Here is a 72,089-nt window from a genome sequence, read left to right as displayed (position 1 = left end):
TATTTTTGTAGTTTTTCAGCTACTTTCAGTAGCCTACATTTGTTTAGTAACAGAATTAACGAAAATTGCTGTCATTATTTTGAGTTAATTTTCAACTCATATTTTTAATTTGCTAAATACATTCTGGCACAATTGTATTATCAGAGACCTTAATTCAAGTCTTTAAATATTTTATAAAATTATATGAAGAACTGAAATTATTTGATGTTTTTATTTTGATTCCTCTGGATGACAGAATTTCCAGCTTCTTGATGCTTCCGGATAAAAGTTGTATCAAACAATATTTGAATCTAAATGTGGTTTAAAATATTTCTTAATTCTAAAGCTTTTTGTACTTCCCATTTTCGAAGCAACATTAGCTATATTTGATCTTCTAGATGAAGAAAGATTTGACTGTGATAAAATATGTACAGTACCATCCTGGAATAGATTTTATTCATAGATTAATAAAATATGTGCAGCATGATTTAGGAGAAAATACTCTAGGACATTAAATTTAGTTACATAATACAGTCTGTTTTTAATTCTGTGCAACTAAAATCTGGTTTGCTTTAAAAAGAAAAAATGTTTAAATTTCACTGGGAAATGTAGAGAACTTGTTTTCCAGGCCCATCAAAATCATACCCGATCATACTTTCAGGAAATTTTCAAAATACTAGATTTAGCTTTTCAAATTAATGATTGTTACTGTCTAATTTTCTTTCTTTTTTATTTTTTTAATTGTACTTTAGGTTGTGGGGTACATGTGTAGATCATGCAGGGTTGTTGTATAGGTACATACATGGCAAGGTGGTTTGCTGCCTCCATTCCCTCATCATCTGTATCTGGCATTTCTCCCCATGTTATCCCTGCCCACCCTCCCCACCCCCTGCTGTCCCTCCCCTAGCCCCCTGCAACTGACTCCAGTGTGTGATGCTCCACTCCCTGTGTCCACATGTTCTCATTGTTCAATACCCGCCTATGAGTGAGAACATGCAGTGTTTGAGTTTCTGTTCTTGTGTCATTTTGCTGAGGGTGATGGTTTCCAGATTCATCCAAGTCCCTACAAAGGACACAAACTCATCATTTTCTATGGCTATGTAGTATTCCATGCCACATTTTCTTTGTCCAGTCTATGATGTCTATTTTCTTACCTGTACTTACCATTTGGTTACATATTTCTTATAGTACCTCCTTGGTTCAAATGTAGTTCTTTTCTGACATTAAATAAACTGTAACGTAAAGGACCTAGCACAATCCCTGGTATATACTTGGTAATCAATAAACATTACTTTCTTTCCCTATCCTCTCGTGTTCTTAGCTACTGATTTTTAAAGGTATTGAGAAAATGGCAACAAGACAAATTTAGGAGCTCAACTTCCATTCTAAATCTTTAAACTTCTTTTTCTTTTTTTTTGAGACGGAGTTTCGCTCTTGTTACCCAGGCTGGAGTGCAATGGCACAATCTCGGCTCACCGCAACCTCCACCTCCTGGGTTCAGACAATTCTCCTGCCTCAGACTCCTGAGTAGCTGGGATTACAGGCACGCGCCACCGTGCCCAGCTAACTTTTTGTATTTTTAATAGAGACAGGGTTTCACCATGTTGACCAGGATGGTCTCGATCTCTTGACCTCATGATCCACCTGCCTCGGCCTCCCAAAGTGCTGGGATTACAGGCGTGAGCCACCAGGCCTGGCCTAAACTTCTTTTTCTAAAAGAAAGATTCAAACCAATGCATGATGTTTTAGGCATGATTCTTTAATGACCTCTTGAGACTTCTATCCTCTGGAGCACACATCCTGGAAAATCTCCTCCCCATGATTGTGATTGCAATCTGAATTTGATGGAATACTCATTCCCTTGATTGGGTTGCATTAAATTGCAAAGGTGATGGTATAATTATTCCTGTGATTATGTTATATAATATGACTCCTTCTTAGGAGGCTGGAGAGAGAAATTCCTGCTGGCTTTGAAGAAGTAAACTTCATGTTTAAGAGGGCCGTATGGCTAGGACCTGAGGGTGGCTTCTAAAAGTTGAGAGCAATTTCTGCTGACAGCCAACAAGAAGTCAGGGATATCGGTTCCAGCCAAAAGGAGACTGTGAGTGCTTTATTCACAAGAAGTTTGCCACCAACGTATAAGTACACTAAATTAACGCATTTATGCCTAGTGTTCCATTATTGGAACTCTAAACTTGTGGGAGTTAATTATATCCTACTGCTCAAGGTCATTGCCAAAGTCTGATTTTCCCCCACCCCCAAAAATTTGCAACCTTTGGCATAAATGGGTTAAGGCCAAAATGGGAATAGCAAAGAATCATATCAACATTACTGTCATTTGACATGTAGATTCAGGTAAGCCCAGCATCTGATCAACAAAAGAACCATCAAAAAAATTGAGGGGGAGGCTGCCAAGGTAGAAAAGGGCTCCTTCAAGTATGTCTGAGTCTTGTAAAAACTGAAAGCTGAATGTAAGCGTAGTCTCACCACTGATAACCCCTGTGGAAACTGGAGACCGGCAAGTATTATGTAACCATCATTGATGCTCCAAAACAGACTTTTAAAAAAATGATTATGGGCACATCAGATAAACGTTCTTCATAGGAGTATAGCTTCTCCAACACTCTGATTTTAGGCTCTCTGGCCTCCAGAACTGTAAGATAATGAATTTGTGGTATTTTAAGCCACTAAGTTTCTGAGAGTTTGTGCAGCAATAGAGAAATAATGCACTTGATATCTGAGAAGAGCCTCTTAACATGGAAGAAACCAAAACAAACTCGAAGGATAGAAACTATACGGGAGCAAGAGCCCCTCAAAGATGAAAACTTTTCCTAATATACTTGGGAGAGACAAGTGAATACATGCATCCATTAGAGAACAGATTCATACATAGTAAACACTCAGAACAAAAAGATTCTTGAAAAGTGAAATATAATGAAATTTTTAAAACGTAATATAAGCACTGGTGGATAAAGGAAATTTTACCTCCCCCAAATTAAAGATAATAGGAGAGAGAAAACAAAAAAGAAAAAGCAAAGGAGCAGAACAGTAGGTCCAAAATCTGAATAATAGAGGAAATCATCAACAAAAAAATTTTTCAGAATTGAAGGATATGAACTGTCAAGTTAACAGAAGTGACTGAATAAGCAGCACAATGTGTAAAAATAAGTTCACACTGAAGCACATTACCACGAACTGTGATGGGTGCAATTAGAAGATTCTGTAGGTCTCCAAGGAGATGTCGGATGGGGAGAGAAGGAAAGATTATGTACAAGGAAACCAAAGGACATATGAAAAGGAATATATCAGGAAGCAGAATAGGTTTGATCTTGTTAACATCAGCATGGAGTAGCAAGATAATGGTCAATGCCTTCAAAGTTCTGTTGGAGAAGTAATTCTAACCTGGAATTCTGTAGCTAGTCAAACTGTCATAAGTTAATGCTGGAATAAATATTTTTACAATAAACTACCCTTTCTATGTCACTGAGGGGTATCTTCATCAAAATGAAAGTGCAAATCAAGAAAGAGGTAGATGGAATTCAGAGAAAAAAGAAGGAAATTTAAGAGAATACCATATGATAGGAGGTGTCTGAAATGCCCAGGAAACAGTCCCTGAAGCTCTTTTCTTTTTTTTTTTTGTATTGATTTATTTTTACCATCCCTATGGATACCATGGATGAAGCTCTTTTCTATCAACAATAACTTGCCATGAAATTATTTCCTTTTTTCAAATTGAGTATAATTGGCATATTGGAAACTGCATATCTAAAATGTACAATAGTGTAAGTTCTGACATGTACACCGATCACCAAAATCAAGATACTAAATATGTTTGTCACTTCCAAGGCCTTCATGATGCATCTTTGTATCCCTCCCTCTTTTTCCTTTCTGGCTGTGCTTCATTCCCAACCCAGGCCCTACGCAAGCACTTACCTGCTTGCTATAACCATAGATATTTGTATATTCTAAAAAAATGTTATAAAGGGAAGATACGGTATGTATTCTGTCTGGCTTCTTTGAATCTGCATAATTAATTTGAGTTTCATTCATGTTTTTGCATATATTGATAGTTTAGTCTTTTGGGGTTTTTCTGTTAGTTTGAGACAGGGTCTTGCTCTGTCACTTAGGCTGGAATGTAGTGACACAATAATAGCATAGTTCAATCTTTTATTGCCGAATAGTGTTCCATTTTATGAATCATTTGGGTTGTTTCCAGTTTGGGGGTGTTATAAATAAAGCTGCTGTGACTGATCGTATACAAGTCTTTATATGAACATATGCTTCCTTTTTCTTGGGCACATGCCTAAGAATGGAAGTAATGCATCACACAGTAGATATATATTTGGCTTTTCAAAAAATTGTCAAATTGTTTTCCAAAGTGGTTTTAAACTTCACGTTCTTATGATATGTATATAAATAGTTCCACTTCCTCCTCACCTTCACCAACATTTAATATAGTCAGGCTTTTACATTTTTGCCATTTAATGATGTTATAGTCATTCTTTTTAAGAAGAATGGACCCTCACCCAGAATCCAACATTGATAATGCCCCCCCACACACACACACCCCAAAAGATGTGAAAGGATTTATTATATAATGAGTCTCTGAGAAGATCAGGGAAGGCTTCCCAGCTGGTTGGAAAATGGTTTGAAAACTTGCTTCAGCAGCACATGTACTAAAATTGGAGTGATATAGAGAAGATTAGTATAGGCCCTGAACAAAATGACAGGCAAATTCGTGAAGCATTCCATATTTTAAAAAAAGAAAAAGGAAATGGCTTGAGAGGCCAGGTGGATTGGCTCAGGGCTGTAATCCCAGCACTTTGGGAGGTTAAGGCAAACACCTTGCTTGAGCCCAGGAGTTCAAGACCACCCTTGGAAACAGAGTGAGACCTTGTCTCCGCAAATAATTTTATTTTTTTGAGACAGGGTCTCTGTCGCCCATGCTGGAGTGCAGTGGCATGATCAGGGCTCACTGCAGCTTCAATTTCCATAGCTCAAGCAGTCCTTCTGCCTCAGCCCCCAAGTAGCTGGGACTACAGGCACACACCACCATGTCTGGTTAATTTTTCTTAATTTTAATAGAGACAGGATTTTGTTATGTTGCCCAGGCTGGTTTTGAACTCCTGAGCTGAATTGATCCTCCTGCCTCAGCCTCCCAAAGCATTGGGATTACAGGGGTGAGCCACCTCGCCTGGCCTACAAATAATAATTTTTAAAAATTAGCCAGGCTTGGTGGCATGTGCCTGTGGTCCCAGCTACTCAAGAAGCTGAGGCAGGAGGATCACTTGAGCCAGGGAGGTTGAGGCTGCAGTGAGCTGTGACTGTCCCACTGCACTCCAGCTTGAGTGACAGAGTGAGACTCCCATCTCAAAAACAGCAACAAAGAAAATGGCTTGAGAGAGCAAGGGAAGGAGACTGGCTTAGGGATTCAGTGGTGATTAAGAGGTAGGTGAAGAAGTGAAGATTCTTAAACATAGGTCAGGGTTGTACAGTCTAAACTTCCCACTGGCATTAAAGAAGGGAACACCAGTTTTCTCATCAGCTTTCCCAGTTGTTTGGCAGGAGACAGAGAGGTGTGCTTCAAAGCTATTAGCTACCAAAATCAAAATTGGAGTCAGATACTTTATTACAAATGAGCATGTAATGGGGTCTTATTTTAGTGTTAATCTGCATTTTCCTAGTAACTAATGATGCTTTGCATCTTTTCACGTGCTTACTGGCCATATTTACATCATTTTCATTGTGGTGTTTGGTCAAATCTTTTGCATTAAAAAATGAGTTCTCAAAGTATTAAAAGCATATATGACAAACCCACAGCCAACATTATACGAAATGGGGAAAAGTTGAAAGCATTCCCTCTGAGAACTGGAAAAAGGCAAGGATGCCCATTTTTACCACTTCTGTTCTGTTCTATTCGACATAGGACTGGAAGTGCTAGCCAGAGCAATCAGACAAGAGAAAGAAATAAAGGGCATCAAAATTGGAAAAGAAGAAGTCAAACTCTTGGTGTTTGCCAATGATATCATTGTATACCTAGAAAACCCTAAAGACTCATCCAAAACTCCTAGATCTGATAAACGAATTTAGTCTCAGGTTTCAAAATCAGTAGGATTGCCATACACCAACAACAATCAAGTTGAGATTCAAATCAAGAACTCAATCACCTTTACAACAGCTGCAAACATAAATAAATAAAATAACATAAAATACTTAGGAATATACTTAACGAAGGAGGTGAAAGATCTCTATGAGGAAAACTACAAAACAGTGCTGAAAGAAATCATAGATTTCACAAACAAACAGAAACACATCCCATGCTCATGGGTGGGAAGAATCAGTATTGTGAAAATGTACTATCCAAAGCATCCTATGGATTCAGTGCAATTCTCATACAAATATCATCATCGTTCTTCACAAAACTAGAAGAAAACAAACCCTAAAATTCATATGGAAGCAAAAAAGATCCTAGTAGCCAAAGCAATGCCAAGCAGAAAGAACAAATCTGGAGGCATCACGAAACCTGACTTCAAACTGTACTACAAATCTCTATTTACCAAAATGGCGTGGTACTGGCATAAAAACAGGCACATACACCAATGGAACAGGATAGAGAACCTAGAAATAAACCCAAATACGTACAGCCAACTGATCTTCGACAAGCACACAGAAACAAATTGGGGAAAGCACACCCTATTCAATAAATGGTGCTGGGAAAACTGGTGAGCCACACGCAGAAGAATGAAACTGGATCTCCATCTCTCACCTTATACAAAAATCAACTCAAGATAGATCAAAGACTTAAATCTAAGACCTGAAACCATAAACATTCTAGAAGATAACATCAGAAAAACTTTTCTGGACATTGGCTTATACAAAAAATTCATGACTAAAACCCCAAAGCAAATGCAATAAAAATATAAATAAATAAATGGGACTTAATTAAACTAAAAATCTTCTGCACAGCAAAATAAATAATCAGCAGAGAAAACAGACAACCCACATAGTGGGAGAAAATATTCATAAACTATGCACCCAACAAAGGACTAGTATTCAGAATCTACAAGAAACTAAAATCAGCAAGAAAAAAAAAAAAAATAATCCCATCGAAAAGGGGCAAAAGGACATGAATAGACAATTCCCAAAAGAAGATGTACAAATGGCCAACAGGCATATGAAAAAACACCCAACACCACTAATTATTGCAAGTGAAAAGCACACTGAGATACCACCTTACTCCTCCTGCAAAAATGGCCGTAATTAAGAAGTCAAAAAGCAATCGTCGTTGGCATGGATGCAGTGAATAGAGAACACTTTTACACTGCTGGTGGGAATGTAAATTAGTACAACTGCTATGGAAAACAATATGGAGATTCCTTAAAGAACTAAAAGTAGAACCATCATTTGATCCAGCAATCCCACTACTGGGTGTCTACCCAATGAAAAGGAAGTCATCATATAAAAAGACACATGTACATGCATGTATACGGCAGCACAACTAGTAATTGCAAAGATATGGAATTAACATAAGTGGCCATCAACCAAATGGATAAAGATAATGTGATATGTATATATATATATATATATGTATATACATACCATGGAATACTACTCAGGCATAAATAATGAAATACGTCTTTTGCAGCAACTTGGATGGACTTGGAGGCCATTAGTCTAAATGAAGTAATGGGATTACAGGCATGCGTCACCACGCTCGGCCTCTTTTTTCTTAATGTAGGCATTTATAGCTATAGACTTTCCTCTTAGAACTGCTTTTGCTGTATCCCATAAGAATTTCATTCCATACTCCACACCAAATATAAATATCAACTTCAGATGATATTTATATCGGAAATAGAAAATCAAATATCGTGTTCTCACAAGTGGGAGCTATGCTATGAGAATACAAAGCCATAAGAATGATACACTGGACTTTGGGGACTTGGTGGGGAGAAGGTTGGGAGGGGAGCAAAAATAAAAGGCTACATATTGGGTACAGTGTATACTGCTCAGGTGACAGGTGCACTAGAATCTCAGTTATCACCACTGAAGAACTTATCCATGTAACCAAAACGCACCTGTACCCACAAAACTATGGAAATAAAGAGTCCTTATTGAATTTTGAGTATTATTCATATATTCTGAATACAAGTCCTATATCTGATAGAAAATATGCAGGTATTTTCTCCCAGTTTGTAGCTTATCTTTGCAGTCTGTTACCAGTATTTTTTGAAGAGCAGAAGTTATTCATTGTGATGAAGTCCAGCTTACCATCTTTTTCTTTTCTAAGTCATGATTTTGGGATCCTATCCTTGCCTAACCCAAGGCAACAGATTTTCTTCTAGATATTCTATAGTTTTACTTTTATGTTAGGTCTATAGTTCATCTGGAGTTGATATTTATATTTGGTGTGGAGTATGGAATGAAATTCTTATGGGATACAGCAAAAGCAGTTCTAAGAGGAAAGTCTATAGCTATAAATGCCTACATTAAGAAAAAAGAGGCTGGGCATGGTGACGCATGCCTGTAATCCCAGCACTTTAGGCTGAGGTGGGTGGATCACTTAGGTTAGGAGTTTGAGATCAGCCTGGTCATGGCAAAAACCCGTGTCTACTAAAAATACAAAAATTAGCTGGGCATGGTGGTGCATGCCTGTAATCCCAGCTATTCAGGAGGCTGAGGCAGGAGAGTTTCTCTAACCCAGGAGGCTGAGGTTGCCGTGAGTGGAGATTTGCCACTGCGCTCTAGCCTAGATGACAGAGTGAGACTCCATCTAAAAAAAAAGAAAAAGGAAAGGAAAGATCTCACAAAATAGCCTAACTTTACACCTAAGAGAAATGGAAAAAGAACAAACTAAACCCAAAGTCAACAAAGAAACCGAGATGAGGAAAACAATTGGAAAGATGAGAGACACTAAGAATTGTCTTTTGAAAAATAGGAGTAAGATTGGCAAAACTTAGACTAAGAAAAAGAGAGGACTTTGCAGGACAGTGAGCTCTTGAGAGTGATCTTGGACCACCCCGTTCTTTCCCTATCTCACTTGTAGTTCTCTTTTTTTTCCTTTCTTTTTTTTTTTTTTTAAATTTTTTATTGCATTTTAGGTTTTGGGGTACATGTGCAGAACATGCAAGACAGTTGCATAGGTACACACATGGCAGTGTGTTTTGCTTCCTTTCTCCCCTTCACCCACATTTGGCATTTCTCCCCAGGCTATCCCTCCCTACCTCCCCCTCCCACTGGCCCTCCCCCTTTCCCCCCAATAGACCCCAGTGTTTAGTACTCCCTTCCCTGTGTCCATGTGTTCTCATTTTTCATCACCCGCCTATGAGTGAGAATACGCGGTGTTTCATTTTCTGTTCTTGTGTCAGTTTGCTGAGAATGATGTTCTCCAGATTCATCCATGTCCCCACAAACGACACAAACTCATCATTTCTGATTGCTGCATAATATTCCATGGTGTATATGTGCCACATTTTCCCAATCCAGTCTATCATCAATGGGCATTTGGGTTGATTCCAGGTCTTTGCTATTGTAAACAGTGCTGCAGTGAACATTCGTGTGCATGTGTCCTTATAGTAGAACGATTTATAGTCCTTTGGATATATACCCAGTAATGGGATTGCTGGGTCAAATGGAATTTCTATTTCTAAGGCCTTGAGGAATTGTCTCACTGTCTTCCACAATGGTTGAACTAATTTACACTCCCACCAACAGTGTAAAAGTGTTCCTTTTTCTCCACATCCTCTCCAGCATCTGTTGTCTCCAGATTTTTTAATGATCGCCATTCTAACTGGCGTGAGATGGTATCTCAATGTGGTTTTGATTTGCATCTCTCTGATGACCAGTGACGATGAGCATTTTTTCATATGATTGTTGGCCTCATATATGTCTTCTTTCATAAAGTGTCTGTTCATATCCTTTGCCCAATTTTGAATGGGCCTGTTTGTTTTTTTCCTGTAAATCTGTTTGAGTTCTTTGTAAATTCTGGATATCAGCCTTTTGTCAGATGGGTAAACTGCAAAAATTTTTTCCCATTCTGTTGGTTGCCGATTCACTCTAGTGACTGTTTCTTTTGCCGTGCAGAAGCTGTGGAGTTTCATTAGGTCCCATTTGTCTATTTTGGCTTTTGTTGCCAATGCTTTTGCTGTTTTGTTCATGAAGTCCTTGCCTACTCCTATGTCCTGGATGGTTTTGCCTAGATTTCCTTCAAGGGTTTTTATGGTGCCAGGTCTTATGTTTAAGTCTTTAATCCATCTGGAGTTAATTTTAGTGTAAGGTATCAGGAAGGGGTCCAGTTTCTGCTTTCTGCACATGGCTAGCCAGTTTTCCCAACACCATTTGTTAAACAGGGAATCCTTTCCCCATTGCTTGTTTTTGTTTGCTACAAAAAGAATAAAATACCTTGGAATACAACTCACAAGGAACGTAAGGGACCTCTTCAAGGAAAACTACAAACCACTGCTCAACGAAATCAGAGAGGACACAAACAGATGGAGAAACATTCCATGTTCATGGTTAGGAAGAATTAATATCGTGAAAATGGCTATACTGCCCAAAGTAATTCACTTGTAGTTCTCAAGAATAACTATAGAATGCGATAGGACTGTGTTATCCTGAGGCAGGGGGAAATTGCCTGAAACAACTCGGGCCTCAGTCCTGTCCTACCTAGGGAATGTAACATCCTAAGTTTGGGAGGAAGTACCTGGGACAGCCTGGGTTTTGTTCCTCTTTCCCCTGGAGTCAGGATGTCCTTCAAAGCTTTGCCCAGGGTGTCATGTGGCCCTTGAGAAATATAACCCAAGATGGGCTGCCTTTCAAAGTCCCTCAGTTGCGGTGCAAATGAGGCACATGCAATCTAGATTTTATCCATCCGATGCAGCTTACATAAATGCTGAGAGACTGGTTCTTAGTGGGATCCTAGGCTAATTTTTTTGTGGTGGTGTCTCACTCTGTTGCCAGGCTGGAGTGTAGTGCTGCCATCTCGGCTCATTGCAGCCTCCGCCTCCTGGGTTCAAGCGATTCTCCTGCCTCAGCCTCCCAGGTAGCTGGGACTACAGGTGGGCCCCACCATGCCTGGCTAATTTTTGTATTTTTAGTAGAGACAGGATTTCATTATGTTGACCAAGATGGTCTCTATCTCTTGACGCCTAGGCATTTTTTATTGGTTCCTTGCAATCCATCAGCTTCATATAATATGGGTTTGTTCTGTCTTTCCAGACTCAGGGAAATGTTAAATATAGACTCAAACAAATAAAATTAGCAGTGAAAGAGGAGAGCTTACAACAGATGTCACAGAAATACAAAGGATAATAGACTAGTATAAATAATTATATGCCAACAAATTGGATAACCTAGGAGAAATGAATAAATTCCTAGAAACATATAGGCAAACTAACAAGACTAAATTATGAAGAAATAGAAAATCTTAGCAGACCAATCACAAACAAGGATATTAAATCAGTAATCAAAAACCTCCCAACAAAGAAACACCCAGGACCAGTTGAGCTCACTAGTGAATTCCATCATTCTTTTAATGAAGAATAATGCCAATCCTTCGTAAACTCTAACAAAAGATTGAAGAGAGAATACTTACCAACTAATTTTATGAGGCCAGCATTACCCTGATACCAAAGCCTGACAAAGGCATTACAAAAAAGAGAAAATCAAAGGCCAATATCTCTAATGAATAGAGATTCAAAAATTCCCACTGAAATACTAGCAGACCAAATTCAACAGCACCTTTAAAGGGCCATCCACCACGATCAAGTGGGATGCAAGGATGCTTCAACATAAACAAATTAATAAAAATACGAAAATTAGCTGGGCATGGTGGCGCATGCCTGTAATCCCAGCTACTCAGGAGGCTGAGGCAGGAGTATTTCCTGAACCCGGGAGGCGGCGGTTGCAGTGAGCCAAGATCGTACCACTGCACTCCAGCCTGGGCGACAGAGTGAGATTTCGTCTCAAAAAAAGAAAATAATAATAATAATAAATATGATGCACCACATTAACAGACTAAAGGGTAAAAATTATAGTATCAACTTGTTAAAAGAAAAACTTCAGCCAAATTACATATAAAGGAGATTAATTGAGCAATTAAAGATTTGCAAATCGGGCAGCCCTCAGAATCACAGCAGATTCAGAGAGACTCCAGGGTTGCTTCATGATTAGAACAAATTTATAGACCAAAATGTAAAACTGACGTACAAAAATCGGAAGCATGGTACAGAAACAGCTGGATTGCTTACAGGTTGGCGTTTGCCTTATTTGAACAAGGTTTGAACACTCAGCCATGTAGGAGAGGAGAGAGGGACAAAGCCCAGGCTGCCCCAGGTACTTCCTCCCTAACTTCTGATGTCACATTCCCTGGGAAGGACAGGACTATCAACACCATTGATGTATTCAACTTTACACAAACCTTAAAATATAGTTTTAATTTTTTTAATGGAGGAAATTCTTTAATGCCTATGAAGACAAAAGCATTCAAGGTTCATGACTAATAATGCAATAATAAGGTTGCGTACTTGTTATCTATGATCAGAAGAGGGTATGTTACAGGCAGAAAATTTTAATCAGGTTAAATGGTGGGAAAAAGGCATATTGGGAGAAAAATTTGCATGAAGGTCTTGCTTCTGACATTTGCTTTTCTTGATTTTCTCCATCATTTTTACCCCTCTCGTTTGATATAACTGGTGTCGCTTTGGTCATCCAAATAAGAAAATGAAGGTAAAACAAGTAGCCCATGACCTGAGACACAGCAAGTACCTAGGAGATCATCTTCCTCCCTCCCTGCCCCCCTTCATCACTCCTCTTCCTTCCTCCTTTCCTTTCACTTTCTGCCTCATTCCTTCCCCTTTTCCTACCCAGTGCCTCCTTCCCTCCATTCCACTTTCCTGCCTTCCCTACTCCCCACTCCAGCACCATGCCTTTCCTTGCACCATGCCTGCTGGAGCCAGAAATAACACTGAAAGCAGAAACTCAAGCCTGGGAATTACAAGGTACAAGCAAAGCAATGTTCTTGAGTTACGCCTGCCTTTCCCAAAGGACTCATCTCTTGTCCTTTTACATGCAAGGCAGCGTGCGTGATGCAAGGCAGTGTGTGTGTGTGTGTGTGTGTGTGTGTGTGTGTGTGTGTATGAAGCTGCCTGCTTTAGTTTCTCAAGAAGTCTTGCTACAAATTTTGTCTAAGTTTCCACACTGCTTCCCTTAGACATATCTTAAAAAAATATTTCTGTGACTTGACAGCAAGTTGAGAAACATGACAGCTGAGGATACTGAATGAACGTAAGTCATAAAAGTTTAACCACCATGAGATTCGCTCTTGAGACCGTAAAACTGTAGTCAGTGGAAAAATAGCAACTGATGACAAGCATGGGGGTAAATAAATTATCTTCTGCATTTTGCTCCAATCTTGGGTGCAGAGTGGGCATCACATTACCTTTGTTACAAAACTGAGTGTGTAAATAAACATGATTTAGACTTAAAAAATGGGGTGGGGCAAAAGTTGGTTGCATACAAAAGAAGGTTTCTAAACCATTAGATTCATGACAGTTCTGAAAGGATGCTTGGTCCCGTGGAATGTTGAACCATATTTAAACACTGACTTTGCCACTTGCCACAGGGGCCAGATCCTCATCTAGACCTCATCTAGAATAGTGATATTCTGGAATTTTTTTGTCATCTCTTTCCAAAAGAGCCTAATACTCTCAATAGAAAAGTTTTAGCCTGTCAGTTATTATACCTAACATGGGACATAAGGCGGGTAAGGTACCAAATAAACATAGTTTATAATCATATTATTTTGACAAACTTTTTATTTATTATGAATATATTATGCAAAGTAATTAAAGATTACATTGGTTTCTAATTACCCATATGCATATGTCATTATTTATCTAAAATATCTGCTCACTTGAAAATGAAAAAAACCCACGAAAATATAGGGAGAGGGTAAAATAGGTGAAGCATAAGGAATTTTTGAGCATGGTGAAACTATTGTATAATGATGAATTTATTACACTATGCATTTGTCAGAACCCATAGAATGTTAGAGCATAAAGAGTTAACCTTAATATATGCAAGTTTTAAAAATTATTTAGAAAGCTAGAGGATCCCAGGATGGAATGCAGACCATGACAAAGACTCTGTATTACAAATCTGTGATATGCCCTCACTAGAGAAGGTGGGGAGAAAAGGTGCTGATTAGGCCAAGGTCACTGGGGGAATGAATGCCGACCCTAAGACCAATGGCAAAAGGCACTCACTGCTCATCAGTATGTTAGACCCACACAAAGTGCTTAAAATACAGATTCCCAAGCTAAACTCCAGACCAGTTGGAATAGAATCCCTCCAAGTAGAACCAAGACAACAGAGCCAGCAGGCAGAAACATTTAAGTGTGCTGAAGCTGCACCCACAGCCACCCCGTCCCCTAAGTGCTCTGTCCCAGGGAGATGGGAATTTTATCTCTAAGCCCCTGGCTGGGGCTGCTGCCTTTCTTTCAGAGACGCCCTGCCCAGTGAAGAGGAATCTAGAGAGGCAGTCTGGCCACAGCCGCTTTGCAGCACTGTGTTGAGTTCTACCCAGTCTGAACTTCCAGGCCTCCTTAGCTGTCAGGGGAAAAACCTCTTACTCAAGTCTCAGTGATGGTGGATGCCCCTGCCCCCATCAAACTCAAGCACTCCAGGTCGACTTCAGATTGCTGTGCTGGCAGCAAGAACTTCAAGCCAGTGGTTCTTAGCTTGCCGGGCTCTGTGGGATTGGAACCCACTGAATGGGACCACTTGGCTCCCTGGCTTCAGCTCCCTTTCCAGGGGAGAGAACGAATCTGTCTTGTTGGGGTTCCAGGCACCACTGGGGTATGAAAAAAAAAATCCTGCAGCCAGCTTGGTGTTTTCCTGAACAGTCACCCAGTTTTGTGCTTGAAACCCAGGGCCCTGGTGATGTAGGCACACGAGGGAATCTCCTGGTCTGTGGGTTGCAAAAACTGGGAAAAGCATATTATCTGGGCCAGATAGCACAGTTCCTCATAGCTTCTCTTGGCTAGAAAAGGGAGGCCCCAGCTCCTTGCACTTCCAGGGTGAGGCGATGCCCACCCTGCTTCAGCCTGGCCTTCATGGGCTACACCCGCTACCTAACCAGTCCCAATGAGATAAACAGGGTATCTCAGTTGGAAATGCAGAAATCACCTGCCTTCTGCATTGGTCTCACTGGGAGCTGCAGACTAGAGCCGTTCCTATTCAGCCATCTTGCCAGATCTCCCGAACTCTTTTAAACATGCTTGAATAATAATTTTTTTTAAATGTGAACACTTGGATTGAAAAGTAGGAAATCCTTTCTCTTACATTATACCTATTGATAATTTGGTGTTCCTGCACAAAGGGTTACGGCATTAGTTATGAAAACCGTAATTAAAAACCACAATTACTTTTGCACCAATCTAGTAAAATGTTAGCATATCTAATCTCTGAGAAGTATATTTCATTGTTTTTACTTGTGTAACCTGGTAGTGTGAAAGATGCCTATTTATAGTATAAGTCATCTAAGTATACTTAGAAAATAAAATAACAACTTGAATTTGATCTCTGGATTGCCTCTAGAAAGAGTCAACTTTGTGTACTAAACAAATGTCATCTTAAGTCAGAAAGTGGTCTCAACAGGGCTTTTGTTCAGCCTGTGTGCATTGCAATATTCTAGTGACTTGTTTGCTTTAAAAAGTGGAGTTGGAATAAGTTCTTTTGTGCTGATTATTTTTTCTGGGTTCACAATAGGAGTTTCTTAACTTCTCATTGCATGAGTTTGATTTCACTATGTTATCTATTAAATAAATAATCATTATGGAAAATTGGTTCGGAAAATCAAGGTTAGAGCAGTTTTAATTAAACTCAAGTGTTCACCAACAAACCAATCCTCAGTACTTGTGGATTTCCCTCAAGTAGCCCATGGAGTTAAGTTTTTGTGATTTCTTGCTAAATTCTAACATGAAAATAAAAATATGTACAGTTCTTTATATCACTGTTATATTTTCTTTATAGTATATAAAATAGGACAAAATGTCATTTATCTTTGTTATAATGTTTTTTTTGTCTTGTTAGGATGGGTTTTTAATACTTTGTTTTAACGTGCTCTCTCTACAGACTGTTATACTCTTGCAGTGTTTCTTTATAGCAGATACCTTGTGCCTTTTGATATTTATTTTTAGCTAATTTAGCTTCATTTTCATATATAAAACACTTAATCCCCGTGAATTTCTAAGTTGCTGTTTCTTCCGTTCTCTTTAAACTCAGGATATAAATTCCATTTTAGAGAAGTTTTAAGTTGATAGTGTTAAATGATTTTGTGCCCTCTGTTGGTTCTTTGAGAAATTACAAAGTATGGTTTGGTTGGTAGGAATGTAGCGTTTTTAATTTCATTTCATTCTATTTTTACTTTTGTAGAGATGGCCTCTCACTCTGTTGCCCCGGCTGGAGTGCAGTGGTATGATCGTAGCTCACTGCAGCCTAAAGTCTTGGGCTCAAATAATCTTCTACTAATTTTTAAAATTAAATTTTAAAAATTCTGTTTTTCTTTTATATGTATAGTTTTTATTTTTATGAAGACAGACCTTACCTAGGGTGGACTTGAGCTCCTGGGTTCAAGCAATTCTCCTGCCTTAACCTTCCAAAGTACTGGGATTAGAGGTGTGAGCCACCATGCCCAGCTGAGGGTGCCTATTACTTTAACCCCTCACCAAGAGAGTAGCATCCATTTTTAAAAAATATAAGTAAAAACTAATGTCATTGTTTTACTTTGCCTTTGCTTTCCCATAAGTTAGGCTGAGTATCTTTTAGAGTTTTAGGCTTATTTGAATTTTCTATTCTGTTAACTCTGTCTTTTATAAAACTCTTTATTATCTTTTAAATTTTTTATGATAAAATTATTTCTGTATTAGGGAGATTTGACTATAACGTGCCCTCTCATTTGCCATTTGTCTTTTGACTTTGGTATTGTAGCTTTTGCTGTGTAAATATTTTTAACTTTTATATGGAAAAATATATCAATTTTTTTGCTTAGAGCTAAGAAAGGCTTCCCCATTTCAGCGTTATTTTAAAATTATCCCATTGTTTCCTCTAATACTTTGTGATTTTATTGCTTTCATTTAAGAGTTCAGAGTATCTGGAATTTGGGCCAGGCACCAGTGGATCACGCCCATAATCCCAGCACTTTGGGAGGCAAAGGCAGGCACATCACTTGAGGCCAGGAGTTCAAGATCAGCCTGGCCAACATGATGAAACCCTGTCTCTACTAAAAATACAAAAATTAGCTGGGTGTGGTGACACATGCCTGTAGTGCCAGCTACTCAGGAGGCTGAGGCAGGAGAATCACTTGAAATCGGGAGGCGGAGGTTGCAGTGAGCCAAGATCACTTCCAGCCTGGGCAAGAGAGGGAGACTTTGTCTCAGAAAAAAAAAAAGTATCTGGAATTTATCCTAATATATGAATAGTATCCCACCACATTTTCTTAAATAATCCATCTTTTCTCAGGGATTTAAATCCTACCTTTAATATATAGTAAACATCAATTTGTATTGGGGCCTGAGTCTCTGTTTTCTTGTATTGATTTGTCTATTTATGTGCCGATATATCATATTGTTTTAACTTTACAGCTCTATAATATGTTTTAATATCTGAAATGACTTATCACACTTATTTTCAGAAACTCCCTTGCTTTTTGTTGTTATTATTATTATTATTTTTTTGAGACCGAGTCTCACTCTGTCACCAGGCGCCAGACTGGAGTGCAGTGGCACCATCTCGGCTCACTGCAACCTCCTCTTCCTGGGTTCAAGCAATTCTCCTGCCTCAGCCTCCTGAGTAGCTGGGATTACAGGCACACACCACCATGCCCAGCTAATTTTTGTATTTTTAGTAGAGACGGGGTTTCACCACGTTGGCCAGGATGGTCTTGATCTCCTGACCTTGTGGTCCGCCTACCTTGGCCTCCCAAAGTGCTGGGATTACAGGTGTGAGCCACCGCGCCCAGCTGTTATGTTTTTTTGAGATGTAGTTTTGCTCTGTCACTCAGGCTGGAGTGCATTGGTGAGCTCTCCACTCACCGCCACCTCTGCCTCACTAACTCAAGTGATTCTCCTGCCTCAGCCTCCTCAGTAGCTGGGACTACAGGTGCACACCACCATACCTGGCTAATTTTTATATTTTTGGTAGAGTCAGGGTTTCACCATGTGGGCCAGGCTGGTCGCTGCTTGTTTACTTTTTAATATGAACTTTAGAATCCATTTGCTGAGTTCCAACAAAACCTGGCTGGCATTTTTTTTGGGATTGTATTAAATTAACAGATGAATTTAGAAAGAGTTAACATGTACGTGATGTTCTGTCCGCCTGCAAACGTGAGGCACCCTCCCATTTGTTGACCTTTTTTTGTTTCTCTCAGTAGTGTTTAAAGTTTTCTTCATATAAATCATGGAAATTTCCTGTTAGGTTTGTTTGTAGGTTGTTTATCTTTTTTTATTGCTACTATAAAAATGGAGGTTTTTTTCCCATTATGTGTTCTCATCTACTGTTGTTTGTTTTTGTTTTTTAAGAGATGGGGGTCTCACTATGTTGCCCAGACTGAGCTCAAGCAATCCTCCCACCTGGCTTCCCAAAATGTTGACTGACAGTTTTTCGTATTCTTTTTCTTTTTCAGACAGACTCTTGCTCTGACACTCAGGCTGGAGTGCAGTGGCATGATCTCGGCTCACTGCAACCTCCACCTCCCAGGTTCAAGCAATTCTCCTGCTCAGCCTCCCGAGTAGCTGGGACTACAGGCATTTACCCTCATGCCCGGCTAATTTTTTATTTTATTTTGTTTTATTTTTTTAGTAGAAACAGGGTTTCACCATGTTGGTCAGGCTGGACTAGAACTCCTGACCTCAGGTGATCCATCCGCCTCAGCCTCCAAAGTACCGAGATTATGGGGGTGAGCCAGTACACCTGGCTCAAGTATTCTTATTTATACAGATGAGTAGACTCACACTGATATAGATGACTCACTCAAAATCTCACCATGAGTTATGGCAGAGATGGAACTTGACCAGAGGTCTTCCAATTATGCCTTCTATACCAACTTGGAGATAGAAACCATCTTCTCTTTAACATATACTTTGGTGACAAATACCTATGATGTCTCTCACATGTTTGTTTCTTCTCAGAGCTTAAAGGAACTTCAAAACATGATCTAACCCAGTCTCATTTTATTTATGCGGAGAATGGTGCGGTATTATCAGGGAGCAGATGGAAATTCACGGGTGCAAGAAGGAAAAATAAATGTCTATGTGCTTCTGTCGTCTTTGACTAATTCCTTTCTCATGAGAGCAGCTTCAAAACGTCAGGGAGGCTTTTCTCCATTGGAGTTGGAAATCATACCTTGCAGCCTGGATTATACTTTAACTAGGCAATGCTATTTTATTCACTCTCTGTGAAACTGACATTACCAGGACAGTTTCTATTTGACATACTTGTTTAAAATACTGCATTTTGCTCTGCTACTATAAAATGCACCACAGAAAGTTGTTGGGGTTTTTTTTTTCTTTTTTGTTTGCAGCACATTTTATTTTATTTTATTTTAAAGTACTTGTAGTCTCTGGTGACCACCGTCTTCTGTTTTTTCAAGGAAGCCAAGACTGGAAAGGTGGCCAGTTACTACTCTCAGGGACCTGCAGAGGGAGCTCAGTGGTTGGTTCATTTATTTTTTCTCCAGTGTCTGCAGGTCCATTAGTTAATGCGGGAGAATTTAGAACTATATTATCATCAGCTTGTGCCTTATCAACTATGGTTTTTTTTTTTGTTTGTCTTTTCTTTTGTTTGTTTTTTGAGACAGAGTTTTGCTCTTGTTGCCCAGGCTAGAGTGCAGTCGCACAATCTTGGCTTACCACAGCCTCTGCCTCCTGGGTTCAAGCGATTCTCCTGCCTCAGCCTCCCAAGTAGCTGGGATTACAGGTGCGCGCCACCACATCCGGCTAATTTTTGTATTTTCAGTAGAAACAGGGTTTCGCCATTTTGGCCAGGCTGGTCTCAAACTCCCGACCTCAGGTGATCCACCCTCCTCGGCCTCCCAAAGTGCTGGGATTACAGGTGTGAGCCACCACGCCCTGCCTCAACTATATAGTTTTGAGGAGTCAAGGTAATTGTTCCTTTCCCTACAGCTTCACTATATAATGGTTACCACTATGGGACTGGGGTCAGTGCATAGGTAGTTTTAGTCAAATATACTCTGCAGTGCTTCTGAAAACCTCTGGAAAATCTCCCTTCTAGGGCTGGACCACACGACATCTTCTGGCTTGGGTGCTGGGGAAATGTGGTATTAGACCAGGAAGCCCAGAAACAAAGAATAATCTTTTTTTTTTTTTTTTTTCTTCCCCTTCCTTCTCCCTCCCTCCCTCCCTCCCTCCCTCCCTCCCTCCCTCCCTCCCTCCCTTCCTTCCTTCCCTTTCTTTCTTCTCCTTCTTCTCCTTTTTCACAGAATCTTGCTCTGCTGCCCAGGCTGGAGTGCAGTGGCGTGATCTTGGCTCACTGCAACTTCCGCCTTCTGGGTACAATCAATTCTCTTGCCTCTGTCCCCAAGTAGCTGGGAGTACAGGCATGTGCCACCATGCTGGGTTAATTTTTGTACTTTTGGTAGAGATGAGGTTTCCCCATGTTAGCCAGGCTGGTCTCGAACTCCTGACCTCAGGTGATCCACCTGCCTTGGCCTCCCAAAGTGCTGGGATTATAGGCGTGAACTACTACCCCCAGTCTTCTTCTTTCTTAAAAAATAATTAATTAGGCAGCAGGTGGTGGCTTGCATCTGTAATCCCAGCACTTTGGGAGGCTGAGGTGGGAGGATCACTTGAGGCCAGAAGTTCAAGACCAGCTTGGGCAACATAGTGAGATCTCATTTCTATAAAAAATAGAATTGGCTGGGGTGTTGTGGCGTGCACCTATAGTCCCAGGTACTCAGGAGGCTGAGGTGGGAGGATCACTTGAGGCCAGAAGTTCAAGACCAGCTTGGGCAACATAGTGAGATCTCATTTCTATGAAAAATAGAATTGGCTGGGGTGTTGTGGCGTGCACCTATAGTCCCAGGTACTCACGAGGCTGAGGTGGGAGGATCACTTGAGCCGAGGAGGCAGAGGTTGCAGTGAATTGAGATTGTGTCACTGCACTCCACCCTGGGTGACAGAGCGAGGCCCTGTCTCGAAAATAAATAAATAATTTTATTTGCATTTTCTCAGACTGATTTCTTCTTGGTAAAACGTTTTCCTGTTTAATTAAGTGAGGTCCCCTTAGCATCTCAACCATGAAGAGTAATCGAATTCATAACAGATTAAAAAACATCCATTTTAAGAGCAGCATTTTATTTTTTACATTTTAGAGATGAGGTCTCACTATGCTGCCCAGGCTGGGCTCCAACTTCCGACCTCAAGAAATCCTCCAAACTCAGCCTCCTGAGTTTCAGGTGTGAGCCACTGCACCTGGCCTAAGGGCAGCCTTTTAAATCAAGGGCACTCTGACTGCAAAGCATTCTGGCCTGTGGACCTGCATAGTGCTTTTGTAAGAGGTGCTGAGAAGTCAAGGTCCTACAGAAGTCGAGGAAGATTTTTTTAAAAAGTGATCTCACTGAAAGATTGAAAAATCCCTCAGGTTTGCCTCCAAAGAGCTGCGGGTAATTCCTGAGGGTGAAGTCAAACCTACCAGGGCTATCATCAGATTTAGGCAAATTGAGATGAAAAATGTTCTTTCAGCGGGAATCATTTTCTAAATTTCAGTTATGCAGGATGACTTCATTCAAATGGGACGATCAATTCTCCAATTAAAATGTGAGACTAGAAAAGTAATATTATAGGAGCACATTTCCTATGTGCCACAGACTTGATTTTATTTCAGTAATGGGAAGGGATGCTGCACAGCCTTGATTAAAGACTGAAAAATTCATCTGGGTGTGGTGGCTCACACCTGTAATCCCAGCACTTTGGGAGGCCAAGGCGGATGGATCACCTTAGGTCAGGAGTTCAAGACCAGCCTGACCAACATGGTGAAACCCCCGTCTCTACTAAAAATAAAAAAATTAGCTGGGCGTGGTGGTGTGCACCTGTAATCCCAGCTACTCTGGAGGCTGAGGCAGGAGAATTGCTTGAACCTGGGAGGCAGAGGTTTTGCAGTAAGGAGAGATCGCGCCATTGCACTCCAGCCTGGGCGACAGTCGAGCAAGACTGTCTCAAAAAAAAAAAAAAAAAAGACAGGAACTCGATGAAGGCGCTAAATTAGTTGCAACAGAATAATTTCTGGGACCTTTGTTAGCATGCATGAACTTATTTATGAACCAGGGAAGCCTTATTCTCAAAGGTAGAATTTTTGTAATCTTGCCAGAGGAGGAGTTTATGGTTTATATCTATGTCAAAGGCAACGTTATTGTTGCAGTCTTGTTCAACATCAACAGAAAGCAGCAGAACAGTAGCGTGGAAGAGGCGGATTAAATTCATAAGTTAATGTCCTTGAATTCAAGGTTGCATGACCTAAAAGCATGATGTTTGTCAATGTCTGGGTGCTCAGTAAACATATGTTGAATGAATTTAATGAATCACTTTTTTCTACCACTGTGAACTGCACACCTGGGCCCATTTCCTGAGATGACATAAAGGAAGCACCTATGTGCCTCTACAGGCCATTGGGTGTTTTCTTGGGCTGGACTCAGAAAACAAAGGGTAAGCAGCTGACCCAGGGTGGCCCAGACGGCTGCCAAGAGACACAGCTGGAGAGGAGGGGCTTGCTGAAAAGAACCTGGCTGGCTTGGGTGCTGGGGAAACGTGGTGTTAGACCAGGAAGCTTTAGAAACAAAGAAGCTTCCTGCTGGGCCAAGGGATGATTATCTTCATTCTTCTTCTTTAAAAAAAATAATAAATTAATTAGGCCAGGCGTAGTGGCTCATGTCTGTAATCCCAGCACTTTGGGAGACTGAGGTGGGAGGATCACTTCAGCCCAGGAGTTTGAGACTAGCCTGGGCAACATGGCGAAACTCCATCTCTACTTACCAAAAGTACAAACAATTAGCCAGGCATGGTGGCCTACACCTATGGTCCCAGCTACTCAGGATGCCAAGGGAGGAGGATCACCTGAGCTACGGAAGTGGAGGCTGTAGTGAGCCATTATTGTGCCACTGCATTCCAGCCTTTGTGACAGGAGTGAGACTCTGTCTCAAAAATAAATAAATAAATTAATTAATTAATTATCCCAGCTTTATTAAGGTATAACTGGCAAATAAAAATTATGTTACAGTACACAATATGATGTTTTGAACTACACATACATTGTAAAATGATTAAATTCAGCTAATGTGTGTATCCATCCCCTAACATATTTATCATTTTTAAGAATAATTTATTTTTTATTTTCACTTTTGAGGCAAGGTTTCCCTCTGTCACTCAGGCTGAAGTACAGTGGCATGATTATGGCTCACTGCAGCCTTGACCTTCTGGGCTCAAGTGATCCTTCCACCTCAGCCTCTGGAGCAGCTGGGACCACAGGTATGCACCACCATGCCAGGCTAATTTTTTTGCTTTTTGTAGAGATGGTGTTTCACTATGTTGCCCAGGCTGGTTGAACTCCTGGGCTCAAGTGATCCTCCCTTCTTGGCCTCCCAAAGTGCTGGGATTACAGACATGAGCCACCTCACACGGCCTTTATCACCTTTTTTTTTTTGTGATAAGAACCTTTAAAATATGTTCTCAGTAATTTTCAACTATAGGCTACATTAGCTGCATTGTTATTAGCTATAGTCTTCATGCTGTACAATAGATCTCCACAACTCTTTCATTCTGTCTGACTGAAATGTTTTGTACCCTTTGACCAACCTCTTACCATCTGCTTCCTTCTGCCCCTGACTTCCACCCCCACCCACCCCCATCCAGCCACATCGATTTCTTTACTTTTGAAATTATGTGTTCTTTGTTGTTTCAAATCTCAGGAGTAATGTGTGTTCCTTTGAAAATAAAGAGTAAAGCACAAAGTAGAAAGTTACCCATAGTCCTGGTACCCAGAGCAGGGATCATGCATATTTCAGTGTATGACCCTTCATGCTTTTGCCTAAATATGCCTGTGTATACATATGGATTTTTAGGAATGAGGTTGTTATTTAAAAATCTGTATGTGAATTCATTTTTTCTTTAATTAGAAGTAAGATAATTCTTTCCATATGTGTATAATCAGTTGTATTAAATCTTTTTGGGCTGCATCCTTTTCCATGAACTGAGTTAAATTGAACACATACGTTTAATCGATTCATATTATATATACTTATATTTTAACATATTGTATGTAGCCCACATTTATTGTAAACACTTTATTTCTACCACATTGTTTTGTGTTTACAATACACATACATTCTTCTCTTCTGAGTTTGCCCTTTTCTGCTTTCTACTGGAATGATTACATTTTCTTAATTCCCTTTTCTTACTTACTTGGCTGCTGTTTTGGAAGGTATATATTCTATTATTCTATTTCTGTTCTTCTGTGACTACTCTCCAGTTTTTAACTTTGTTCCTGAATTAGCAAAGCCTTTACTTGTTGTTCTTTTTTTTTTTTTTTTTTAAAGACAGAGTCTCACTCTGTTGCCCAGGCTGGAATGCAGTGGTGCAATCTGGGCTCACAGCAACCTCCCCCTCCCGGGGTTGAAATGATTCCCATGCCTCGGCCTCTTGAGTAACTGGGATTACAGACATGTGCCACGACACCTGGCTAATTTTTGTGGTTTTAGTAGAGATGGGGTTTCGCCATGTTGGCTAGGCTGGTCTCAAACTCCTGACCTCAAGTGATCTACCACCTTTTCCTTCCAAAGTGCTGGAATTACAGTGGGGAGCCACGACTTTTCTCAGTAGTCATTTCTGTCTTCCTCTTGCACAGTACACAGGTGTTGGAATGCTTAACTCCCTATCCCTCTGACTCTCCTCAATCAAACATGTCATTGTTGTCTAGTATTTTATTTCACTTTTGTACTTCATTCCTAAACACTATCATCATTCTTGTATAGCTGTTCCTTGTTTAGATTTTTCTGAATGCTTGCCAATCTCGTAGCTTACCATTGCTTTTACATCTTATTTGTTTCTTCTGGGTTTAATGGTTTCTTCCAACATTTAAAGAAATTAAAAGAATTTAAAGAAATCTTTTAAGTGTTCACTCAGTGAGAGTTAATGGGCTAAATGCTCTCGGTCTTGGTTTGTCTGAAAAAAAATATATATATATATATATTTTTTAAATATATATATATATTTTTAAATATATATATATATATATATATATATATTTTTTTTTTTTTTTTTGAGGTGGAGTTTTGCTCTGCCACCCAGACTGGAGTGCAGTGGTGCAATCTCAGCTCACTGCAACCTCTTCCTCCTGGGTTCAAGCGATTCTTCTGCCTCAGCCTCCCGAGTAGCTGGGATTATAGGCATGTACCACCACACCTAGCTAATTTTTGTATTTTTCGTAGGTGGTTTCACCATGTTGGCCAGGCTGGTCTTGAATTCCTGACCTCAGGTGATCTGCCTGCCTCAGCCTCCCATAGTGCTGGAATTCCAGGTGTGAGCTACCATCCTGCCCTGAAAATATTTTTAAATTTCCCTCACACTTGAACAATAGCTTGTAAAAGTCTAGATTAAGAGTTGTATTCTTTCAGCACTCTGAAGGTATTATCCCAATGCCTTTCGGTTTTTATTGCTCCTATTAGAATGTATTTACTATCAGCCTAAAGAATGCCCTCTCTGGTGACTTTTAAGATCTTCTCTTTGTTTCGTGTTTTGCATTTTTATCTTGATGTATTCAGATGTGGACTTGTTTTATTTATTTTTCTTACAGTGTGTTGTACTTCCTGAAGCCACAGATTCACGTCTTTGATAAATTCCAGGAAATGTACAGCCATTCTCTCTATAAATACTGGCTCTCCTCATTCTCTTAATTCTCTTTCTGCAACTTCTATTAGATGTGTTTGGATATTTTCATTCTATCTGAATATCTCTTTCATAAAAATATATTCTTATTGATGTAAAAATTCACATAAAATTAACCATTTTAAAGTGAAATGTAGTACAGCCACAATGTTATGTAACTATCATCTCTATCTAGTAATAAATATTTTCATCATTCTGAAAGAAAGCCTTATACACATAAGTAATTGGTCTCCATTCTCCTGTTCCCCCAGACCCTGACAACCAGCGTTTTGCTTTATTTCTTTGTGGATTTACATATTCTGAGTGTTTTGCATCTTTTGATCTATGTACTGCATGTTGTATGATTTCTTCAAGTTTACTTTCCAGTTCACTGATTCTCTAATTAGCCGTGTCTATTCCGGTGAAACTTAGCTCCTGAGTTTTTCATTTTAATTACTCAATTTGTTTTTGTTTTGTTTTGTTTTAGAGATAGAGTCTTACTCTGTCACCAAGGCTGGAGTACAGTGGCACAATCATTGTGCACTGCAGTCTTTCATTTTTCTTTTCTTTTTTCTTTCTTTTTTTTTTTTTTTTGGTACAAGGTCTGGCTCTAGTGTGCAGAGGCTGGAGTACATACAGTAGTGTGATATTGGCTCACTGTAACCTCTACCTCCTGGGCTTAAGCCAGTTTCCCACTTCAGCTTTTCAAGTAGTTGGGACTACAGGTGCACATCACCACGCCTGGCTAGGTTTTTGTATTTTTAGTAGAGATGGGATTTCACCATGTTGCCCAGGCTGGTCTCAAACTTTTGAACTCAAGTAATCCACCTGCCTCGGTCTCCCAAAGTATTGGGATTATGGGCATGAGCCACCACACCCAGCCACTCACTGCAGTCTTTAATTCCTGCGCTCAAGCAATTCTTTTCCCTCAGATCCCCAAGTAACTGTGACTACAGGTGCATGCCACCATGCCAGCTAATTAAAAAAAAAATTATTTAGAGACGAGGACTTGCTATGTTGCTTAAGCTGGTCTTAACTCCTGGCCTCAAGCGATCCTCCCACCTTGGCTTCCTAAAGTTTTGGGATTGCAGGCATGAAATGCCCAGTATGGCTAGATTTTTATTTTTATTTTTAATAAAATACTTCTTATTTTTACCCGATTTCATTTTTGATAATGTTCTATTATTTCCTTATGTTTTGATTTCCTTTCTTTCTGACATTAATCTTGTCAAATACTCTTAGTTTATAATCTATAAGATTATCCAGTTTTCTGAAGTCCTTGGGTTCTAATACTATCGTTTGTTATGTCTGCTGGTTCTTAATCATGGTGGATTATTTCCTCAGGCACTTTAGAGGTTTTGATTGTGAGCTCATCCTCTGTGAAAATCTTGTGCAGCCTATGTTTGGTCCCCTGGGGGGTTTTATTGGCTGGAACCATTTTCATAGTCTTTGCTTGGCTTTTCGTGAACATGCTGATAGTGTGAATTTGAACCCAAATTTGAATGAAGTGCAGCTATAAATTTCCAGGAAGGCCTTTTTTTTTCTGACTCCCAGTGCACCAAGTAACACAAAAGCTCTCTCTTAATGCCACTGTGTATTACATGGATATTTATCTAGTCTAATCTTCTATTGAGATTATTGTTCTTTAAGTGTTCCTACTTGCTGTAGGAGTCTTTACTTGTATGAGATGAAAACTCTGCCTTCTATCTTAGCAGGGATGCTAAAACCCAAGCCCCAAGGTTACTGAGGCTGATTTTTTCTGGGCAGTCAGTAGCAGCTCACTCACTCACGGCTCTGGTATTCAGCTCGCCCTTTAAGCTGCATTTAAAATCATGTTTATCCTACATTACGCCATATTACCAGATGTTTGTAATGGTTTGGGTTTCAAACCATCTCTTTAAAAATGGAATTTCCCCTCTTTTGGTTCAATTGCAGCTGACATAATATTTCCTGTACGATGGAACTGGAGCTTCAAGAACCACCTATGCGTTTTCCCCAAAGACTCGCAAACCTGAATTCAGATGCAGTCTTCCCGAATACTTATCATGAATGGAGGGCCTTCATGTCACACAGAGAGCACACTCTAGCCTTGGGAGAAGGATCAAAGGCACAGCTCAGGACATACTGTACAGAGACTTGATGTGGTGCCACCAGGTTGCTAAGAGGAAAGATAAAGCAATGGCAGACAGACCTATCTGAGCCCCAATGCTTTGAAATGAGCCCCGACCTTCTGGAAATAGAAGGCCTGGGAGGAAATGGTACAAATCCAAGGTGGCTCTTGCCTTGGTAAGGTGAATCTATATAATCTGCCTTGTGTAGGATGCTGGCTGAGAGATGCAGGTAGGGGACTGTGTTAGTCTGTTTTGCTTTATTATAAAGGAACACCATAGTCTAAGTAATTTATACAAAAAAGAGGTTTATTCGGCTCGTGGTTCTGTAGGCTATATAAGCATGGCACCAGCATCTATTCAGCTTCTGGTGAGGCCTCAGGAAGCCTCTAGTCATGGTAGAAGGGAAAGAGAGTCGGTGTGTCACATGGTGAGACAGTGAGAAAGACAGAGAAGGAGGCTCAGGCTCTTTTTAACAACCAGCTCTCATGTGAATTAACAGAGGGAGAATTCACTCATCACCACGAGGAGGGCACTGAGCCATTCATGAGAGATCCATCCTCATGATGCAAACACTCCCCACGATGCCCCACCACCACCACCGGAGGTCACATTTCAACATCTGGGTGAGACAAACATCAAAACTATACCTGGAATGTTCACTTTCTAGTCAAAAGCAACCAGAAAAACAGTAGTTCTAAATTTGAACTTCCTCCTAAATGTCTCACTTAGGAGGAAGATCTGTCATAGATATAATACTGTTTTATATGTTGCAAATAATGACGATTTGAGTTTGCAAAACAAACCTTATTTGCTCTAGATCAACCAATGAAGGTAGCAGGGCAAACTTAGTGTGAAAAAAGGTCATGTGTTGGCTGGGTGTGCTGGCTCATGCCTGTAATCCCAGCACTTTGGGAGGTGGAGGCACGTGGATCACTTGAGGTCAGGAGTTTGATACCAGCCTGGCCAACAAGGTGAAACCCCATCTCTACTAAAAACACAAAACTTAGCTGGTCGTGGTGGCACATGCCTGTAGTCCCAGCTACTCAGGAGGCTGAGGCAGGAGAATTGCTTCAACCCAGGAGGCAGAGGCTGCAGTGATTATGCCACTGCACTCCAGCCTGGTAACAGAGCGAGGCTCTATTTTAAATTAGTGTCATAGAAGCTTCTTGAACTCTAGGTTAAAAGTTTGAAATGGAAGATAGTTTTAAGAAGAGAGAGTTTAAGGAGGTCTCCAGACCTCTTAGTCAATGTACCCAGTCAATTCCTTAGAGTGACAAGTATTTTTATTAATTTCATTACAGAGAGCCTGCAATTGACGGAATCAGATCAAGCTTTGGGAAAAACGGATGCTCAGAAATAAATAACTGACGCAGTCAATTTTCCAGTAGCTCACTGACTGGGGGCAGGAGGTCTTTTATATAATTAAAGTATGGGGCCGGGCACGGTGGCTCAAGCCTGTAATCCCAGCACTTTGGGAGGCCGAGGCGGGTTGATCAAGAGGTCAAGAGATCGAGACCATCCTGGTCAACATGGTGAAACCCCGTCTCTACTAAAAATACAAAAAATTAGCTGGGCACGGTGGCGTGTGCCTGTAATCCCAGCTACTCAGGAGGCTAAGTCAGAATTGCCTGAACCCAGGAGGCAGAGGTTGAGGTGAGCCAAGATCGCACCATTGCACTCCAGCCTGGGTAACAAGAGCGAAACTCTGTCTCAAAAAAAAAAGAAGGGAACCTAGCCTGAACGGCATGCAGAGAGGGAGCGAGCAGGTGCAGGGCCTACCGACTCACTTTGTTGCCATATGTACTGGGTGGTCCAGCTGGTGCCATCAGGGGTAGAGCTAGGTTATAAGGTGGCCGTTGTCTTGAGATTCTCTCCAGGTGGGAGAAGTTCCATCATGCTCCTTTAGTTTGCAAATTGCGTATTGTCTCTTGAGGTGATCTCCTGGTGGGAGAGAGCTGTGGCTCTGGAGCCGCTTAGTAAACAGGTAGTTAAATCACCTGGCCCTGTGGGGAGTGTCTGGCAGGTGGAGGTTTCACTTGCATTTCTAAAGAACTAAGTGGGAAGTGGGGAACAAGGAAAAAGGGGGAAAGGGAAAAGAAGAAAAAAGTAATTAACAAAATAACTCTTGCTCTTGGACAAATGGGGGTACTCATACCTGCAGTTTGGGGGTTTTTTGTTTGTTTGCTTGTTTTTTTGATGGAGTTTTGTTCTTGTTGCCTAGCCTGGAGTGTAATGGCATGATCTCAGCTCACCACAACCTCTGCCTGGCACCTGTGCTCCCTGCCCTTGCCATCTATGGCATCCCAGTCACCAACCAGCCTTTGTCTAAATGTGCCTGGTGATTCTGGACACTTGATGATTCAAATCCCTGGGCATCTGAAACTGGGCCATGTGTTTCCCCAGTATGATCATATGACTGAGTGCTCATGAATGGACTGTGAGCAGCCATATGTATCTGTCATTTCCAGGTCTGGCCTATAAAAACTTTGCAGACATGCTCAGACATGCTCTTTTGTCTTCTGGGTGGTTGAGGTGACAACCCTCAGGCAAGCTCCATGTTAAAGATGACTACCATCAGCCACCATCGGCGTGTGACTACATGGTTCTCATATGACTGCATGGGGTAGACTTGTCCACCCAACCCTCTGTAAGCTGTTATATTTGGGGTTTTTTCTGTTTGTTTGCTTGCTTTTTTGACAGTTTTGCTCTTGTTGCCAAGGCTGGAGTGCAATGGTGCAATCTCGGCTCACCACAGCCTCTGCTTCCTGGGTCCAAGTGATTCTCCTGTCTCAGCCTTTCAAGTAGCTGGGATTATAGGCATGCACTACCTCGCCTGGCTAATTTTGTATTTTTAGTAGAGTTTGAGTTTCTCTATGTTGGTCAAGCTGGTCTTGAACTCCTGACCTCAGGTGATCCACCCACCTTGGGCTCCCAAAGTGCTGGGATTACAGGCATGAGCCACCACACCTGGCCGAGGTTTTATATTTCTTTGATGTTGAGCTAGTGCACGTTGGGTTTATTTTGTTATCTCAGCCTAACCTCCCTGTACTAATGCAGAGTATAATCAGGATGCAAAGGATATTAGAGGTCCTGTAAGCCTGTGTGTGTGACTCCCAGTATAATTATTTTTTCCTAGTTCTTTGATGAAAGGTGCTGTGTAGTGTGTCTGGCCATCACCCAGAGCCTGGCACCTGTGCTCCCTGCCCTTGCCATCTATGGCAGCCCAATCACCAACCAGCCTTTGTCTAAATGTGCCTGGCGATTAGGGACACCTGATGATTCAAATCCCTGGGCATCTGAAACTGGGCCATGTGTTCCCCTGCCACACCCTCCTAGAGCGTTGGGTTTGACTGAGTGATTTTTAGAGGAGAAAATGCATGATTTTCATATTAAAATAAACATTCATGGGTAGAAGGCAAAACTGGATGAATTTCAAAGACCAAGCGTAAGACTTCAAAGAGATCTTAGGCTTGCATTTGCACTTCTGGATCAAGCCTGCAGACCTCTCCTGGGGCTCACGTTCACTGTGTTTTGGGTTGTCAGAACTGTACTTTATTGTTATTCTAAGGGCTTTTAGGTTTTAATCCAATAGCCAAATATTTTCTTTCAATACAGTGCAGACACCTAATTCAAGAGTTGTTAAATATTATTACAGAGTCAAATCACTTGTTATTGGTCTCTTTTCCCTTCCTGTATCACCACGCCCCCCTCCCCCAAAAAAAGCGAAGAAAGGTATTTACTACCCTAGAATATGAACTATGAAGTAGATTAGATGTGAGTCTCCCAGCCCACGTGGGGAAGAACCAAGCTCTCTTTCAGCCAATGGCTTCAGAAGCCCCCTCCCCTCTGCAGGATGCGCTCCCAGCTCCCCACGCACCCACTTTTCAGGGAGGCAAGAGTAATCCTTCAGGCCCACAGGCCACTGTGTTTCTTCACCCTCAACCTAGACAAGTCTCTGTGTGTCAGAATCATGTGCAACCTGGTCATCGTGGACAGAATGGCCAACTTCTGCTCTGGGCATCCTTGTGTTTAGTGCCTGTGCTGGGCGCTGTTTTTCTCACCAGAAGTTCATGGCTTCTCTATCTACTCGGGGAGAAAATCATCTCCTCAGGAGCTACCAGCTGACTTGCAAAGACTTTTTTGTTTCCATCAGCAGCTCATTTCATATTCACAGTCCACGTGCCCCCCGTGGCACTCAGTCCTGCCTGTGGTGTCTCCTGGGATTGCTGGCCACGTGTTTATTCAACTTGGGGTCACAGTCTTCTGAATGAGGAAAATACACCCAGGGTCAGATTTGCTTCCAGAGTGGTCTCAAGCAAAGCAGTGGAGATGGGACAGCACCAACCAGAGGTCCTGGAGGCAACGCCTTGCCTCGAGTTCCCCGAGAATCAGGAATTGCAGCTAATATCAGAGGATCTGGGGCAGAGTCTGGCGGTCAGCACCGTGTGCAGAAATGGAGGGCAAATGGGAGAGGCTGAAAAGGCAAGGACTGGAGACATGTGGATGCCTTGCCCAAGGTAGGTGAGCCTGTTTATAGCCTGGAACCCTGAGAGTGAAGCAGCAATTATTTGCAATGAGAATCTCCTGATTTAAAAAATATATATACTTATTTTGGCTAGGTAGTATATCCAGAGGAAAAACATCTCCAAAGTGCTGGGCTCTGTGGCTCACACCTGTAGTCCCAGCACTTTGGGAGGCTGAGGTGGGAGGATCACTTGAGCCTGGGAGTTCAAGGGCAACCTTGGAAACATAGTGAGACCCGCATCTCTACAAAAATTTAAAAAATCAGCAGGGCATCATGGTGTACCTGTAGTTGAAGCCACTTGGGAGGCTGAGGTAGGAGGATCGTTTAAGCCCAGGAGTTCGAGGCTGCAATGAGCCATGATCACACCACTGTGCTCCAGCCTGCAAAACACAAGACCCTGTCTCAAATAAATAAATTAATTAATTAAAATTTAAAAAATTCCAAAGTGGACAAAAGGGCCTGCTTTCACCTTATCCCCATGAGACTGTTTTCTTCCCCCAAAGCAACACTTCTCCTAGTTTCTCATTTATGGTTCTGTATAAGCATGTGTGTTTGCATTATTTATTTGCTAGTTTATCTGTTTATATTTCACAAATGGCACATTCTATACCATTTTTCATTATGATGCTTTTGGCTGCAAGTAACTGAAAATACCTATTAAAAAACTTAGCCTTTATTCGATGTAACAATAAGTTGAGAGGTAGGTGGTTCCAGGGATGGATTGAAACACATCTTGCATCCTAGAGTCCTCTTGCAGAGGTGGATTTCCTCCCTTGGCTCCAGGCCACAGCCTTCTGGGAGTGCAAAGTGCTCCCTGCATCACTTCTTGACAGGTCAAGAGCAAGGCTGGGGCAGGGTCTCGTCTAGGGCCACCAGAGGACTGTGTGGCCAGAACAGTGAGTCATGGCCCATATTAGAGGAGCTGGGACCCGATTGTCCAGCATCAGTTGCTGAGTGGGTTCTTTCTCAGTTATTTCTCATCTTCGGATGAGGAGAGTTCTTCCTGGGCCAGCTATTAACACTTCCGGGACGATTTGGATTATGTTCAAGGCAAGCAGGAATCCTTTCACCAGAGCCTGTGGGTTCCTGTGAACATTTCCCCACCGTGTCCGGAATGAGGCCTTGCCCATACCTTTCCCCATCCTGTGCTGCGTTTTTGGGTCTCAAGATTTCAGCGAAGGCCCCAGCCCTTGTCCAACACCTGTCCGTGTTTTCTCAGACGTGAGATGGATGTGTGTGCTCCTCGGGTAGGGAGTCTCTGAGCCTGGAGGACTCAGCTGCACCCTCACAGCCAGCCCCTTGGACCCTCTTGCCCCTTTTGGTAGCCCTTCCTCACCACCAGGCTTCAGGGGACAGCTGACTTCCAGTTGTGTTTCTGTTTCTTGTTTTGCTTGTTTTTGAGCAATTCCCCAGTGGAGAAGGGGGAATAGCCCATTCACTCCTGCTCTGGGAGACTGGCCGAAGCTTCCACTCCTCAGGTCACACCAGTGCCACCTCCCCATGATAAATGTCTTTCTTTTTTACATTCTTTTCTTCTTTTTTTTTTTGAGACGGAATCTCACTCTGTCACCCAGGCCAGAGTGCAGTGCTGCAGTCTCAGCTCACTACAACCTCTGCCTCCAGAGTTCAAGTGATACTCCTGCCTCAGCCTCCTGAGTAGCTGGGATTACAGGTGCCCATCACCATGCCCAGCTGATTTTTGTAATTTTAGTAGAGACGGGGTTTCACCACATTGGCCAGGGTGTTCTTAATTTCCTAAACTCAAATATCAGCCTGCCTTGCCCTCCCAAAGTTCTGGGATTATAGACGTGAGCCACTGCACTCAGCCCATAATGAATGTGTTTCATGCCAGCCCACTCTGAGGATGACAGGCACCGGAAGATGGCATTTTAGTCCACTGTTATTTGTCAGATTATGTTAAATTAATATGCTTTATTTATTTATTGTTATTTAAGACGGAGTCTTAGTCTGTTGCCCAGGCTGCAGTGCAGTGGTGCAATCATAACTCCCTGCAGCCTCAAACTTCTGGGCTCAAGCAATCTTCCCATCTCAGCCTCCCGAGTACCTGGAACAACAGGTGTGAACCACCACACCGGCTAATTTTAAAACTTTTTTTTTGTAGAGACAGGATCTCACTATGCTGCCAGTGTTGGTCTCGAATTCCTGGCCACAAGCCATCCTCCTGCCTCAGCCTACCAAAGTGCTGGGATTGGCCAGGTTTGGTGGCTTACGCCTGTAATCCCAGCATTTTGGGAGGCTGAGGCAGGCAGATCACAAGGTCAAGAGATAGAGACCATTCTGGCCAACATGGTGAAACCCTGTCTCTACTAAAAAATACAAAAATTACCCAGGCATAGTGGTGCATACCTGTAATCCCAACTACTTGGGAGGCTGAGACAGGAGAATCACTTGAACCAGGGAGTCAGAGGTTGCAGTGAGCTGAGATAGTGCCACTGCATTCCAGCCTAGCGACAGAGCGAGATTCAGACTCAACACAAAAAAGTGCTGGGATTACAGATATGAGACACTGCACCCATCCCAACATTTATTCATTTAATTAAGAGAAAGCATGGGATGGCTTCGAGGTTAGCCCCAGAGAGCTTTTTTTTTGTATTTAGTAGAGATGGGGTTTCACCATGTTGGTCAGCCTGGTCTTGGATTCCTGGCTTCAGGTGATCTCCCCACCTCGGCCTCCCAAAGTGCTGGGAGAAAGTACTTTTTAAACTATGAAGAACTGCATAAATCTGATTACCACTGTGACAGCATCAGTCTGAGTTGGATCTTCATTCTTAAAGAGGATCACTCACTCACTCATAAGACAATGATTGATCGCCTATCCCTGTGCCAAGCCACAGTCAAGGGGTACATGTGCTACACTAACAGCAGCATCTCCCAGGAGGGACAAATACCCTTTTCCACCATGAAAGCCACCAACATTAGAGCTGAGGGGGATCTTCACACTTGAGTTGTCTGAACTTGGCTTCAATTCTGGCCCATGTCTTATCAATCTGAAAAACTACTAACCCTGACGGGGTGGATTGGCTCACATCTTTAATCCCAGCACTTTGGGAGGCCAAGGCAGGCAGATCACCTGAGGTCAGGAGTTCGACACCAGCCTGGCCAACATGGTGAAACCCTGCTTCTACTAATAATATAAAAATTAGCTGGGTGTGGTGGTGTGCACCTGTAATCCCATCTACTTGGGAGGCTGAGGTGGGAGAATTGCTTGAGACTGGGAGGTGGATGTTGCAGTCAGCTGAGATTGTGCCATTGCACTCCAGCCTGAAAGACAGAGCAAAACTCCATCTCAAAAAAAAAAAAAATTACTACCCAGTAATAGTCAAGGTGGGTCTGAGGGCCACTTGGGGTTTGGGGAGCTGCTGTTAGGATGATATGGGTTATATTTCTGTATTCCAACTATGTTTCCACTTTCTTTTGGGAGGAAATTGACCATTTTTATATGCTTTGGCAAAAGCAACTTCAACCATGCCATTCGTTCTTGTCAGTTTTGGTTCTGCTGAAAATGCCGACATTTAAAATGACATGTATTTTGCCCTGTGCTGAAACGCACAGAGTGAAAATCTAGAAAGGCTCTGGTTTACCACGCTCCTGTCGTGTGGGTGTGTGAGTAGGACTAGGGTGGAATTAGACTGTGGGCTGGTCACCAATGGCAACGTGAACTTGGAAGGGTGCATCAGGAGCTGTCCATTGACTAAAAGTGAGTGAAGCTCACTGCGGAGACCATGACCCTGAAGTCAGACAGCCCAGGCTTAGTTGGGCCTCTGTTTGACTAGCCAAGGGGACCTTATTTTTCCCAGGTATAAAATTGGAATCACAAGAGCGTTTCTGAATTTTTAATAAGAAATCTTAGGTAAAGTGGCTAAATGATGGCCAGGCGCAGTGGCTCATACCTGTAATCCCAGCACTTTGGGAGGCTGAGGTGGGCAGGTCACCTGAGGTCAGGAATTTGAGAGCATCCTGACCAACATGGTGAAACCCCATCTCTACTAAAAATACAAAATTAGCTGGGTGTGGTGATGCATGCCTGTAATCCCAGCTATTCAGGAGGCTGAGGCAGGAGAATCGCTTGACCCTGGGTGGTGGAGGTTGTAGTGAACCGAGATTGTGCCATTGCTCTCCAGCGTGGGCAACAAGAGCAAAACTTCCTCTCAAAAAAAAAAGTGGCTAAATGAACGTCAGTTATAAATGAAAAATTATAGGGAGATGGGACTTGATACCAATTCCAAAGCAAAAAATATACTAGAAAGAATAAAAGATTTGAAAAATGCAAGGCTTCTATAAGAAACACATACTTTAAAGGGTTATAAAAATAATATACGCTAAAGCACTGGATTTTTTTTTTTCTTTTTGAGTCTGAGTTTCGCTCTGTTGCCCAGGCTGGAGTGCAATGGCACAATCTCAGCTCACTGCAACCTCTGCCTCCCAGGTTCAAGTGATTCTCCTGCCTCAGCCTCCCACGTAGCTGGGATTTCAGGCGTGTGCCACCATGCCCAGCTAATTTTTTGTATTTAATAGAGATGGGCCTTCCACCATGTTGGTCAGGCTGGTCTTGAACTCCTGGCCTCAGGTGATCCACCCACCTCAGCCTCCCAAAGTGCTGGGAGAAAGCACTTTTTAAATGGTGTGAAAAACTGCATAAATCTGTGGACATATTATGATTACCATTGTGACAGCATCAGTCTGAGTTAGATCTTCATTCTTTAAGAGGATCACTCATTCACCATCAGACACTGATTGAGCCTCTGCTCTGTGCCAGCCACTGTTGAACTATGGAGCAGCGGCCAGCACAGGTGAGGCTCCTGCCCTTAAAGGGCCAGGAGGCCAGCAGGACAGACAGACAATCAGTAGCAGTGACAAGGTGATGAAAGTTAAAGACCCCAAGGGTGTAACAGGACTTCAGAGTAACTGCCTGAAGAAGTCAAAAGCTCGGCTCAGAGGAGATGACTTACCTAGAAGAGCTCCCATCAGAGCCAGAGAGGGGACCTGGGGCAGGTGTGTTAGTCTGTTTTGTGTTGCTATAAAGGAGTACCTGAGGCTAAGTCATTTACAAAGAAAAGAGATTTGTTTGGCTAACAGTTTTGCAGGCTGTACAGGAAGCATGGCACCAGCATCTGTTTCTGGTGAGGGTCTCAAGAAGCTTCCATGGAAGGTGAAGGGAGAGCAGTCATGTCACATGGTGAGAGAGAGAGAGAGAGAGAGAGAGAGAGAGAGAGAAAGGAGGAGAAGGAGGAGGAGGAGGAGGAGGAGGAGGAGGAGGAGGGGGGGGGAGGAGGAACCACATTCTTTTCAACAACCAGATCTCATGTGAACTCATGGCCATGGGGACCGTGGGGAGGGCACCAAGACATTCATACGGGATCCACCCCCCATGACCCGAACACCTCCCACTAGGCCCTCACCTCCAACATTGGAGTTTATTTTTCTTTTTTTTCCTTTCTTTCTCTCTCTCTCTTTTTTTTTTTTTTTTTTTTTAAGATGGAGTCTCACTCTGTTGCCCAGGCTGGAGTGCAATGGCACGATCTTGGCTCACTGCAACATCTGCCTCCTGGATTCAAGTAGTTCTCCTGCCTCAGACTCCTAAGTAGCTGGGACTACAGTCATGTGCCACTACAGCTGGTTAATTTTTGTATCTTTAGTAGACATGGGGTTTCACCACGTTGGCCAAGCTGGTCTTAGAACTCCTGACTTCAGGTGATCTGCCCGTCTCAGCCTCCCAAAGTGTTGGAATTGCAGGTGTGAGCCACCACATCCGTCCTGGAGGTCACATTGCAACATGAGATTTGGAGGGGACAAACATCCAAATTATTTGACAGGCACATGTTCTGGCGTCCCAGACAGAGGGAACAGCCCACACAAAGGCTGGGTGATGGGAGACAGCGTGGCACAGATAAGGAACTGAGACCAGTGCTAGTAATATCAGCATGGAAGCAGGAGGAGCCACAAGAAAGGGGAAAGGAATGGAAACTTATGGGAAAAAGAGGAGCACAGACATTCTCTTTGGAGGGGAATAGAGATATTTTAGGACATGCCATCTGAGACAGCTCCGAGGGACATGAGATGTGACAGGCACCAGCTCTGAAGCAGGTTTGCCGAGGGGTCTGCAGGGAGCTCAGAGTGTGTCACATCCACTGGTCAGGACAGTTCCCAAAGTGTCAGCAGCCCTGGCTGGGAACAGCGGCTGCCCAGGTAGGAGGTAGGTAGGAGGTGAGGGACCTCAGAGCTGAACAGTATGGGGCACTGGCATTAGCACTGTGGCCACCACAGTGGCCAGCCACAGGGCAGCACTTATATATTAGGGTTACAAAAGTCTTACACAGGCGGAAGGATTTCTCTAGGAGCTTCCATGAATTTTTTGTGACATCCATGGGTGCCAGGGGGCAGGATCTGTTCTTTGACATTTGCTTCCCAATTCTCACAGGGACCCAAAATCAAGCTAGGCAGCTATCCAGTGTTTCCTTGGCCTCGTTCCACACGGCTTTGTGTTTTTAAGGTTCGCCTACTCCAAAGAATTAAAATGCTTTATAGACTTCATGTAGCAGCTTCGTCAGGAGGCTGTTTCAAAGGGAAAGTGACATTCATGCACGTGACTTGGGAGAAATGGGCAAAGATAGGCATTGAATGGGAGCTTTAGGCACACTGCAGTGAGTCAGGGCTTTGAAATCAGATGCACCATGTCTTTTATTGCTGCTGTTTTCTTTGAGACAGAGTTTCACTCTTGCTGCTCAGGCTGGAGTGCAATGGTGTGCTCTCTGCTCACCGCAACCTCTGCCTCCTGCCTTAGCCTCCCAAGTAGCTGGGATTACAGGCATGCACCACCACACCTGGCTAATTTTATATTTTTAGTAGAGACAGGGTTTCTCCAAATTGTTCAGGCTGGTCTTGAACTCCCGACCTCAGGGGATCTGCCTGCCTTGGCCTCCCAAAGTGCTGGGGTTATAGGCGTGAGGCACTGCACCTGGCCTATTGCTGCTGTTTTGTATGATGTTGTTGTTTTTAGAGACAGGGTCTCACTCTGTCACCCAGGCTGGAGTGCAGTGGTATGATCACAGCTCACTGCAGCCTCATATTCCTGGGCTGAAGTGATACTCCTGCCTCAGCCTCCTGAGTAGTCAGTAGCAGGAAGTACAGATGTATGCCGCCACACCCAGCATTATTTTTTCTTTCACTTTTTGTAGAAATGGGGTCTTGCTATGTTGCCCAGGCTGGTCTCAAACTCCTAGCCTTCCACATAAGCCTCCAAAGTGCTGGGATTACTGGCATGAGCTGCCATGCCTGGACTACACCTTGATTTTAACTCTTGCTTTGCCATTTTCTTGCAGTTACTTGACCTTGGACAATTTATTTCCTATGAAGCTCAGTTTTTTTGTGTGTGAAACAGAATAAGATGGCTTCATTACAGAGTTGTCACATGGAGATTACAAAGTAAGTGACTATCAAGTGTCTGGCCCGGTTCCTGTTTCTCTCAGGTGTCTCCAGGTGCAGTCTGTGCATTATGGAAATGTCTGTGTGTCTGATACCTTCGGCAGGGAATGCTCTGTGGCACCAGTTTGTTTCTTGATGTAGTCTGTGCATCATAAAATGCCATAATGGCTGCTTCGTTTATTGGCTTTCCACAACAGCAATGGGGAAAATTGCTGCAGAATATTTTTGCATTTATAGAGAGCTGCTCTCCATACATGTGCTGTTCTTATATAGGATTATGGCTCAGGCTTGCTGGTGTGCATCTTATTGTTCCTGAATAGGGAAAAAGAGCGTCCCACGGTCCCCTGATGAATATACAAACTGAGGGAAATGGGAGCCTGAGCAACCTCTCCTGTGTTTTACGGTCAACTGGTGTTTTCCCGTCAACCGGTGTTTTCCCATCCCTTATACACCTCCTCATTCAAAGAGGATTCCAGGCAACTTACAGAGCTAGAACCAAGGTAAGAAGAAATCATGAGTCACTGAGGCAGGAGAATCGCTTGAATCTGGGAGGCAGAGGTTGCAGTGAGCCGAGATCGCACCACTGCACTCCAGCCTGTTGGCAGAGCAGGACTCCGCCTCAACAAACAAACAAACAACAACAAAAAAGAAATTATGAATCCCAGCACTTTGGGAGGCCAAGGCGGGTGGATCACGAGGTCAAGATATCGAGACCATCCTGGTCAACATGGTGAAACCCCGTCTCTACTAAAAATACAAAAAATTAGCTGGGCACAGTGGCGTGTGCCTGTAATCCCAGCTACTCAGGAGGCTGAGGCAGGAGAATTGCCTGAACCCAGGAGTCGGATGTTGCAGTGAGCCGAGATCACGCCATTGCACTCCAGCCTGGGTAACAAGAGCGAAACTCCATCTCAAAAAAAAAAAAGAGGAAATTATGAGGATGCAAAAATAAGAATAGTAACCCAAATGCGGGCCATAAGGCTTTGATTGCATTGGCAGAGGTGGCCTTCAAATTTGGCTCAACATCTCAGCAGCCAGGGTGGAACAGAAAGCAGATGTAGCCGGCTTGTGATACCACCCGGCAAAACCGTGTTCCAAGCACAAAAAGGAGCGTACGTTGTTTTAGCCGGTATTAAGCGTAAATATACTGAGTACTCAACAGGCACACGGACGTTTTATGGAGAAAGGGACTTGTCGGATTAACAAAAGCAACAGTCTTATCCCTGGACTCAATAACATTCGTAATCTGATTTTTCAAGGCAGTCTGTGGAAAGCCACAAGCGATATTCAACAGATTTCACGCAGGCAGTGGAGCAGTGGGGCATTCTGCAAGGCGCTCTGCTTCTGGTCTCTTCTCTTTTATGACTGCTCAGGCGGCATCATCAGCTGGTCTGAACCTACCCCTCGTGGCACAGTTGAGCACAGGAATACAAATAGATTCCTACCCAAAAGACGAGTGCCACCCTCTGTGTGTATTTTAAACGTTAGCTTTGACCACACCCTTTCAACATGGATGAGGTTTTTGCTTGTAGTAAATTAAAAATAGTCAATTCAATAGAGAACCTGAAAAACATGTGATTCTGTTTCACACTGTGAAACCATAATTCTTTGTGCCCAGTTGGGAATCTCTAGGTTTACATGTGGTTCTTTCAAAACCCCAGTAGCCTCGTGATGTAATCCTAGCACTTCGGGAGGCAGAGGCAGGTGGATCACAAGGTTAGGCGTTAGAAACCAGCCTGGCCAACATGGTGAAACCCCATCTCTACTAGAAATACAAAAAAATTAGCTGGGCGTGGTGGCACGCACCTATAATCCCAGCTACTCAGGAGGCTGAGGCAGGAGAATCACTTGAACATGGGAGGCAGAGGTTGCAGTGAGCTGAGATTAATTCCGTCTCAAAAAACAAACAAAAAAACAAGCAAATAACAACAACAACAACAACAACAACAACAAAAACCTCCAAAAAACAGTAACAAAGGAGGCTTTTCAGGGAAGGCTGGGCCTGAAAGCCCTGAGCAGTCATTGAAGAAGATAACTGCACAGGATTTCTTTTAGTGATGTGGAGGAGGGAGAGGGTACAGAGGTCTTGGAAATCATTGAGCACGTTGGGGGCAGGATGGGTAGAGGCAGGTGAAAGAACTGAAACACACTGAGAGGTCACAGAAAGTCCTCTGTTAACAAGAGCCAAAATATCTCCCGGAAATTGGGAAACATTGCTGTTATGTATAAAATTATATTAAGCTTCCAGCTCGGAGCCCACGTTTCTTCCTTCAGCGGCACATTCCTTTCCGCCGGCGCACTTTGCTGCTTTCTCGTCCTGTTTATGTAACTGACGAGTGATCTCTCAAAGCCAAGCCTGGACTTGACTTCCCTCCCTGACCCTTGTTCCAAAAAGAGACCCTCTCATGCTGCAAGCTTTGGCTCCCTGGAAGATGAGGCTGCCCAGGAAGAGTGCCCACTGCTTTTGTAGCAATGGCCCGGGGCACGTGGATTAGGTTTGCCATTTCACGTTAGTGCTGCACACAGCCTCACAGGGTGATCCCTGACTGACAGCTGCGCTCCTCCCCAGCTGCGGGGGAAGTTACTATTCTTATCTGAGATCACGGGTTCATCATTACCTTTCCTGCAGCAGCCTCACTAGATTTTCCCCAACTATTATCATCAGGACCTTCCTCCCAATTTCTCATTTTGAAAATATTCAAACGTGCAGAAAAATGGAAAAATTCATAAAGTGAAATTCTTACACTTTTGGACCGGAGTCACCAATTTTGCCCCATTTGCGTGTTCTCCCTCCAGTACACACTTGAGTGCACCGCTCTCTCTTCCCTCCTCCCCTCTCCTTTTCTCTTTCTGTTCCTCTCCCCCTACTACTCCCTCCCTCTTTTTTTCTGTATGCTTATATACATATATCCACTTCTTTTTGCTTAATTATTTGAATATGAATTGTAGTCATCAGAACAGTTCACCTCTAAACACTTCAGCTTCCATCTCCTTAAATTAGCATGGTTTCCTACCTAATTGTAGTATCATTGTCATACTTAATAAAATGAACAACTTTGGCCAGGTGTGGTGGCTCATGCCTGAAATCCCAGCATTTTGGGAGGCTGAGGCCAGTGGATCACCTGAGGTAAGGAGTTCGAGACCAGCCTGGCCAACATGGTGAAACCCCATCTCTACTAAAAAAATTAAAAATTAGCCTGGCATGGTGTCACGTGCCTGTAGCCCCAGCTACTCAGGAGGCTGAGGTAGGAGAACTGCTTCAACCCAGGAGGTGGAGGTTGCAGTGAGCAGATATTGCACCACAGCACTCTGGCCTGGGCAACACAGCGAGACTCCATCTCAAAAAATAAATAAATAAATAAATTGAATGATTTCATACTATCTTCTCATGCAATATATATTCCATTGTGCAATTCAGAATCCTACTAAAGTTCAAGCATTGCACGTGACTGCTACTGCCCTTTAATTTCTATTTAGTAGAACAGGCCACATGCTTTTATATCTTTTGGCACGCATTTTTTTGAAGAATTCAGACCAATGGTCTTGTGCCGTATTCTGCCTTCCAGATGGATCTGGTTGTCTCTTCGTGGTGGTGTTTACCGTGTCCCTGGTAGCTCCTGTTTTTTTTTCTGTAAGAGTACTTGAGGTCTAAATGTGTGATTAGATTCAGCTTAAACAACATTGGTAAGAACACTACAGAAGTGACCTTGAGGACTTGTGTTTCATCACATCAAGAGGCACATGCTATTAGGTTGTCCTAATATTTGTGATGCAAGTTTGCTATTTTGGCTAAGACTGGGACCACCAGACCCCTCCATTGTATAGAAGCAGTTTGCTGTCATTTTCAACTGTCAAATTATCTGTAGGGCGATACTTTGAGACTGTATATATACCTCGTCACTAACAGTATTGTGTCCAGCTGTTAAAGCATCCCTGAAGATCTCTGCCTGAATCAATTATTATATTGAGAGCTGCAAAATGATTTTTTCAATTCGAGAATCTTTTCTACATTTATTAGCTGGAATTCTGTAAAAGAGGAGCTTCTTTTCTCCTTCCACCTTTATTTCTCTTTCCCTCACCCCCTCCCCCCAACCCCCTTTCTGGCACAAGTCATCTCAGGCTCATCTTGTGCTTTTTCTGCCCAGATCTAAAGTCAGCCATTTCTACAGGGAGCCCTGGTTCCTTTTAGTTGGAATGACACTTAGAAGCCAAAATCTGGGCACTGGTTGTGTTCTGGCCATTTCAGTGAGCAAAGCTGGGAGATGCGTTTTCAACATGATCATGAGTTCTTAATGACATTTCCTGCACAAATGTCATGGCATAGGGCTTCTCTCATCTTCCTTTACTTTGTATTTTTATCTCTTTTCTTTTACAGAGAGAACCTTGCTTCCTAAGTAGATTATTATAGTTCCTTATTTGCTTTATCCAAAATAAAAATAGAACTGTTTTAGAATTACAATAATGTCTTCGGGTTTTCCACAGAAACAGAGCCAAAAGGATTTGTGTGTATGTGTTTTTAGATGTGTATCTATAAACATGTATATAAACATATATAATGTTTATCAGCCAGGTGTTGTGGCTCATGTCTGTAACCCCAGCACTTTGGGAGGCTGAGGCGGGTGGATCACTTAGGCCCACTAGTTTGAGACCAGCCTGGGCAACATGGTGAAACCTCATCTCTACTAAAAATACAAAAATTAGCCAGGAGTGGTGGCACATGCCTGCAATCCCAGCTACTCAGGAGGCTGAGGCACAAGACTTGCTTGAACCCAGGAGGTGGAGGTTGCAGTGAACTGAGATCACCCCACTGCACTGAGATCGCACCACTGCACTGCAGCCTAGGTGACAGGGTGAGACTCTATCTCAAAACAAACAAACATATATAATGTGTATATGTACATATATAAACATATATAAATAAACATATTATATATATATATGCAATAAAGGTGTGTCTAAGATATATTTATATACAGTAAACAAAGACTTACTCTAAAGAACTGGCTGATGCAATTACAGAGGCTGACAAATCCCAAGATCTGCAGCCAGCAAGACCCAGGAGAGCCAGGCCAAAGGCCAGCAGGCTTGAGACCCTGACAGAATCGATGTTTTAGTTTAAGTCTGAATGTAGGGAAAAGGAATGATTTCCCGACTCGGAGACAGTCAGGCAGGAGGAGTTCTCTTTTATTCATGGGAGCGTCAGTCTTTTTGTTCTGCTTAGGCCTTCAGCTGATTGGATGAGCCCTGCCCATAGGAGGGAGGGCAGTCTGCCTTTATTCATTCTACCAACTCATAGGTCGATCTCACCCCAACAGGCCCACCGAGAGTGTGTGACTAAATGTCTGGGCACTGCATGGCCTGGTAAAGTTGACCTGTAAAATGAACCATGACAAATACCAACATTACTGCTATCAACAAAACTAGTAAGTCAAGTTTCAAATTTATTTGCCATTCTTTTTGGCCTAAGAATATATCCCATTATAGATGACAGTCAGAAATAAGAGTAAATTGAGGGCTGAGCACAGAGGCTTGTGCCTATAATCCCAGCACTTTGGGAAGCCAAGTTGGGAGGACCACTTGAGGCCAGGAGCTCCAGACCAGCCTGGGCAACATAGCAAGATCCCACCTCTGCAAAAAAAATAAGGAGGAAAAAAAGTAAGTTTAGTTAGCCGGAATCAAAATATTTTTAAAATTAAAAGTTACTTGAAATACTTTTTTTCTCTTTGTGGTTACTTCTTAAATTTGACATATATATTTATGCTTACTTGCTTCTGTTTGCATTCAATTTTAGAATTTGAAAAATCCATTTGAATTTAATTTTGTTTTTTGGATATGTAAAACATTTATGTCTTTCAAAAATCAAAATGATATAAAAAGTTGTACTCTGAGAAGGCTCATTTCCATCCCTACCTCCCATCCTACTCCTTCCCACTCATCCATTTCAAGCTTATTATTTTTGCATTTCTTTTACAAAAATAAGAAAACACTCTCTGCACTATTTACTGAAGGCTTTTCTAATTGATTCCTTTCCATTTTTGATCACCAAAGTATTACAAATTCACTGTAGTCATTTTACAAAATGCACAAAAGTGCCTAAACACCACAGAAACATTTTGGACACCTATTGTTTGATAAGTTGTGTTAATTCACTGAGCTAAATCAGATATTCATACGGTTGGATTGAGATTTGGTTCAGTTGATTCTTTAGTTTCTTTAAAAACCTCATACATCTTATTTGATTTACATGATTTAATTATTTTTTCTATATTCGCAAACACATTTCCTCTCTAAAGTCAGTATTTCCTTACAAGGATGACACCCCGGAGAATAGGATGCAGGAAGTCATGGGGCACTTTCTTTGTCTGCTTAACAGAAAAGAGGCTTCAGTTAGACGAGTAACACCAGGAAAGCCCTCAACCTTGGCTCCACCCCGATTCCGGGAGGAAGTGCTCATCTCCACAGGCCAGGATGTCCTCTGACAGCCGACTCCCTAGAGGAGGGAAACACGCTTTGAAAACACACTCACTGCATTTCAGTAACAACCCAATGCCGCGTTTAGCCTCGCCAGGTTGTGTACAGTTTCAGTTGGTCGTATTTCTCAGGCTAAACACGACACGGCACAATTGGGATCGTACCAGAGATGGATGTATTTAGAAAAATAAGAACAGAAAATGGCAATGGGGCCAGGACTGGCTGCTAAAAACGAAACATTTTATGTGTGTGCAGCCCTTCACTTGCTGAAAGTGGTTTTACATGTATTATTTCTACTGGTGTAACTCTGAAAAGTAAGGTGGAAATGATCAGACTTTTTTAAAGACAAGGAAAGTGGAGGTATTTAACCCAGAGATACTCTGTCAGTCAGCCATGGAGCCGGGGGGCTCAGGGAGAGACACCCTGGGTCAGAGTCACTGACTTTTCCTTCAAGTATCAACAAAGGTTTCAGAGCGTGCAAACAGTCTTGAAGCCAGAGTCTTACATAGAGCCAAATACGTTGTATTACCAATACTCAGTACACTAGCTGCCTACTGCTATGTAACAAATAACCCCCAAACATAGGGGATGAAAGCAGCAGACATGCATCGCAAGGCTCTTGTCTTGCAGGGATCAAGGTGCAGTTGCAGTTGATCTGGGTGTCTGAGACTCTTCATAAGCCTAAAGAAAACACAGGATCTCTCACAAGAGAGACTGACATCGAGATGTTGGCCAGGGCTGTGGTCCTCTCGAGGCTTCATAGAGGACACTGCCCCCAAGCTCATTCACGAGGCTGTCAGCAGGCCACAGAGCCAAACTCACGACTGGCCAGACTCCAGTTCTTTGCGGGTCTTTCCACAGGGTTATTCACAGCATGGAAGCTTGCTTCACCCAGAGTAAAGGGGAGAGGAGAGAGAGACAGAGAGAGACAGACAGAGAGAGACAGAGAGACCAGATAACAGGAGAAAAGTCAGAATCAGAGTCTTTTTGTAACCTAATCTTGAAAGTGACAATCCATTGCTTTCACCATGTTCTTTTTGTTAGAAGCAAGTCACTAGGTGGGTCTAGCTCACACTTGAGGGGAAGGGATTAAACAAGAGCAAAGGTATGTATGTCGAAAGGTGAGGTTCACTAGGAGCCCTTGTAGAGGCTATCCACTCTATTCAGCAATTTAGTTAAAGATTTTTTTTTAATTAATTTTTTTTTTCTGGGGAGAGGCAGTCTTGCTCTGTTGCCCAGGCTGGAGTGTAGTGGCGCCATCTCAGCTCACTGCAACCTCCACCTCCTAGGTTCAAGCGATTCTCCTGCCTCAGTCTTCTGAGTAGCTGAGATTACAGACGCCCGCCACCATGCCCAGCTAATTCTGTGTTTAGTAGAGATGGGGTTTCACTGTGTTGGCCAGGATGGTCTTGAACTCCTGATCTCAGGTGATCTGCCTGCCTCAGCCTCCCAAAGTTCTAGGATTACAGGCGTGAGCCACTACACCCAGCCTTAAATATTTCATTTTATATTAGCCTTTATGGTGTTTTTTAGAATTTCAACAATTCAGTGAGATCTTTTTCAAAGAGAATTTAAAATATTATTGTCCTTAGAAGATATAGATTACTTTCCTCTACCCAAATGACAGCAGAGATTTATCATAAGGTATCCAATGTGATTGAAATTAATTTTGTACCCCCCAAAGAAACCAAACACCTGAAAACACCTAATGGATAGGAGGAACTTAATGGCTGCTGTGTGAGACAAGGGTAATGTTCATTAGGAATTCACAGGTCTTCAGAGAAAGATAATGGCAGATATCAATCCTTCTTCCTAGAGAATAAGTGCTATTACAAGCTGGGATGGCCCTGACCAAGGCTCAGTGACAGATATGGGCAATTGAGGCTCTCTGGATAAAATAACCCCAAGGGCAGAAACTGATGTGACAGTGGTCAGGCCCCTTGGCCAAGTCCAATGATGAAAGGAGAACCATGGTTCCGGCAGCAGATGCTGGAGCCTCCCCTCCTCAGTCATCCTGGGCAATGCCTTTTGCCCAATGGGAAAGTCCTTAGCAGTGAACCTAAAGAGCTCTGACACTGGGAGCCCAGGACAATTCTGTCATGGGACAGCCCTGGTCAATTGTAGCACTGGAGAGGGGGAGCTATCCTCTTCCCACACTGGTGAGCCACTCTAGCCTGAGCAGCCTGGACACCTTTGGTAGCGGGGATCTCAGAAGCAGGAAAGTCAGCACCATCCATGTTTCTTTGGACCCAACAGTGACAACCTATTCCAGTGCCAACAGCAAGAGTCTCCACAGGATATTAAATGAGCTAATATGTGTAAAGTGATTGGAACAGTATTTGGTACATAGTAAGCCCTTGTTATTATAAACATGCAGGGGAATCGCTAAGTGCAATTCCTAACAAATGGAAAGATTGTTGGCAGCTTTTATACATTTGGAAAAATATAAAAGTGTATACACTTGGCTATAAGTAAAAAACTATGAATATAACCAAGCTCATGGTTTGGTCCTATTTCTTAGAGAAATATAATCCCTTTATTTAATTGTCCATCTGGTCCCTTTCCCCATACTTCTCGGGGCTACTGTGGTTCATTTGTAAGGGAAAATATCAAGGTCACATGCAAGGAACTGAAGAGAGTTCAAGTATTTTTGTTGGAACTGTTAGCCTTCTCTGAAAGCTCTTCCCCTGGTGTGAGTGCCTGGGGGGTTAAGTGACTATTGCAGTTTTGCAGAGCAACGTGAGGGCTATCTAGGGGGCAACAGGAAACAGGGGCCCCTTTCCCAACTTTGATTTTGGCATCCAGATCTGAGCTTCCATTTCTGGCCCTGACAACAATACCTGCCCCACGTTCTGCTGAAAGACAGTGTAAGAATGAATGGAATGGAGATCTGAGCGGTCAGCAGAAGCAGCTGGAGGCCAGGGGAGGAAACTCGGAAAGACATTTGCCATGGCTGAACACTTCAACCAAGTAATTAGATGTCGTGTTTGTCTAAATGATCTTGAAGAACCGGTGCAACTGAAATGTGGATGTGCCTGTTGCCTCCAATGTGTCAATTCACTGCAGAAGGAGCCCCGTGGGGAAGGTGTACTATGCCCCTTATGCACTGTGGCCTCTAAGAATGACATCAAGCCCAAGTACAAGCTGAGGGCACTGATTTCCATCATCAAGAACTAGAGCCCAAGCTGAAATCGATTCTAAGGATGAACCCAAGGATGAAGAAGTTTCAAGTGGATATGACCTGGGATGTGGACACAGCCAAGCAACTATTACCATTTCTGAAGACCTGAGGAGCGTCCCATGTGCGGATTTCAGACAGAACAGGAAAGAGCAGGCTGAAAGGTTCAGCTCCGCACTGTGCGTCCTGGGGACCTCTCGCTTCACTTCCGGCCACTATTACTGGAAAGTGGATGTGGGCACCAGCAAAATATGGGATTTGGGCATTTGTAAGGAATCTGTGAATTGACAGGGGACATTGTACTTTCTTCAGAACTCGGCTTCTGGACTGTGGGTTCCAGAAAAGGGCAGATCTTTTCTAACAGCACTATGCCCTTGACTTTTCTCTGGGTGAGTCCCCGGTTGCAAAGAGTGGGGATTTACCTGGATGTAGGTATGAGGTCCATTTCCTTTTATAATGTTAGTGATGGGTGCCATATCTACACATTCAGCGATGTTCCTGTTATCGAGCCACTGTGTCCATTTTTTTCTCATAAATGTGAAAAAAATTAGCTGGGCATGGTGGCAGATGCCTGTAATCCCAGCTACTTGGGAGTCTGAGGCAGGAGAATCGCTTGAACTTGGGAAGAGGAGGTTGCAGGAGGAAGATGATCAGATCTTCCTGAGTTTCTGTCCTGTGATCAATCCAAACAGTACCAGTCCCCCAGTTTATTCTGGGGAAAGGAAATAAACATTTGAACATAATAATCAATAGCAAGTTTCTGTGTGTCTGTAGCCAGAGCAAAGAACATTTCTGCTAGATACACATGGGTACAAAGGGATAGAAGGGAAACATCAGTTATTTTATAAACCATGAACAGAAAGCAATTATATTAATTAGGGGAAAATTACATTTTACGTATGAAGTTTGTCATATTTTCTTTGGGGCTTATGTTTATTCTTTTGTTCAATAAATATTTTGAAATTAAAAAAAAAAGAAGAATGGAATGTCTGCAAAGTGGGAATAGACCACCTTCACTGTCATCGAGAGCATTTACTAAGGGCCTAAGGCTATATATAGGATAGGCAGAGGAGCTGGGTAATTAGGAGAGATCGCCGTGCTCTTGAAGCTACGCTTTGAAGTGTGGACAAGAAACATCAGTGCTAATAAACCACAGCTGTTAGCAGCTCCCTTTCTAAGGCTGTTCAGGTCGCACCAGGCTCTCGTTTCTTTTTCTTTTTGACTCCTTAACCTTTATCCCCATCAGGTATCTCCTCTCCCTCTGTGTCTCGGCATAGTTGAGCTCTCTGCAATGGCTTCACTGACTTCTGCAAATATGCTCAGGTCTCGCCTACCCTAAACAAAACCTCTCTGGGCTGGGCTGTCACGCTCAACACCTGGCCCATCCTGCTGTTTGCTTGGGGCCACCATCCTCACGCACTGCCGCATCGTTTCCTTCGCACGTGCTTTGCACTGCTCTTCCCCATGTTTCTTACCTGCGCCTGGAATTAACACTCGGTTAAGAGCGACCTCCAATTACTACTGGCCACTTTTTCATCTGGTCCCCTCAGTGGGATTTTGACGCCCTTTCTCCCCTGGCTTCTGCACCTGTGTGCCCTGCCCTGTTTTCCTTTGTTTGGCACCAACTATTTTCCTCTTGTTAGGACTACGTGAATGTAAATGAGATTTTTCAGAATTCTCTTTTTGATCTTTCTCACTCTCGTGCTACATTCATTCATTCACCCCTTGGTGGTGTCATCCTTTTTCATGACTTCAGATCTGGGCCAAATCAGTTAATTTTTAATTTCTATCTATCTATCTATCTATCTATCTATCTATCTATCTATCTATCTGTCTATCTTTTGTCTATCTGTCTATCTGTCTGTCTATCTGTCTATCTGCCTATTTCATCAGTTGCTATCACTTCAGGATGGGCTAAATCAGTTAAGAGTGACCTCTAATTCCCAAATCTACTTAGAACTCATCTCCTGAGAAGTAGGCCCCTGTTTTCAATTGTGCACTCAGATGCTTCTGCTGGCCCAAGCTAAACCTGGGATGCCATTCTCTTTTACCGTCTCCTTTTAATTCGTTGCCGGGAACAATGGATAATTTCATTATGATGTCTCCTCCCCTTTCTTTCTATTAGTGCTAACTTGGTCAGTGCCACCTCACACCTGGCTTGGACAATTCCAATAGCAGGCTCTTAACCGGTTTCTTCACCTCCAGTGTCCCTGTCCACCTGTCCTGCACACCATCTTCTGATTGAGCTTAAAGCCTTACATGGGTCTTGTTACATAAGTCTCATTACCAACTAAGTCAAGTTTAGTCGCCTCACTGGGATATTCAGGGCCTTTACAATCTACCCCTATCCTATCTCAGGTTAGTGTTTTCGTCAAGTCAAACCGTTCCCTTATTCAACACTTCATTCCCTTACAGTACTTCATTCACTGGACAATGAATTAGTGAATACCTCTTATGGACCAAAGACTGTTTTTATTTATTTTTTAATTTTAGTTTCAAGGGCACATGTGCAGTTTTGTTACGTGGATGTATCGAAAGATGCTGGAGTTTGGGCTTCTGTTGAACCCAGCACCTGAATACTGAACATGGTACCCCATAGGTAGTATTTCAACCTTTCCTCTCTGCTCTCCTTCCTCTCTTTTGGAGGCCCTGGTGTCTATTGTTTTCATCTTTATGTCTATGTGTCTCCATTGTTTTGTTCCCACTTATAAGTAAGAACCACAGTATTTGAATTTGTTTCTGTGTTAATTGCCTTAGAAGGATGGCTTCCAGCTCCGGTTGCTACAGAGAACATGATTTCATTCGTACTTATGGCTGCATAGTACCCCATGGTGTTTATGTACCACATTTTCTTTTTCCAATCCACTGTTGATGGGTACCAAGGTTGATCCCATAACTTTGCTATTGTGAATAGTGCTGCAATACACATATGAGTGCAGGTAACTTTTTGGCAGAACAATTTCTTTTCCTTTGGGTACTTACCCAGAAATGGGATCGCTAGGTCGAATGGTAATTCTATTTTAGTTCTCTGAGAAGCCAAGCACTGTTTTAGATGCCAATGATATGCAGTGATGAGCAAGACCCACAAAGTCTCTGTAGTTATAGATTTTACAGTCCACTGAGCTTCAGAAGTGGGCTTCGTGTTTGGTAACAACAGTGACCTAAAGGGACTTGCATTAATTTTACTACTGACTCCATTCCCATTTTCAGATTCCATTCATCAGCTTTTGCTGCAATCGCAGACAGCCCTAAAATCTCAGTGTCCTAAAACAGCAAGTATTTCTTTCTCACTCACTTGACTCACAGATATGTAGGTAGGCTGGGGCTAATATGCTTCGGTCTGAGAATTAATCAACTTTCACATGTTATTTTCATAGTAAAGGGTAGAAACTCCCAGGGACATGAATGGAAGCATATAATGTGTCTTCAGGTTTAGGCTCAGAACTAGCTTTTCTGCTCTGATTCCTCTGATCAGAGAAAGTCTCATGGTCAAGACCAACATTACTGGGTGGGACAGTATACATCCTTATGGTGGGGGAAGGAGAAATATAGTCTGCCACACCTACAACCTTCAAGTAGAAGCTCAAATCCTTTCTTTCTAATGTGTGTTTAAGTTGTAGGGATTGAGATATATATTCTTCATATATCGTGGTTTGCATATAGTTAATATGTACCTGATGATACATATTAACATATTTAATTTGCAAAAATTAAAAGTGCAATGATATCTAGGACAATTAAGATGCAGAGAAATAGACATTGCTGGTGGAAATGCGCAATGCTATTATGCAGTCTTTGGGGGAAGTAATCTGACAATGTTTATTACAATTGAATATACATATTTATTATACAACATCACATATCATGTATATTTCTTTTTTGTTTTTCTTGCCAGAAATGTGTAACTTGAATCTAATCAAGCGCCTAGACCTAACTTTTAGTTTCAGAAATAGCGGAAGTAAAGAGAAAGTTAAATGATTAATGGGAAGAAATGATCAGAGCAATCCAGAATGTGGACCATTCTACAAAAAACTTGGCTGATCACTTTAAATGCCAATGTCTTAAGTAAAGAAAATGAGAGGATTCTTCTTCACTAAAAGAGACCAAGGGGTGTAAAACATAAATGCCATACATCAACCTAGGTTGAATCCTACTTAGCAAAAAGAGAAAACTGTAGAGTCTTAGGACAATTGGAGGAAATTTGAATATGAACTGAATTATTACATGATATTATAAAATAATTTTACATTATCTTAGATATGGCAGTGGTTTTATAGCTGTGTAGGAGATATTCCTATTCCTAGAGAGGCACGCTGAAATATTTAGAAGCGAATTATCAAGTAATATAACAAAATATGAATTATACATACTTGTAGAGATAAATCACATATATTCAACCCAGCAGTCCCATCTTTGTGAGCCACCACTACAAAATAACTGTGCTAACACGTAAGAATGGATGTGCAGGGGTGCTTGTGTCTAATTGTTTATTATGACAAGAAGTTAGCAGCAACTGGAGTGCTCATTAATAGCAGAAGGGGAGGAAATTATGACACATTTATGTCATAGAATATCATACAGCAACTAAAAAAGAATGAGTTAGATTTGTCTGTACTGACTTGGAGAGATATGCATGATCTATTAAGTAACAAAAATGTTATAAAATAATAGTGTAGTGTAAATCCATTTTATATAAGGCAGTTTATATAAAAACAAACCATATCCTCTCCAAACTGCCTATAGATTGATCAGTCATCTACCTATCGTCTGTGCGTGTGTGCGAAATATAAATATCAGGTGTGAACACTGGTGGCCTTAAAGGAGTAGGGAGATATTAATATTTTTTAAATATGTGACAATTTAATTTCTTAAAAACCTTAGGAGATAAATTTTGATCCACGTATGACACCTTTTCCTGCTTTCCAACACTGTTATGGATTTATTCTTTGAAAATGTCATTTCTTATCATTGCAATGGGATTTGGGGAGAGAGGGCAACTTAATGCATGCTCAGTGCATCATCTTAAACCTGGGTCCCTCCCACTGCTGCCTCCAGCTTCTCTGTCTGTAGTCATGCAGTTTCTTCTTCCTGGAGCACTCTTATCTGCACATAGAGCTTCTAGCTAGAAATAGTGGATCTGGGAACTCCTTCATGGAACTGTTCAAAGTTTAAGCATTGAGGCATGATATGAACTCCTGGGCTTGGTTTATTTTGGGAAGGAAGAGGAATGAACTGTGACCAGTGCCTATCTTCAAAATTCCTCCATTCTCTTAAAAGAGTTCTATTTGGTGGAACAACATTTCCAGCTGGTCTGATAATACACAGGCTCTCTGTTGGAGATCCACAAGAGATCTTTGCTCTTTCTATTAGCTGTGCAGACCAGGAGCCTTCTGAAGCCATTAACCTACTTTCTAATTGGCACCTGCTGACTTGGTGTAAGTTACAGGGACATATTTATAGCAAGCAGTGGGGTAAAAGAGGGTAAGCCAACTTAAATCACCAATCATAGAATTGGCACAACACAGGTGGCTGGCACGCCCGTGTTAAGTAAGTAGGTCAACTGTTCCCTTTAAGTGCATACAGGTAGTTTGTTGAAGGAAAGTTTTGTTTTTATTTTTTATTTTTATTTATTTATTTATTTATTTATTTATTTATTTATTTATTTATTTATTTATTTATTTTGAGACGGAGTTTCGCTCTTGTTACCCAGGCTGGAGGAGTGCAATGGCGCGATCTTGGCTCACCGCAACCTCCACCTCCTGGGTTCAGGCAATTCTCCTGCCTCAGCCTCCTGAGTAGCTGGGATTACAGGCATGCGCCACCATGCCCAGCTAATATTTTTTTGTATTTTTAGTAGAGACGGGGTTTCACCATGTTGACCAGGATGGTCTCGATCTCTTGACCTCGTGATCCACCCGCCTCAGCCTCCCAAAGTGCTGGGATTACAGGCTTGAGCCACCATGCCCGGCCCGAAGGAAAGTTTTGGAAGAACATGATCCCTAGGTTTGGTAACGTAGTTTGTCAAAGGTGGAAAAGATATGTCTCAGAGTGCAGGTGGGGGTGGAGATTTCTTCTCTGGGAACGACTGAGAGTGTGTTGCTCCCATGCCAGGTCAGGAAGGAGCCTCTGGGAGTCATCATGTGCCGCACTGTATCTGGAGTGAGGATCTTCCTTTTTCAATAACTGAAGGACAGAGATGCCATTCCTTCTACAGAAATGGTTTTTGTCATAAAAAGTCTATTTCATCTTTAAATCAATATTCATAAATGATCAAAAATGCACGTTTGGTAAAAGTGGGACTTGGAAAGAGTTATCATTCTGGTCCTTTTCCTTCTTGTTTTTTTTTTTTTTTAAATGGTCTTACTCTGTTACCCAGACTGGAGAGCAGTGGCACAATCATGGGTCCCTCAAATTCCTGGGCTCAAGCACTCCTCCCACCTCAGTCTCCCAAGTAGCTGGGAATACAGGTGGGTGTGACACCATGCTTGGCTAAATGTTTAAATGTTTTGTAGAGATGGGATCTCACAATATTACCCAAGCCTGTCTCAAACTCCTGGCCTCCAGCAATTCTCCTACTCTGGGATACCAAAGTGTTTGAATCACAGGTGTGCCACTGCACCCAGCCTTGGTCCATTTTGTCATCAAGACACTCATCCTGGCTGCTTGTCCTCAGTGTGTCCCCAGAACAAACAAGGTGAAGGATAACAGTAAAAGCACTAAAGAAACCCACCTCGGGCAGCCCCAAGAGCAAAGGTGGAGAGCACCAGTGAGAAGTTGTGACTGTTCCTGTGACTGTTCAGCTCTGCTCAGCCCAGCCTGACTCCACAAATCATCTGCCCCAGCAGCCAAGAAACTGCCCTCTGCTTGAACAGCAAGTTCCCAAGCCCCCACTCTGCATGACCATGCCTGCCTTGAATCTTGGATTCCCTTTCATCCTTCCCCATTTGTTACCAAAACAAATTTGGACCGTGGACATCTAACTCAAAGCTCTCATTGATTCTCCCTCACCTGGTGTCTGGGTCAGGTGTAGAGACCTCACCCTGTATTTTGGTCTTCTAGTTGGACATGTTGGTATGAGGCTTGCCTACTGTTTGCACATCTCTGGACTTCTCTTTCACTCACATAATTTCCCCATGGGCAGTGTGGACCCTGTATGACAAATTCCAGGGCAGATAAGCTCCCCGTATGCAGATTTTCAGCAACACAAATCAGCCGTCACCATGTATTGCATTGAAATGGCTCGTGGGGGGGGCACAGTGGCTCACGCCTGTAATCCCAACACTTTGGGAGGCCGAGGAGGGTGGATCATAAGGTCGAGGGTTCAAGACCATCCTGGCCAACAGGGTGAAATCCCGTATCTACTGAAAAAATACAAAAATTAGCTGGGGGTGATGGCATGCACCTGTAATCTCAGCTACTCGGGAGGCTGAGACAGGAGAACTGCCCAGGAGGTGGAGGTTGAAGTGAGCCGAGATCACACCACTATACTCCAGCCTGGCAACAGAGTGAGACTCCATCCAAAAAAAAAAAAAAAAAAAAAGAAAGAAATGGCTCTTAGAGTTTATAAAGCGCTTATACATATATTGGCTTGATGTATCTTCCTAGCTGACTTCTAAGGTCAGTGATAGTACCCAGCTTTTTAAAATAAGGAAATTGAGACCCAAGAAGGTTAGGCAATGTCTTGTCTACTCATGCAGTCAGTGCTGGGTTGGTGCCAGGATCCAGATTTTCTGCCTCTCCATCCTCTGCCCTCTGGCCTCTCGGCTCTAAGGTCATCCTGCTGCATTTGGAGCTGGAGATCTCCAAAATCCACTTCTTAGGCCCTCGCCAGCAGACTTCCTGTTAGGTTCTGTCAATAGGAAGCATTCAGGGCACATTGGCTGGGTAGGAAGAGGACACAAAAAGCTTTTTTCCCAGTGTCCAATTCTAATCAGCACTGCTCTCATAGCAGCAGGGAGAAGGTTCTAGCTGCCCATTGTGTGACTGCTCCCAGCACCTGCCATGCTATGCCTGTTCGGTGATGTCCACAGCAGCTGGACCCTTTGCAGTTGTACAGCCAGGCAGGCTATCCTTCTATTCTCACCTGGATCCAGTGCCTCTGGGCCATTTGAGCATCTGTGGGGCACACTCCCCGCTCCATGAGTGACTGGAAAACCCACTGGGTTGTGCTGCCAGCTCAGACATCCAAGGCATGACCAGGCTTCCCTTTTAGGGGTACAGGTACCAGCTAGACTGAAGACCCTTCTCTAAATATGAGGGTCCACCACCATCAACACCTTACGTAGAATCTAGGCACTAGCAGTACAAAGTGTCCCCCCTGAAGGTCTGATCTCCAGAACATGGCACCCTGTTCTCAGAGGCTACAGCACCAGCTGTGTAGAGATTTTCCCTCAAAGGTTTAAGTGGAACTGCTACAACACCAAGGTCCTGATAGCAATATCCCTTTGCTTTTATTCTCCCAGCCTGGGATGGTAGTTTCTTCCTGCTCTGAGTAATTCAGGGTTATCTTAGCATCTGCTTTTTGTTATTTCAGTCTTCCATTGCCTGTGATGAATCCGTAATTACCTGTGGTTACTTGTAGCAGACTGGCCCAGAAGGCAAAACCTTGAGAATGCAGCTGGCTGCTTCTGATGGCACTGGAGAATTTACAGAGGGAGGGAAAACGACAAGCCCAGGTCTTTAAGCCCTCAGCTCTGTTTCTTGGTAGAACAGCCCCAAATCTCTAGGATTTATGTTATAAACCTGTTTACGATTACTCAAACCACCAATTCCACTTGGAGGTATATCCCAAAGAGACATGGAGAAATATGGCCCTACAAAAACTTGTACAGGCACACTTCAGAGATATTGCAGGTTCCAGGCCACCGCCATAAAGCAACTAGCACAATAAAGTGAGTCATACAAACTTTTTCCTTTCCTCTGCATATGAAAGTTATGTTTAAATTTCTTATGGATTCTGGATATTAGACCTTTGTTGGATGCATAGTTTACAAATATTTCCTCCCATTCTGTAGGTTGTCTGTTTACTCTGTTGATAGTTTCTTTAATTAGGTTCCATTTGTCAATTTTTGATTTTGTTGCATTGTTTTTGGCATCTTCACCTGGAATCTTTGCCAGGAACGTAAACAAATTAACAAGCAAAAAACAAACAACCCCATTAAAAAGCTGACTAAGGACATGAACAGACATTTTTCACCAAAAGAAGACCTACCCGTGGCCAGCAAACACATGAAAAATGCTCAACATCACTAATCACTAGAGAAATGCAAATCAAAACCAACATGAGATACCATCTCACACCAGTCAGAGTGACTAGTATTAAAAAGTCAAAATACAACAGATGCTGGTGGGTTGCAGAGAAAAGGGAACACTTACACACTGCTGGTAGGAATGTAAATTAGTTCAGCCATTTTGGAAAGCAGTGTGGCAATTTCTCTAAGAACTTAGAACGGAATTACCATTTGACCAAGCAATCCCATTATTGGGTATACATCCAGAAGAATAGAAATTATCTGTCGTAAAGACACACGCACTCATAAGTTCACTGCAGCACCACTCGTCATGGCAAAGACATGGAATCACCCTAAATGGCCATCATGGTAGACTGGATTTTTAAAAAGTGGTACGTATGCACCATGGAATACTATGCAGTCATGAAAGAGAATGAGGTAATGTCCTTTGCAGCAACATGAATATAGCTGGAGGCCATTATCCTAAGGGAACTAATGCAGAAACAGAAAACCAAATATTGCATGTTCTCATTTATAAGTGGGATCTAAACACTGAAAACACATGGACACAAAGAAGCGAACAGGCACCAGAGCCTACTTGAGGGTGAAGGCTGAAAAGAGGATGAGGATTAAAAGCTACCTGTTGACTACTATACTTATTACCTGGATGACAAAATAATAGGAACACCAAACCCCATAACGTGCAATTTACCTATATAACAAACCCACACATGTACCCGCAAACCTAAAACAAAACTTAAAAAAAAAGTTCTTGGGTAGACGTTTCTTCTAAGAAGATCTGCAAATGGCCAATGAACACATGAAAAGATACTCAACATCATTAGTCATTAGAAAACTGCACATCAGATCTATGAATGAGACACTAAAGAACACTTATTAGGACAGATATTACAAAAATCATAAAATACAAGTTATGTTTATATTTATACTCTGGTCTGTTAAGTGTGCAATAGCATTATGTCTAACAAAGCAAGCTTAATTAAAAAATACTTTATTGGTGGAAGCTAAGCTATGAGGATGCAAAAGCATAAGAATGACACAATGGCCTTTGGGGACTCAGGAAAAAGGGTGGAAAGGGGCTGAGGGATAAAAGACTACAGATTGGATTCAGTGTATACTGCTCGAGAGGTCCACCAAAATCTCGCAAATCACCACTAAAGAACTAACTCATGTAACCAAATACCACTTGTTCCCCCAAAAACCTATGGAAATAAAATAATAATAATAATTTAAAAATACTTTATTGGGCTTGGCACAGTGGCTCATGCCTGTAATCCTAGCACTTTGGGAGGCTGAGGCAGGCAGATCACCTGAGGTCAGGAATTCAAGACCAGCCTGGCCAACATGGTGAGATTCCGTCTTTACAAAAACACAAAAATTAATCAGGCATGATTGTGTGTGTGTTTTTAATTATATAGAAAGTGTTTTTCTTCCTGAATGGTCCCTATTTCCTCCAAGTGAATTCTTTTCTGTTTGTTTCAGTCTTCTCAGCTGTCGGCTAATCCTCAAGTGGCACAGTTTAAGAGCTGTGAAGGCTGGGCATGGTGGCTCACACCTGTAATCCCAGAACTCTGGGAGGCTGAGGTGGGTGGTTCACCTGAGGTCAGAAATTCAAGACTAGCCTGGCCAACATGATGAAATTCCATCTCCACCAAATACAAAAATTAGCTGGGGTGGTGGCACACACCTGTAATCCCAGCTGCTCGGCAGGCTGAGGTATGAGAACCACTTAAACCCAGGAGGCAGTGATTGCAGTGAGCTGAGATCGCACCTCTGCACTCCAGCCTGGGCAACAGAACAAGACTCTGTCTCAAAAAAAGAGAATACTTTATTGCTAAAAAAAAATGCTAACAATCATCCAAGCCTTCAGTGGGTTATAATCTCTCTCCTGATGAAGAGTCTTGCCTAGATGTTGATGGCTGCTGACTGATCAAGATGGTGGTTGCTGAAGGTTAGGATAGCTGTGGCAATTTCTTAAAATAAGACAGCAATGAAGTTTGCTGCACCAATGGACCCTTCCTTTCATTATAGATTTCTCTGTAGCATACAGCACTGTCTGATAGCATTTTACCCATACTAGAACTCCATTCAGAATTGAAGTCAGTCCTCTGAAACCCTGCCACTACTTTATCAACTAAGTCTGTATCATATATGAAATCCTTTGCTGTCATTTCAGCAATGTTCACAGCATCTTCACCACGAGTAGAAGATGCTCCTCAGGGCTTTCTTTCCACATCCATAAGAAGGAGCTCCTCATTCTTTCCAGTTTGATCATCATATTGGAGAAATATTTTGCATTATCAATTAGCAGCAATATTTTGAAAGGAATCTATTTTTCTGAGCAGTAGGTCTCAACAGTGGGCTTAAAATATTCAGTAAATCATGCTGTAAATAGATGTGCTGCCCACCAGGCTTTGTTGTCCAGTTTCTAGAGCACAGGCAGAGTAGATTTAGCATAATTCTTAAGGGTGCTAGGATTTTCAGAATGGCCCATGAGCACTGGCTCCAACTCAAAGTCATCAGCTGCATTAGCCCCAAGCCTGTCCTCTGGAGCTTTGAAGCCAGGCATTGACTTCTCTCTAGTTATGAAAGTCCTAGATGACATCTTCTTCTAGTAAAAGGTTATTTTGTCTATATTGAAAATCTGTAGTCTAATGTAGTCATCTTTGACAATGATTTTAGCTAGATATGGGTAACTTGCCATAGCTTCTACATCAGCACTTGCTGCTTCACCTAGAACGTTTATGTTATGGAGACAACTGCTTTTATTAAACTTCATGAAGCAACCTCCTCTAGATTTGAACTTTTCTTTTGCAGCTTCCTGACCTCTCAGCCTTCATAGAATTGGAGAGAGTTCAGGCCAATTCTATGCTCTGGGGGAGGCTTTGGTTTAAGGAACTGTTGTGGCTGGTTTGATCTTCTTATCCAGACCTCACACTTTCTTCATATCAGCAAGCCTGGTTTACTTTCTTGTTACTTGCTTGTTCAGTAAAGTAACGGTTTTAAACACCAGAAAGCTTGGTTTACTTTCTTGTTACTTGCTTGTTCAGTAAAGTAACACTTTTAAACACCAGAAAGCCTGGTTTACTTTCTTGTTACTTGCTTGTTCAGTAAAGTAACGCTTTTAAACACCAGAAAGCTTGGTTTACTTTCTTGTTACTTGCTTGTTCAGTAAAGTAACACTTTTACTTTTGTTTGCATTCACAGCTTGGCTGACTGCTTGGCACAGAGGCTTTCAGCCTGATTCACTTTCCTCACTAAGCGGAATCATTTCTAGCTTTTGATTTCAAGTGAGAGACATGTGACCCTTTCCTTCACTTGAACATTTAGAGGCCATTGTAGGGATATTAATTAACCTAATTTCAATACTGTTGTGTCTCAGTGAACCTCCAAGGAGAGGGAGAGAGACAAGGGTACAGCCAGTCACACACAGTCAGAACACACACAACATGTATCCATTAGATTTGTCATCTTGTCTTATATGGTGAGGTTTATGTAGCCCTAAAACAATTGCAATAGTAGCACCAAAGATTGCTGATCATGGATCACCATAAAAGGTATAATAATCATGAAAAGGTTTGAAATACTGCAAGAATTACCAAAATGTAACAGAGATAGGAAGTGAGCACTTGTTTTGAAAATGGCACTGATAGACTTGCTTGATGCAAGGTTGCCACACACCTTCAATGTGTGAAACACAATCTCTGCGAAGTACAAGAAAGCAAAGTGCAATAAAAGGAGACACACCTGTACATGAATGTTCACAGGAGCATTATTCATGACACTCAAAAGGTAGAAACAACCCAAATGTCCATCAACAAATGAAGGAATAAGCAAAATGTGGTATGCACATACAAGGGAGTATCATTCAGCTATAAAAAGAAACAGGCCAGGAGCGATGGCTTGTGCTTGTCATCTCAGCACTTTGGGAGGCTGAGGTGGGCGGATCACTTGAGGTCAGGAGTTCGAGACCAGCCTGGCCAACATGATGAAATCCATCTCTACTAAAAATACAAAAATTAGCCATGTGTGATGGCAGATGCCTGTAGTTCCAGCACTCAGGAGGCTGAGACAGGAGAATTGCTTGAACCCAGGAGGCAGAGGTTGCAGTGAGCCAAGATCATGCCATTGCACTCCAGCCTGGGTGACAGAGCAAGATTTTGTCTCCAAAAGAAATAAAAGTAAAAAAAAAAAAATATTCACAATAGGCAATTTCACAGGGACAGAAGTTAGTGCTTTGTAGGGCTGGTGTAAAGAGAAGGATGGGGTGGCATAACTTTGGAGGTGGTGGAAGTGTTTTCTAAATGATTTGTGCAGATGGTTGCACCACTCTGAATTTACTAAAAACCTCTGGGCAGCGCACTTTAAATGAGTGAATTATATGGCGTACGAGATATATTGTAATAAAGCTGTTTCCTGCACCAAAAAAACACCTAAATAATAAGAAAATTTATTTCTTTTATAACAGGAAGTCCAGAATGAGGTCAGTTTTAAAGTTGATTCATTCAGTGGATTAACTATGTCATTAAAGACTGAGTGACAAGTGAGATGGAGTGAGACTCCATCTCAAAAAAAAAAAAAAAAATCTCCTACTAAATACTGACTCAGTATCAGGCAAGGGTACTGGGGTCAGCAGGACTGGCTTAGAGCAATCAGATTTAACTCTGAGTCCTCAGTAAGAGAGGTGGAACTGAACCAAACCAGGGTTCTGTCACCACGGAAGAAGGGGACAATGGCTGCCAGGTAGGCAACCCCAGCGACTGCAGAAAATGATAGAAAATTTTCTTGCAGGAAGAATAAAATCAGAGAATTGACAGAGAATTTACTTCTATCTATCTATCTATCTATCTATCTATCTATCTATCTATCATCTATCTATGTATACATCCATCTGTTAAAGCAAAGTAAATATGGCCTGAGAAGCACTCTGTGCTTCTATATTTGAGTCTTTGTGGATGAACTGCAACCTAGCTTAATAGGCAGACAATTCTGAAAACCTAACTTAGTAGTATGCACCTGTAACAATAGCTGAGACTCGGCCAATCCCAGCCGCCATACTTCAACCACTCATAGACTGATAAGTGTTCAAATAAGGCAAACACCAACCTGTAACCAATCCTTCTCTTTCTTTACCTCACTGCTGACATCTGTACATCATTTCCTTTTTTTGTCTATAAATTTGTTCTGGCCACGAGGCATCCCTGGAGTCTCTGCGAATCTGCTGTGCTTCTGGGGGCTGCCTGATTCACAAATCGTTCATTGCTCAATTAAACTCCTTTAACTTTTACCTACATCCATCTACCTACCTACTTAACTATTATTTATCGTCTACTATTATCTACTGTCCTCTACCTACCATCATCTATTATTTATCTATCACCTATAAATTTAACTATCATCTATCTTTCTATTACCTGTCATCTATCTGTCCATCTATCTGTTTCTCATCTGTGTACTTACTTATCTACCTATGTGCACATGTGTGCACGCACACACAGATTTTAAATGCCTATACTTTTGACTTCTTGTAATTAAGGAGCATGGTTTTTTACCTTTAAAAAAATCTGCAAAAATATGCATTTTCTTCCAAGTGTCTCAAGTCTGGGAAGATCAGAGCCAATTCAGCTAGCATTCTCCTCTCCTCTGGGAGACAGTGTGGGCCCATGCCGCGTTGCCCACCTCTCCATCCTGGTAAAAGCACTGGCTACCCAGACACAGGCCAGGAGGAGGGAGCCTTTGGCTGAGGTCTCCTTGGAGTAGGGGGCACACCCTTGATCTTGGCATCACTTGCCTCTCTCAAGTTTCTGATCCCTGTCTTGCCTTTGCAGACATTGGCAAATGGGCCACTAGAGCCGCCTCGGTCACATGTGGTTGTGTTTAACGCTATAGAACTTTGAACCAACCTCAAGCTGTGCCAGTGGGGAGATCAAAGTCAATAAAGTGTATGTATTTTATAAACGGTGAACTTTAGTGAAGAAACAAAACTCATTTAAGCCAAAGCCAAGGGGAGTGTTATGTTTTGACTGATGCATAAAACACAGAAAGATTTCTTTCCCCGTGTGTTATTTGTTTTTTTTTAAAGACTGTTTATTAAAGTCCATACTTTAAAATAAACATAGAGAACTCTCATGTTCTCTTTGTAAATATGTTGAGTCCTTTGAAGCCAAGGATAATGAGGATGATAATAGATACTGTTTATCCTCTCCTGGGCTCCATGTTTAGTTAGCTGGGTCTTGAAGACTCATTCCTCCAGAAAGAGCTTTTCAGAATTGACTCTGTTAGAAGAGAGGGTGAGGGAGAAGACTTGGAGAGTTAGCATCTCTACTCAAACTTCTCTGCCAATGAAGTCCTTCCCCTGGAGGACACAGCCTGGGCCAAGGGCTCATCTTCCTGAGCATCCACATTCAAGCCAAAACCCATCAGGACGGAAGTCCTGCTGCCTGGCGGGATGTGCTGGGTCCCTACTGATCTGTCTGCCTAGTGGTGTGCTGGTAAACGTGGAATCTTCTGTTCTGCGGTGTGGGGAGGGGAGCCCTCATGTGTGGCACGTGCCTCTTTCTGCAGTGTGGCTTGTCTCATCGTGGACTGTGTCAAGCTACCCACCATCTGTCACGCAACCCAGAACTGAGGAACAGATCGATGTGCACAGCGGTTGGTTCCCCAGCTGGGGAGAACCGGCCTCTGGCACCCAGACCTCTCCCTCTGCCCTGGAATATTTCCTTCCTGGGTTTGGGAGTGAACTCACAACTTTGTCTCAGTAAATATTTATAAATGGCAGTTTCCTCTGCTATCGGGAAACTTTCTTTTCTTTTTTTAAATGTCCCATCTCCTTGTGCTGGGCAGACGCAGGCTTCCATTTTTCTTGACTCTCCCAGCATGCAGGGATGTGCTGGGCTATTTTGGGCACTTCCCTTGGACATTTCCTTGAATTGTTTGGATGGCATTGTGTGATTCACAGAGCCCAGCTTCCTTTCCCCTCTAAGCAGCTGGGAAAATCAGGCCCCTTCTTGTGTTTCTTTGTTAAGCAATGGATCCTGAAGTCATTCATGCTTTGCTGGGGAGGGGTGGGTGAGCTCGGGACTCCAGTGTCCAGGACTCCCAGGTGTCAGAGATGTCTGAGGTTGATGTCCCAGGAGAAGGCTGGGCTGCTGGGGGTGAGAAGGTGCTCAGCTCCACAGGGGTTTCAAAAGTTTTGAGGTCGTGGTGAGTAAGTAGAGAGCCTACATCCCATCATACAGCTGGAGGCACCTATCCAAGGTGATGAGCTTTTTATCCAAATACAGAAACACAGATTTTTCTCTGTGGTTTAAAAGTTGGAGGAATAAGGAGTGCCTTGCAAAGAGGCTGGGAGCTCAGGAGGTGATGCCTGTAGCTAATGGGGCATCTGTGGGTCCAGAGAATGTGCTTAGACCCAGGTGAGGCCAGGAAGGGCCAGGAACGGCCTCTGGGCTGACAGTGCTGACCTCATGGAGCCTGACTCTCCATCCCATCAGCTTCCCAAGATTGACTCAAAGGGGCCCACGGGACTCTTCTGGGAAAATGGCCTTAGAAACCAGCGGCAGCTCAGCTTCACTACGACTGTTCGGATCAAAGGACCCACAGTGGCCCTTCTGGCTGAGCCAAGAACTGAGGTGAGAGGTGGCTGGGGGAGAAGGCCTAGGGCTTCTTCCTGACCTGCATCCTGCCATCCCTTACGCACCTGGCATGTGCTCAGGATTCTGGGGAGGGGAGATCCTTTGGAAGGATTCATATCGATGTAGTTAGAAGTAGGGGAAGAAAAGGGAGCCCTACAAAGAATTAGAAGGATGCTTGAGCTCAGTCCTGCCCTCTCCTTGCCACCTGCCAGCAAGGTTTGTTTGTTTTCCTGATGCTGATAATAACAACCAATAGAGGTATCATTTGTTGCATATTTAGTGCAAGTCGACCCTGTGCAAACCATCCTGCACCTCTTATGGCATTTCACTACTACATTAACCTGGTGAGTTACATGTTTTATTAATATTCCCATTTTATAACTGGGAAGACTGAGGCTTAGAGAGAGGTTGTAGATTTGCCCAAGGTCACAGCTAAGAGTTAATAGAGGCCAAAGTCTGAGTCCGGGTTTATCTGCCTCCACAGGCCGTCCGTCGACCCACTCTCCAGTCTGCTTCTCTGAACCCCGGACAGGGATGCGGTGAGCTGGGATTCCTGTGTGTCGTGGTAATGTCCTAATAGAATATACTAGTAAGTAGACCATACCCCAACTTCAGGACCAGGCTCTGCCAAGCCAGGAATATGAGAAGAGGAACAGCACCTCCCCCACCGCGCCCCGGAGACTCTCCAGGCCTGAACGTTTCCCATGAGGAGTAGTATGGCTCGTTCAGAAGGCATCTGTCCCCACCTCTTCTTAGCTGCGCCTGCATGCTGGGTTCACGGTTTCCCCCTGCTAACTCACACCTGCATTCCTCAGCCCTCTCCAATCCTCTTGGGCAGATGACCTAGCCAGGCAGTTGGCCTGGCTTTCCGTTTCACTTTGACCTTTGGACTCTGAGCTCAGTTAACATCGTACAGTTCACAATTAAGCCCTGCAGTGCCGCAACCCAGCTCACTGTCCCTGGTCACTGCGGGGGAAGGAGCGAGACTGGACAGAGCCCCCCTCCCACCCTGAATTGCCTGCTTGGTCCTTGAGTGGAGATGCAACCCTCAGCTTCACACTCATCTTGTCTTTTCCTAGTTCCTGAGTTCTCATCAATTCAGGACTATGATTCTTCCTCCTCATGGTGGCAGCACAAATTCAGCCTCAGCAAATCAACTCCATTAATTGCCCAGAGTTGATTAAAAATCATGGTTGGCTTTTGCCAACCTGCAAGGCGAGACAGGGACTGACTGAGTCTTGGGTCTACATGAGGCCCGGCTTACCCTGCGTGATCTTGGGGAAATTGCTTACCTCTCTCTGACTCCGTTTCCTTGTCTGCACAATGGGGATAACAATAAAACTCACCTCAGCCAGTGGATTTTAGGATTAAATGAGTTAATATATGCAAAATGCTTACCATGATGCCTGGCTCAGAAGAAGCTCTGTCTAAGTGTTAACTGTTCATATGATTATACATAAATTACTTCACTTCTGTGGATCAGAATTTGTGGTCACTAAGCAATGAATGGCCAGATCCCTGAGCCAAAATAAACTAACTCTTTCCTGTTAGTTCCAAGCACGTTAGTCACCAACCAGATTCATAGTACGGCACTTGGTTCAATTAGTCCCAGAGGACCCATAAGTCCCGTTGAACCAGAATTGCCAAACAGTGCCTGGGGTCTGGACTAGTCAAGTGAACCCCAAAAGGTGAAAAGAAACTTTTAGCAAAGACGTAGTCTGGTTTTAAATTCCTAAAATCAGCCAGGCATAATGGTCCATGCCTGTAGTCCCAGCTACTCAGGAGGCTGAGGTGGGAGGATTGCTTGAGCCTGGGAGCTGGAGGCTACAGTGAGTTATAATTGTATCACTGCATTCCAGCCTGTGGGACGGAGCAAGACCTTGTCTCTACAAAAATAAAATTAATAAATAAAAATAGATCTCTAAAATTCCAGTGTAGCTGGGACAAATCACACCATCCTCCCACCCACCCCAAATTATCATATCCAGATGGTCTGATGAGTATCCAACATTTTCAGTGAACTATATAAGAATGTATATTAAAAATTAGAAAGAAGAGTCCCCACTTGCAACAGTTTAGTATGAGACAAAAATAACAGTAAATTCCAAAGCAAGTACTCAGGAACAGAGTAAAGCATGAGCAGTGAGTGGTGGGCAGCCACCTAAGTTGGCATGACAAAGCAAGGGGAGCTTTGATGGCCGCTCAGTGATTTGGGTTTTTGGTCTGTTTTTGGGTTTTCCTGTTTGTTTGGTTTGGGGTTTTTTGTTTATTTGTTTTTTGGATTTTGTTGTTGCTGTTGAGACAGGGTCTCACTCAGAGTGCAGTGACGCTATCTCAGCTGACTGCAACCTCCACCTCCCAGGTTCAAGCAATTCTCCACTTCAGCCTCCCGAGTAGCTGGGATAACAGCACATGCCACCAAGCGCAGTTAATTTTTGTATTTTTAACAGAGGTGGGTAGATCTCTTGAGCCCAGGGGTTTAATACCAGGTGGGCCAACATGGTGGCTGGACTGGTCTTAAACTCCAGGGCTCAAGCAATCTGCCTGCCTCAGTCTACCAAAGTGCTGGGATGACAGGTGTGAACCACCATGCCCTGCCACAGTGACTTGGTTGAACCTACCATCTGGTTTGCAATGTCTCTTGTCTTTGTTGAATTGGCTCTGGGCCTGTATGTGACAGAGAGTTGTCAGAACCGTGGCTGGATGTGTGATTTGCAAGGTGGCTCCAAGCTCAGGAGAGACCTGAGTGAGACGGGGGCCCGCTGCCCGCCTTCCCCGCATGTACCACCCCCATGCTCTGGTTTATTTAAGCCTACCACTCTGAGGCTGTCCAGAGAGTGGAGCGAATACATAGCCCGCCCACCACCAGGACAAGCAATCCCTATTCTCTGCAGTGCCAGGGGAGAGGGGCAGACCTTCCCAGCCATGTGCACCTTCCCTCAGCCTGGGATGAACTAAGGATTTCTTTACAGTAGTGTAATTACGGAACTAATGTGTGTTCCTGCATCAGGACGGATTTCAATACGCAGGGCTTGAAGTTTCCGTGGAGCCTCTGTTTTGTAAGCCACGCTGTGCCGGAGATAACAATGACCGTTGCTCCAGTGTTGCATGGGAAGACTCATTCCCAGGAAGATGAATGTGACTCCCTCCTGCACTCTGGGTTCGGATGCACCATGTTTAGGGAACTGAGGGCAGGAACTTCCTCATCTTTTCCCCCTTAGACTCTTTCCTGCTTGCTTTGTCCTTCCTTTCTTCCTCCTTCCTTCCCTGCTTCCTTCCTTCCTTTCATTTTTGAGATGGGGGAAATCTTGCTATGTTGCCCAAGCTAGTCTTGAACTCCTGGCCTCAAGCGATATTCCCACGTCAGCCTCCCAAGTCCTTGGGATTACAAGCTTGAGCCACCATATCTGGCTTCACTCGCTCTGTTTTACCAACAGGTAAAAATGACCACGTGTTCACGTTATCCCGAGGATCCATGAGAAAAGGTATGTATTAGATTGGTGCAAAAGTAATTGCGGTTTTTGTCATTGAAGTAATGGCAAAAATCGCAATTACTTTTGCACCATGTTAACGGAAGCACGTTGAGAATAGTTAAGCCCCAAACGCATGGAGATGCCCGCTGATGGAAAGCGCAGGATTTGGAAATGAGGGAGTTTCAAGCCAGACCTATCTATGAGGAATCCAGATTTGGAAAACCAGCTACCTATAAACAGAGGGTGTTCCCTGAAAAACATTCACATGGAATTGGCGGTCTCTGGGAGGAGGGGGGACACATTCTTCTTGCTCCTCCCCTCTCCCTCACCACACAGAGGCTGGGACTCTGGTGTGGGTCACTGAACACAGCCGGGAAGCCCAGCACATCTCTTTTTGTGGTCCCCTCCCTCATTCATGGTCCCACACCTGTACTCGGCATTCTCATTTCCGGCCCTTTTTGCTCCTGTGAAGAGGAGAGTCTGATGAGTGAATTTCCCCATGATGCCAATTACTGATAAAGCATAAAGCATTATTCTCTTTGAGATGATGGTGTCTGAAGACGGAAGAAGAGAATGGCCTTTAGGTGTAGAATTTCAGGTGTGAGCAATGGGAGGGAAGGCGGGCTGTTTTTTACACACACACGTGCACACACATATGCACACACACATGCACCATGCCCCAGCCCTGCAATCACACATAGGATGCACACATATACCACTCTCTAGGAAGGACAGTGCTGGCTGGCTCCTCTCTCAGGAGGAGAAAATACCAAGGGCATTGTGGAAACCCCTCTTCCTCCCCATCCTCACTAAGTGGCCAGCACATTGAATGCTGACTTTGATGCTTCCTTTTCTGACTTGCTGAACAGCAGGCTTGCTGAGGCTCCTGTCTTCACACTGCCACTCCTCAGCACATGGGACACACAGGGCCAGAGTGAAGGATGGCAAATTCCTCCAGGAAGGCTGGTGTGAGTCTGGCTCTGAGGCCCAGAGCTCCCTGACACTGGCAGACCCTGGCTGGCAAGGTACTGCTAGTGTAGATGGCATTCCCAGCCTTTGTGCTCATATCTCCTCCATCGGGGGCTGGGTGTTCCTCAGGCGATGGAGCCCACCTCTCCAGCACCATAGCCCTGCAAGCTGCATTCTGAGTCAGAGAGAAACCAGGCTGGCAGCAGATCCCACAGCTGTGGCTGTAGGACTGTTCTGTTGCTCAGTGAAGGGACTCTCCTCTTAACTGCTGGGTGAGTCAGAGCATTCCATTTCTTCTTTCCTCTCCTGTCTGTCCAACCCGGCCAGAATTCCTGTCTGAATTCTTCTTCATTAATACTGATGTGCTCTCCACCGGAAGTTCCTAAGAGCTCATTTCAGTGCGTAATGATTGTTTTTGCAGGAGGGACCCCGATGGTTTTTCCATTTCTGTTTCCATAATATGTACCGAAACCCACACTTCATTGAAAGCAGATGGTGAAAGCAGCTCTCGACATGCAAGGGGAGACGCCAGGCTGGGACGCCTCTGATTTGTCTGCCTTCTGGGCAGCCCTGGCACCAATGGGGGCCAGGGCACTGGAGCCCCGGGGCTCTGGACATGAGAGCAGGAAGCTGGGTGATGGAAAACAGAAACTGCAGGCCTGGGGTGGGAAGATCAAAAGAGGGGAAGAAAAAAGCCAGTGGAAGAGGTGAAATCGGGACTCTCCAAACCTCTCTTTCCCAAATTCTGAGTCTTACAGTGTCAAATTCTTGGGAAAGTAGTGTGCATCGGGCAGCCGCCCCTCCAGAGGAAATTGGTACTAAAGCCTCAGCTCCAGAGACCTGGGCCTGACCCTCAGCCTCGTCTGCCTGTGTAATGTAATGAAAAGCATATTCTCCAACACATCTTTCCCAAGCACATCAACCCTATTGCTCTGTCTCCAAAAAAGGCAAAGAGGAGGCTTGCTGATTTCCCAATAAAAAACTGTCACCACCGAGGCCTGCTGTGGGAAACAGGCTTCCCACAATTCTGCATTGTGTAGAGGTCCCGGGCAGCAGTCCGATAAGTACCTTAACCCTAAGCTTCCAAAATGCAGACCTGGACTCTACTTGCTCAGCATATTCCT

General features: G+C 43.0%; 1 non-coding gene and 1 pseudogene across 2 annotated transcripts; both read left to right on the top strand.

Moving 5' to 3' along the window:
* The first annotated feature begins 4,635 nt into the window (after nt 1-4,635).
* On the top strand, nt 4,636-4,737 carry LOC118143396 (U6 spliceosomal RNA). The gene has a single exon (XR_004727617.1). It is a non-coding gene; the product is annotated as a U6 spliceosomal RNA (small nuclear RNA).
* Nucleotides 4,738-31,786: 27,049 nt separating this feature from the next.
* LOC100385462 (ret finger protein-like 4A) lies at nt 31,787-55,229 on the top strand (annotated as a pseudogene). The gene is made up of 2 exons (XR_013519662.1): nt 31,787-50,198; nt 50,281-55,229. The product of XR_013519662.1 is annotated as a ret finger protein-like 4A (transcript).
* The last annotated feature ends 16,860 nt before the right edge of the window (nt 55,230-72,089 follow it).

This window comes from Callithrix jacchus, chromosome 7 (assembly GCF_049354715.1).
Source record: "Callithrix jacchus isolate 240 chromosome 7, calJac240_pri, whole genome shotgun sequence".
NCBI classification, from domain to species: Eukaryota; Metazoa; Chordata; class Mammalia; order Primates; family Cebidae; genus Callithrix; species Callithrix jacchus.
This window is presented reverse-complemented; position numbering and strand designations above follow the sequence as displayed.